At 44.4% G+C, this 72,089-nt stretch overlaps 1 protein-coding gene across 1 annotated transcript; it reads right to left on the bottom strand.

Moving 5' to 3' along the window:
- Window positions 1–46,144: 46,144 nt before the first annotated feature.
- Window positions 46,145–48,577, bottom strand: Amer3 (APC membrane recruitment protein 3). Its single transcript, XM_076866780.2, has one exon. It carries the CDS (start codon window positions 48,575–48,577, stop codon window positions 46,145–46,147), a length of 2,433 nt encoding a protein of 810 aa, XP_076722895.2.
- Window positions 48,578–72,089: the final 23,512 nt, after the last annotated feature.

Genomic DNA, 72,089 nt, shown 5'->3' with positions numbered 1-72,089 from the left:
ATGCCCTAAGGATCCCAGTGCCTGATCCCACAGCAGATACAGTCACTGTGCAGAGTCTGTGGAAGTTCCACCAGAAATCACGCTGGAAGCTCTGTTGTTTGAAACACCTTACCAACACTCTGAGGTCCCCAGGGTGAAGCTGTCATTCTTTGACCCAGCTAGGTGCTCAACATCAGTTGGTCCCTACAAGACCAGATCAGGAGGCCCCAGGAAGTGATTGGAAGAGATGGTTTCCTTCACCTCCCACATGACTAGCATCTGAGAAAGCAGAAGTATGTCCTGCACAAGGTGGCTCTGCAAGATATACCTGCACAGCCAGAAGTGGACTGCTGGGGCACTCAGCTCCTCCCAAAGGAGATCCTCTGAGAGACACATCTGATCATGCCCTGGGTGTACGTGGAGTGGTTAGGGACATAATATGCAGAAAGACCTTGCAAAACAGGTGTAGAATGTGAGAACAGCATGTCCGTGGGAATGCTTTCTCAGCCCCACCTCAACCCCCACTCCAGGAACTATGCAGTCCAGGGGTGGGCAAGGTGGATATCTAGGGATGTTCAGCAGCCTTTCCAGAGCCACATTCTTTCTGCTCCATGATCTCCAGCAGGGGCATCTGATTCTGCGCCACTGACCCCTCCTCATCTAAAAGTCCTGTTGCCCGCACTGCTGTGAATGAAAAAGAACCCAGTCCTGGGTTCACCTTTTATAAACATATGCATGCTGTGTAATAAGATCATCACCTGAAAGGTGTGGAATGATGGGTCACATTTTCAAGTACGAAGATAAACACTGAAGTAGTGTCCAGTACATCAGCGACAGAATCAGAATTTCAAGGTGATCTGTGAGCTTGGAGTCAAAGCTCCGACAAAACCTCACATATCCTGTGATCCCAAGCACAAGTTCCTAGGCCATCTTCCTCTCTACTCTCTCAATATTTGAATACATACAATTATCCCTAGGGGTGAGAGCTGATTCACTAGCTGCCCTACCCTACCAGGCCAGCTGCAAGAGGCAGAGGGCAGGACTTCTGCAAATCCAGCCCTGGGTCACCTGGCTTCTTGCTGCTTTCCCCAGAGCTCAGGGCCAGAAAACTGTGCAACCTTAAGGCTTCCTCCCCTGGGACCCGTTCTGATGAGATCTGGCAGCGCTCCCCTGCCTGTTCACGTAGCTGGTCCAGCAGTCTGCCCATCCCCACCCTCCCAAGTTGCTCACCTGGAGAGGTGGAGCTTCATACCGTGCAGCTGACCACCCCTCTGGCCAGTGCCCTGCAGTCCACTGCCCACCTTTAGGTCCCTGGGAGCGCGGGTGAGGTAAAGGCGTCCCAGGCGAATGGTCCCCACCGTCTGGCGCGGAGTTCCCAGGCACTGGAGTCTTAACAGCTCCACTCCCGGGTTTCCACTACCTTTCCACCAATAAGACACTTATTTCTCAAAATGGTGCCCCAGCCCCGCCTTTCCCTCGGGTACTTTCAGCCCAAGTAATAATAACAATAGCAACCACTTCCTGGGCACCTCATGGGCCAGGCACCCGCCGCCTTTCTGAAGCCGGCGGTCCAGGGTGAGTCGCCCAGGCCGCCAGGGGTCTCGAGCGAACCCGGGGAAGAAGGCGCGGAGGGAGGCGGCCCGGGCTCTTGCCCCAGCCAAGGCTCGCCCCGGGCCGCAGTCCAGCCAACTTCCGACGGGATACCTCTCCCTACCCAGGTCCCGGTGGCCACACTCCGGCAGGACGCCACCTCGGAACCTACGTTCGGAAAGTTGGGGTGTGGAGAGCGCCGCAGGTCCCTCCCACCTCCGCCGGTGCCCAGCGCACCGCTCCGAGCGCAGCGGCGCGCGCCGGGTGGCTTTCTCCGCGAGCCTAGCCGGACGCCGCAAGCCAGACTGAGGCTCCCGGGACGCGGTTCTCACCTTGAAGAAGCTCCGAAGGAAGTGCACTAAGTTGAGCATGGTGGCCGCAGGAGCGCCTGAACCCACCCGCAGCACCCAGAGCCGCGCGGCGGAGCCCCAGCCTGGGGAACACCGCCTCGCGCCCCGCCCCGGCCCCGTGGCCCGCCTCCGACCGCCCGTAAGCCCCGCCTCCCGAACCCAGCCACTGTCAGCACGTGCGAGTCCCCGGGGACGCGGCCGGCGGATAACACTGGAGCTGTCCACCTACAAGGTCCAGGAGTCCCCGGGAAAGTCCCCACTCCCACTCCCGAAGTATGCCCGGCCTGGGGACCCAGGAGTGTCTTCTAAGAGAAAGAGCAGGTGAATAGGCACTTCGCAGGTCCATACAGAAATGACACACTGGCGTGTGTGCATCTCCACCCTCGGATTCCCTTGGCGTGTCCGCCGCACCTGAGTCCCGTGACTCAGAGTGCCCCTGGTCTCCTGATGGGAGGGGCACCCCCACCGCCCTTTTTTTTTTTTTTTTTTTTTCCTGACAGAGAGTTTTGTTTGTCAAGCTTGAACTTTCAGAGGTCAGTCTGTCCATTTTCATTTACTAGTTGAGAAAATAGAGGACCAAAAAGGTTCAGCACCTTGTCAGCATTCATACACCTAGTGTGGGAAATTGGGAACTAGACTACCTGCAAACTAATTCTTGACCCAGAGCACCCTCTTGCCCCTCTCCCTATTTTTCCAGATCTGTTCTGGGACATACACTGTGAGTAGAGAATTCAGGAACTGCAGAGTAGCTTTCTGCTAAGGGGGAAAAGGGAAGTCCTGGTTATTAAGTGCTGGATTTAAGGAGATGGGACCTTTCCAGGACACACACTCTGGATGGTCTGTAGAGTCATACTATTTTTATGAGAAAAGAAAAAAAAAAAGCTTTATTTTTAATTTACTTTAACATAAAAATCCTAAATTTAATAATAGTACTAATAATGAATCCAGCCTGAATTGTATTCATCTTCATATAAATACAGTCATAAAATATGCCTTTAATTGTTTTATTTTTATGCAGGAAAGGATCAGGACTGCGAAGTGCCAAGGACTTATCTGCATCTTACATTACTGAATGTAATTACTGAAGGGGATCTGGGGTCCCATGGGAGGTCCCATGGGAGCTGAGCATCTGCCCAGACTGGCTTTGCTTAACCCTGCCCAAACATGCACCCCTCACCCAAGTCAGGTCCCCACCGAAAGCTGTTTTTGGTCAGCAGCACCTGTCTAGGGTTGCCTAGTAGAGTATATCCCCCCAACCCCGCAACAGCCTCTGTTTCTTCCCAGGCCCTTGGAGTAGCCAGGACAGAGTGGGAAGTACAGGAGCTTGGTGGGGTCTGTGAGGCAAGGAGGTACCATGAGACCACTTGAAAATCCTGCATCCATCCCGCTCCATGTCACTCTAAGTCCATGATCTTACTAGAAACACTTCCCTGAGGCACATGACAGTGGGACCAATAGTGTGGGATTTGATCCTGGACTCCTGGCTGGGCTCCATATCCCTTGTACCATTAGTCACCAGCCTTAAACCTACCTTTTTAACATAGAGAAGAACGCTGCCTGGTTCAGTCTCTGTAGAGAGCCACTGGGAAATTAAACCTCATAGGTGCCTCACAAGAGTTAAGTCCCTCTTCTTGGAAGGTGGAATGTGTTAACCTACTCCAGAAGCAGGAGAAGGAGCCATGTGAGAATTCACAAATCCTCAGCCACAGGTTCCACTGTTATCTGGACGCTTGTATATGACCAGTAAATTGGTTATATACCACAAGTTCTCAGATTTGAGTGGCATCAGAAACCTGGAGGGTATATTAGACCTTAGACTGTCAGGCCACCCAAGTTTTTTGGTTCCAGCTGACCTCAGTACTTTGATCCAAGACCACACTTGCAGAAGCCCTGGCCCAGGGATTGGGGCTTGGGCCAGCCTCACAGTTTAGCTGAGGGGCAGACTCCAAGTAGGAGGATAACCATCCCCAGTAGTTCCAATTCTGTTTATCAAGTACCTACTATGTCCCAATGTAACAACTTTCTTGCCATGACTTTGTCTTTCAACAGTCCTGGGGGAAATGAGAATATCAAGTGCTCAAGGGAAAGCAAGTCAAATGTGATTTTAAGTCTAACTTTTCCTTCTGGAGAACACAATTTTAGGATGACTTGACTACATTGTGATATTGCTCTCTCTTTTGCCATTCAAAAATAAAAGGCAGACCTATTCGCTTTACTGAAGGATTTATGCAACAGTGTTTCTGGTCAACTGAAACCACTGAGTTTAACTACTATCCCAACTTCATGCCTAGCACATACTGGAATTAAACAGGTTCTGCAGTATGGGAGATGGTTGGAGAGAAGATGATGCGGTTGATGCCAAACAAGCAAGAAAGTTCAGAGCAAACAGCACCCACAGGAGCTCTGAGTTTCACTGCATATGCTTGTCTGTGTCTAGAGTCCTCAGACACAGATAGAGATGAACCCATGCCACCAGCCAGGGTCTGGATCACAAAGCACAGAAACGTCTCCCGGCTGACAAGGTGTGCTAAGAGCCACAGCCAAGTAATATGATGCATGGCATTTTTGTTTGAAAGGTGACGCCAGCAAGCCATTGAGATGATATGATTATGTTAAGATCTGCATTCATAAGGATATTGGACTCCTACTGTCCACCTTGGCCTGCTAGGGACTCCTGGAGAGTTCCCATTGGTTGGGGAAGTGCGGTAGAAGGGAATTCTGGAGGAGGGACTTCCTGCTGGGGTCCGGGAGAACACCACGTGGGTCGGTCGGCAATCTTCCCGGGAGCGTGCAGGGCATTGGCGGCAGTTTCAAAAAATAAAGTTTGTTCCTGCTTGAGTGGCTCGTGATTTTGTGCCCAGCCAGACTGCAGCAAAGGTGAATATATGTTTGGAAGAATATGGGTAGGTCACAAATCCATAGGCAAGTGAAAGGATGCTGACTCCAAGGACAGGCAGGAACAAGCCGAGCCAGCAAAAGTGTCTGCCACTGAGAGTCTACCAGAGAACTCCCCCTGGGGAGGCTGAGGATGCTGCTCTGCTCCTAGGCTTTGACCTCCTGCAGCCTCTGCCAGCAACCCCTGGTGCCTCTATCAGTTCCTAAGATACAAAGTCTAGGTTCATCACTTTTATGAGTCTCATTTTAATGAGGACTTGGGACAATTTGAAATGTACCATGGGCACTTGCAGACAGATTTGTAGTCCTAAAATGATGGTATATGGGAAGGGCAGGAAGGAATTAGAGATGTCACTGGGAAGCCCACACAGGCTGCCTCTAAGGGCCATCAGAGGAAGGAAACACACACATGCTCTGCTCTGTGTTAAGAACCAATATGGGTGCCTTATACATTGACATAAAAAATTTCCCTGCCAACAAATCAGGCAGGTAGTAATGTACCTATGAAGAACTCAGCAGAGTGTTGTGGGAGTTGTATTTGCTGAAATCAAAGTCCCTGAGGACTGAGTGTATCCATGAGTAGTTTCAATCATGTATGCATGGGGATGGCCAACAGGGCCCAGAGTCTGAGACCCTCACCTCACAGGCCACCAGCCACCTCTGAAAGTGTTCATCTGGCTATCCCACCCTTCCCATTCCTTCTGCCCTTGCCCAGTACCAGCGCTTCAGGGCAAGTGCCTCCTCTGCTGTAGGCAGTTCCTGTACTTGGCTTACTACCTCTCCTAGAGATGAGCATCAGTGCTCTCACAGGTGAGGGGTGGGCAACCCAGAGGAGCAGGAGAACAGCCCTCACCACGCTTTCAGTACAGCAGGTGACCAAGGATTGTGGTACGGGGCAGCAAGGGACAAGGGGGACTGCAGCTCCATGGCAGGCGCTGGAGACCTGAATGGAAGTAGTCCAGGAGCCTCTCCAGGCCCAGAACCAAGGACCCAATGTAGCCTCAGCCTTAGGGTCCTTGAGATCCCAATTTGACCGACACAGCAGGCGTTCATGGCCACAGTCTCCCCGCCTGATGGTGCTCACTGCTGGGCGCACTTTGCTGGCCACACTCTCTGCTCCCTGAATGTCCCTGCCCCTTAACCCTGGCCCAGATCTCCCTGTGTCAGGACCATCCTCTTCCCAGTGTCCACATTTCACTATCACTATCTCCTGAGATGCAGCCTCGCCTGCCTATAAGAAAGGGCCCTGTTGCTTTGGTCCAGAGGAACCCCGGTGTCCCCCACAGCTCTGACTCAGTTCCTCTTGCAGGGTTGTCCAGGATGGGCCTGAGCCATGGACACACTCAGTCTGAGGCCCCAGAGCTGCCCCTGGGTCTGCAGCTAGCTGAGCAGATAGAAGGTGGGGTCCCTGCTCTCTCCAAGCTCTCAGAGCCAGTGAATGCTGACATCAGCAACATTCTTGCTACTGGGATTAGCAATCTTCTTTTTTTTTTTTTCCTTAGCAATGCTATCTTTAATGAGGTCCCAACCTGCTACCTGACAAGACCTCAGAATACAGAGGTCCTCAGGAAACTGTGTAGGTGGAGCAGGGGCCCCCAAGGGCACAAGGAAGGCTGCTACCCAGAGGAGGAAGGGGTGACATCAGGGAAGTTTATTTTTATATGGGTCTTTCCTAAGTGGACAGCCTCTCAAGACTCTCAGTCTGATGCACAGTGGACAGAGGCCTGAAGCAGCTGTGGTTGATTCTGAAGAACTCCGTGAAGCCTTAATGATCAGGGTTCCTTTGGAACCCCATTGCATCAATCATCAATGACCCTTTTGGTGAGCGGTGCTACCTGTGAGGACACCCATTATGACTGGCTGTGTTCTGGGGCCTGGTCATCTCTGTAGCACAGTGGGGGGTGGAGGCCTCCAATTCTATGATCTTACATACTCTCGGACCCATTGTAGGACATATATTCAACCAGATTCCTGAATGAACAGGAGCCACATCTGCTCTGAGGACAGAGCCAGTAGGGACCCCAGAGGCCTTCCTGGAAGAGGTGGTTTTCACCCACACAAATGCAAGCAGCAGGCACACCCATGCAAGACACAGGCTCCTGGTCTGCACACCCAGCACTTCTGCATCTCTAAGTAACTGATGGCTCTGTGCATCCTAAATTAAACTGAAAAGTGCCTCTAGGGCATCTCTGGGTGGACAGGTGCCAGGAGGCCTGCCTCTGAGGACCTTGCCTCTCACCCTACAGGTCACCAGTCTCTCTGTTAGGGAGGAGGTGTATTTCGAACTCAATTCTGCGGAGGGACTTTCTGTATCCCCCTTCCCAGACAAGAAAGCGGGAGCTGTGCCTTGTCCTCAGGCATCTGGCTCCAGGGTAGAGTTGCAGGCTGGATCTTTAGGGAGCAGAACAGGTCATATCCCCCCACACACATGGTCACTGTGTCCCAGAGAAAGTCGGGCAGGGCCACAGTGGGTTGGGACCACACAATGCTCTGGGTGGGGGGCATGGCTCTGGCCCCTAGGGCAGGGCTTGTTGTCACCAGGGCGAAGTTGGAGCACTGTGAACTTTGAGGAGTGGAGGATTCAACAACAAAGCGACTGGCTCAGTGCATTAACAAGCAGCTCTCTCCCACCTCTCCCCCCAAGTCTGAGAAAGGCTCAAATGAGCCTCTGTATAGCTTCTATGAGGTCATGACTCACGGACTGTGTTCTATGCAGGGCAAAGAATGGCATCCGCAGAGTCTCTGGCCAGCACCGTGGATTGTTTATCACAAAGGGAAAGAAAAGAAAAAGGAATGAAAAGGAAGAAAGGAAGGAAGAATGAGCCCGCAGAGTCTTTATTTGAGAACAACAGGGACCTTCTTTTCTGTCTCTGCTGTTGGAAGCCCCTACAACCAGGAACAGAATGGGGGTGTCTCGGGGACCCCCCACACCTCTGCTGTCACCATATGGGTCCTGCCTGCAGTTCCCCTCTGAGAAGTCCCTGGGGTCAGAACCTTGAAGGAGGTGTTATGAAAGAACTAGACCAGACCCTGGGTTGGGGAGGGATCTAGAGATGGGGAAGGGCTGAGGAAAGACTTTGGGGGGAGCCAGGCTGAGATCAGTGTGCCCCTTGAGGTGCTGCTCACTGGGCACACCTTGAGGAAAGGGAGAGGCAGAGAGATGGCATCTGCTGGAGCCTGGATATGCAGGACAGTCATCCTCAGCCCCAGCTCCCTCACCTGCTCCCTGCCTCTGCACCCCCCTTCCCATCCCTCACTGTTGATCCCAGGAGGCTGGAATGAGTCCTGGAAGGGGCCACTCCTCTGTCTCCCCCCACTTCTCCACTCCTGGAGCAGGGGCTGCTGGCAGGATATTTTTGTCACAGCTGAGCCCAGCAACTTCCAGAGTTAACAGGCAATGATAAAGCGATTTCATTGTGGTGCACCCCCATAATCCCAGTGTCTCGGGAGTCTGAGGCAGGAAGAATCACAAGTTCGAGACCAGCCTCAGCAACTTAGTGAGGCCCTAGGCAACTTAGCAAAACCTTGTCTCAAAATAAAAAAATAAAAAGGGCTGGGGATGTGACTTGGTGGTTAAGCATCCCTGGGTTCCAGCCCTGATTCTGTCTCCCCCTCACAAAAAGAAAAGAAGATTCCTTTAAGCCCTGTGATTCAGGGGAGCTTCCTGACTCCTCCTGTTGAAGTGAGTCTCAGACAGCCAACCTGGGAAACAGGGAGCAGTGTTCAGATCACACAACTCCTCCACCAGTGTTAGTCATGTCACACTGATTCTGCCACTGTCCCTACGTGCTGCATGATGGATGTTCCAGGAGGGGGTGAGGTGCTCATTTGCCATCCTGGCACCTAACACAAGTGCAGACTGTAAACCAAGAAGCAAGAGATGCTGAGTTTGGAGCAGATGCTGAGGCAGGGGTGTAAGGTGGGCTCTGGGCGCTTGAAGGACTGAAAGGAGAGCAGTGAGCAGCAGCAAGGTGGTGGCCACTAAGAAGGAAGGGCCAGGGCAGCAGATGAAGTTGAGCTGATCCCATTCCAACAGGTCCCCTGTCAGACTGCAGCTTATAGGAGAGGAACCAGAGCAGGGGCTGGGAAGCTGTGAGCAGGGGCTGTTGGGCAGCCTTGGAGCCTGGGGCCAAGCTGGGGCAGAGGGAGGACGGCTAGGGCCGGAAGGCGCCAGTCTCCAGGGTGATGCTGATCTCAAAGAGAAACACTAGAATGCACTTTTGTGTGTAGCAGATGGTGGGGTTGGCGGGGGGGGGGGGGGGTTGTTCCCAGGGGAGAGAGGGGTAGAGAGAGGAGACATCAGCAGGAAAGAAAGGGGCCATAAAACATGGCAAAGATGCCCACCTTGTACCCTCACTAGGCAACAAATAGCTTTGATTCCGAGTCCAGGTCAGGGGGTTGCATGTTTTGAACAGGAGGCTCTGGAGCCTGAGAGAAGCATCCCATTCAGGGTGGAAAAGCCCTGCTACGCCTGTCTGGATGCATGTTGGCAGGCTAGGCGAGGTGATTCCCACGGCAGGGCCGTATCTCTCCTCTTTTAGGGGCAAGAGAACACCAGGTATAGTTGGAGGGAAGAATGAATCAGAGGCAGATTTGAAGTCCTCTAGGCCACAGCTTCTCCACCGTGGATCTGCCAGGCTTTGAACTCTGTCTCCCATCCCGGGTGCAGGCCTGGCCCCCAAAGGAGTCATCAGCTGCCTGGGCACCATCCACCCACCTCTAGGCCTGGCCCTGGCTCCATGCACAGTCTTTGAGATGGGGCAACCTGGGTTTGGGTGAGGTCACACTGCAGCTAGGGGCACTTGTACATGCTGGCAACCACATAGAGCTGTTTTGTGAAAGGAAGGGCCAAGGAACCTGTGGAGAGGTGTAAGAACCCTTGGAAATCATCCAGATTTCACTTCGGAATCTAGTCAAGGACTTACACTGGGTTCAGATGGTTTCCCCCCTCTCCCTTCTAGGATAGGCCACAGGCTGAGTGCTTTCATGCAAACAGCAGGTCCTATCCTAAAAGGGACCCTGGGGACCTCTAGGCTGGGGATGCACTGGTAGCTTTGCAGTATAGCCCTCCACCCTGCCCTGGTATCCTCATTGGATCCCCCAACATGAGGTGACTTCAACCACCCCACCCAGCAGACATACTCCACCTCTGTGGCTCATGGAGCCGGTGGGATGACACTGGGCCCCTGTGCCAGGGATCCAGACCAAGCCTGCTCCCTACAACGGGGAATGTAGGGAGAAATCTATTCACAATACAGGCCATGCCTGGCTCCTGGCCACTCAAATCGTGTGCTATGTGAGACGCCTTTACAGAGAGGCGCAGGGTGTGTGTGTGTGTGTGTGTGTGTGTGTGTGTATGTGTGTGTGTGTGTGTGTGTGTGTGACTCCTGCTTACACCCAGGATAGCAGAATTCATGCAGAACAAAAAGACTCAATGAGGGCCCATCACAGGAGGGGCTTCGATGACTCATCCTCCTATAGGCAGCAGGAAACCAAGAAGAGATTTAGGAGCTTCTTCTGCACAGTATGCTTTTGTGTCTTTGTGAACCAATTTTCTTTCACAGAAAGCAATTGCAGCTTTCAAAATAGGAAGTCGTTTAGCAAATGTGTGTGTATTGGCAAGAACCTTCTGGTTTCCAATGAAGAAACAGCTGGGTGGACGTGCTGTGAAATGCCCAGGATATCTTGTCCTTGTGCATGTACGCAGGCCCCCAAGGGTTGCCCTGGGATTCTGGCTGCAGAATCCACCGAGTGGGACATGCTGGGGCACTGGCCAGTCCTATGGGCCTCTTGAAAGCTGCTCTCCCCTGTGCCCAGATGCTGGGTGCTTGTTGTAAGCCAGCCGCAGTGCAGGCATATCATGCATGCAGTCTGTGGCCCGTTTCATAGATGTGGAAACAGAGGCTCAAAAGTCACTCCTTCAAATGTCTGGGAGGCAGAGTTAGGACCCCAACTGCATGAAGAGAGGATGGGGCAGGTTCTGGACCCCCTGGACTCAAGGTGAAGTGTGGTGGGGAAAGGGGATGCAGCTGAGTCAGAGGGATCTGGCCTGGCCTCAGTGTCTATGTGGTGAGAAGCTTGGCAGAACTGAGTGACTCAAGGAAAGGCCCATGTCAGGTTCCTCCTCTACCCAGAAAATCTGCCAGGCAGAGCTCAGGGGTGTGCCTCCCACCCTAAGTCTCCATGGATCTGGGGAAGGCCCAGCCTCTATGGGTTTCTCATATGGAACCTTCAGGCCATAGGCCTTCTGTATGCCTCAGAAGGTCCTCCAGAGGCAGGGGAATGGAACAGATGTGACTGCGCAAACATGAAATAGGACATCCAGGTTTGATCTCCCTGGGCTGCCTGATTTGATCATCTTTCACATGGCCAGGAAATGGCAGCACCAGGACTTAAAACTGAGACCAGTGTGACTCCCACTGGCCCTACTTGGTGGCAGAGACTGATGGGAAGGACACCCAGCCTAGGTACTGGGGCAGCAGACACTGGCTCAGTGATAGAGGAAAGACCTGAGAATCCTACATGACTGTACCCACACAGATGTCACCTGGAAATGAGCTGATATCCACAAGTCCTCGTTCAGCAGCGGGGAATTGCAGTCCCTGTACAGGCACGGTGCAGAACCTGCTCAGAGCAGGCTGGCCGCAGAGGGATTTTTCTCTTGTTCCTCAATAGCCAGACCCCAGTTTCTACCTGGTTAAGATGACACAGCAGACCATCAAAGGCTTGCTCCAGGCTGGTTGTCAATGAATTCCTGCTCAGGTGTCAGCTAATGGCCTTCAGGGCCATTCCCAATCCCACCTGCTACTGGGCAGCTGCAGTCTCCAGACAACAGACTCCACACTGTTCTAGGCACACAGGTTCCAGAGCGACCATCTCACCACTAAAGCCAGGACCCACCAGTAGGCAGAGCAGGGATGAACACTGCTGCTGACCCCCGCAGGAAGCACAACGGCACACAAAACCTGGTGTGATCGCATACGTGTGCGGCTGTGGATTGGGCCTTATGCCTCATTACCAAATCCAGGAGGCTTTGGGAGGGTAAGGAGCCCTGTTAAGTTGTTGCACTGGGACTACAGCAAACCTAGAGTGTGCTGGAAACCAGGCCATGGGTCCCCTAATTAGTACCTGTTAAGTCTTTACTAAGACATAATTTTAATGAGGATCTATGACATTTAATTTTTTAATAATTTAGGGAATTCCTACCTCCCTTTCCTCCCTTTCTCCTCCCTCCCTCCTTCCCTGCTAACTGGAGGCCCCAGTCCAAGGGCAAAGAGCAGAGCCTTGCTCTCTCTGATTGCCCAGTTCCACAAGCATGTTAGGACAAGTGCTTACTGTAAAGCCTGTGTGATAAATGATCTGAGTGTTCTGCTCCCTCTGCTTGGGTAACGTTCACCTGTCAGTGGGTGGGACACACACAGCCCAGCAGGCTCCAACACACCAGAGGCCTCAGCCCTGCCCCTGACTTGAGCCAGACTCAGCTGCACGTCATACCCTCCCCTGGGCCACCCCACCCTGTCTTGAGCCAGTGCAGTGCGTCTCTCAGTCCTCCTCTGCATCCTACCCAGACCCCTAGGTCCTCTGGACCTCACCTCTTTTATGCTCCTTGTGATCTAACTGCTCCATCCTGGTGATTTAACTCATGGCAGTCAGATTGGGGCCCAGTTCTGCGTAGAAACAGAGGGTGCTGAGGTTCAGGGGACTCCCCACATACCCGCGAGGAGTATTTCCAACACAAGCAGTCATTCAGGTGGAAAATATTGCCAACCTAGATTTGGGATCTCCCATTAATCCTGTTAGACTTTACCTTGTGGATCAGGCCTCAGCTTCAGAACCACAGGGCCTGGGCTCTCAGAACCACGGGGCCATTTAATAATCCATTCTGGGATATGGCCAAGATGCTTCAACTGAATTGTCAACTCTTACAAGCAGGAGTTTCTCTCCCTGGTACAGCTGGGAGGCGCTCAAGAGCAGGCATTTAATTTCTCTCCATTTGTTTAATTTCAGTTTACACAATGGTGTTAAGAGCTTGGATTAGGGACATGCTATCTGATGAATTCTAGCTCTGACACACATTTACTGTGTGAACTGGAGCAAGTTGCTTAACCTCTCTATACTGCAGTTTCCTTCAGCAATATCTGCCTTCTAGGGCTGCTGTGAGGGTTAAAATAGACATTGGATTTAAGGCTCATGCTATTTCACATGTTCCATGTGGAATCTAAAAAGTCAAACAGTAACTGAGTAGAGTGGTGGTTACCATGGGTTGGGGATTTGGGGAGCTGCTGGTCAATGGGTACAAGATTACAGTTATAAGATAAATACATTCTGGAGACCTGCAGTACAGTATGGGGGCTATAATTAATAATGGTATATTGTATACTTGAAATATGCTAAGAGGGTAGATCTTAATTTTTCCCACCATCCCCAAAAAAATAACTACATAAGGTGATATGTATGTTTACTCTCTTTTTTGGAGGGAGAGATACTGGGGATTGAACTCAGGGGCATTCTATCACTGAGCCACATCCCCAGCCCTATTTTGCTTTTTATTTAGAGACAGGGTCTTACTGAGTTGCTTAGCGCCTTGCTTTTGCTGAGGCTGGCTTTGAACTCATGACTCTCCTGTCTCAGCCTCCCGAGGCATTGGGTCACTGTGCCCGGCTATTAACTATCTTGATTGCAATGATCATGTCACAATGTATTTTTGTGTCAAATCTTCACATTGTACAAGTTAATTATACGCAATTTTACTCGCCAAGTGTAACTTAGTAAAGCTAGTGGTTGAGGGGGAGTCCTAATTCCAAATATGTTGACTGCACTATTACTTAATTTCATCTGATCCAATCATCTTTTCCTCAGTCCCCAGCAGAGCACAGTATTACTGCCTGTGCAGACAGAAGAGGTCCCTTGAGCTGTTCATAGCCCTCACTAAGGACCCGGATGGAGGACTCAGTCCCGTGGAAACAGTGAAGGAGGCTCCTTCCCCATCCCGGGAGCCACCTTTTGGCCAGCACCTTCCAAACACTGAGGTGATGCCTGTTCAGCCTCCAAGAAACTCAAGCTGTGCTCCTCGCTGAGTGTGCTTTGTTAGATGGCTGGTGTGGGGAGCAAATTTGTCATGGCCAGCAGTGGCACCAGGCCAGACTCTCTTTCCTGCTAAAGGGAGCTGGCATCCAGTTGGGATGTTTCCTTTCACTCTCAGTAAGGCCTGCTAGTCCTGCAGCTCTCTGGGAAGAGCATTGTATTTTCTGGGCTGGGCGGACTTTTTGCTAGTGCCAGCTGGTGAGCAGGGGGAGGAAAGGGCAATAATGACTTTATTATGTGTGTGGTTTGAATCTGAAATGTCCCCTGAAGGCCATGTGCTATAGCCTTTGTGGCCAGCCTGTGGTGCGACTGGGGGGTGGTCAATCTTCAGGAGGTGGAACCTAGTGGAAGTCACTTAGGTCACTGGAGGTGTGCCCTTAAGGTGGACATTGTGACCCCATCCCTTCCTGTCTTTCTCTTTGTTTTCTGGCCACCATGAAGTGAGCAGTTTCCTTTGCCATATAGCCCCCACCATGATGTTACACTTTTTCACAGGTCCAAAGGCAAGAGGGCCCAGCAACCATGGACTGAAATCTCTGAAACAATGAGCCAAAAAAAAAAAAAAAAATCTTTCCTCCTTTTAAGCTGATTATCTCAGGCACTTTATCACAGCAATGGAGAGTTGACTAACACATTCGTTGTTGCACTGATTGAAATTGGCTTATTTGGGAAACTTGGCTGTTATCTTAACCCTATTTTTTTTTAAAGTGGTGATAAATGAATTAGCTTCAGCTTGGTGATGTGGAACTTTGATGTGTGTGAGTGACTGCATTTTGATTTTTAGCCTGGTCTGCTGAGACTGGGAGCAGGAGGCTAGTCCACAACAGTGGGCTCATGGCTACGGATGTAACTTGGTGGTGAAGACCTTGCTGTGGAGCATGCACAAGGCCTTGGGTTCTAGCCACAGGGCTGAAAGCAAAACAAAAACATCTGATGGAAACGATGACCTCCCGCCATTTTTATTTAACCCTGATTTACAGAGAGGAGACCTGGGCTGGAAGCCTTGCCAAGGTCCAGGTTTGTGCTCTGGGCTCAGCCCTGGCACAGCCCGGGGAACCACAGGCTAGAGGAGGCAAGTGCTGGGGGAGGGTGCACAGGGGCTGTGCTCAAGGGCACCCAGAAGTACACTGCAGGAGGGAGGGGTGGGAGGGGTTATGGGGCCTGGCTGAGAACTGTGATAGGGTCATATGGGGGAGGTGAAGGGGCTCTGGGGGTACAGCAGGCCCCTTGGCATTGCCCTAGTTTCCCAACAGTGTCCCTTTTGCTGGAGCTTTGGTCTGGATTAGCTATTCCTAAAAAACACCCCATGTGACCTGTGCTGGCTCAATGGAGCCCTCAGAGAAGGGTCTCCTCCCCCATCGTTTTCAAGCCCACACTCAGGAAAGTCAGGACCAGTAAGGCCCCTCCTGTACTGGACAAAAGCTAGAAGTGCAGGGGTGGAGTGAGGGGTATGTCTCCATGGGAATGTGCTTCAAATGAAAGTGAGGGTCCCCTTCGCCAGACCCTGTATCTTGGCTCTGGGTACCCCATTTTTAGCACCTGCTGCCAATCAGGTGACATCATATTATTGCACACACATATGCTGGTCCCAGAAGTGCTCTGGCTGTGTTAGACATTCTGACTTTAACCAAAGGCATTCCTGGGCAGGGGCTGGCCCATTTATACTCTCTTCTGACCATCCCCTGCCCTTAAGAAGCACTGGCTTCTCCAACACACCCAATTGGCTCCTGCCTCTGGCCCTTTGCACCTGCTGTTCCCTCTGCTGAATATTCCCCCCTTAAATTGCTGTAGGGTATCTCCTTTTTGTCTTTTAGGACCTAAATCTAATGTCTCTGGACCTTCCTGGGCCACCCATCCAGTGTCTTTGTCTTCTCCCACAACACATTATTTTTCTACAAAATTATCTTCAGAATTATCCCATGTACTTGTTCTGTCTTGATCATCTAGAAAAGTATAATACTAGAGCAAACTAGTTAGTACTATAGTTTATACTACAACAAACACTCACTCACTTATTACTTGGCTTTGTGACAACTTTGTCATTTGCCCTCTTTGCCTCAGAGGTTTTTGTTTAAAGAAATAAAGGCCAATAAGTTAAGTCCTCCCTCCCATGCACCTCTCCCTAATCTTATTACCCCCCCTCCCATTCTTTCCTCCTCAGAAGTAAACATATTCTGATTTGGGGGTTATTTGTTCCATGTTGGCTTTTATGTTTTTAGTATATAACCCATAAAAAGGTATACTTACGCTTTATAGGAATTTTTAAAATATATACATATAGGCTTGGTAAAGCTCAGTGGTAGAGCATATGCTTAGCATGTTCAAAGCCCTAAGTTTGATCCTCTAGCACAAAAACAAAACAAAACAGAAAACATTGCTTTATTCTCTAATTAAAATCCTGCCCCTTAGTGGTTTTACTAATAATTTGGTTTTTTAGAATCATGCATGTAGATGATTATAGCTCTAGTTCATTTTATTTTTGCTATTGTTTAATCTTTCATGTTAGCAATGTAACATTATTTGTTTATTCTTGCTCCCACTGATGGAAACTAAGGTCATTTCTAATTGTTCTACAGATGTTACTAGCACATGATTTCCTTCTACATGCAGTTTTCTCTAGGAGAGGATCTACATGAAATTACTGATCATGTTTACATATACTTTAACTTGATTATATGTTGACAAATTGCCCAAGTTTCCCTGACAGTCCCAGGAGGGATGTATGAAAGGGTTCTCTACAACCTCTGCAGATCTCAGTTCAAATAAAATATTTTTAAATGTTTACCCAACTAATGGGTGCTAAAAAGTGTTCTGTTAAAATTTGAGTTTGTAAGATTCCTTGAGTTGATCGTGACTAGTGCATGGATCAACCCTTCTAGCTTCATTTTTGTACATTTTTACAGTGGACAATTTGCTTATTTTTCTGGCAAGTCTGTAGTCATATTATGGATAACTTCACTATCAGTTATTTGTATTGCAACATCTACTCACAGTCTGTTATGGTTTGGATCTCTAATATTCACTGAAGAGTCCATGTTTTGAAATCATGGTCCTCAATATAACAAGGTTCAGAGGTGGGGCTTTTAGGCAATAATTATATCATAGGGATTGCAACCTCATTAATGAATTAATCAATTTGATGGATTAATAATTTGAATGGACTACTGGCTAGTCACTGTAGGCAGATGAGGTATGACTAGAGGAGGAAGGTAACAGGAAAAAATAACCTGTTGTCAATAACTGATATATAAAGATTTTACGTTACTCTTCACATTGGGATGAAAATTTAAATGTAATTATGGAAAGTAATAAGGACAGCCTGATTTGTTTAAAGGTTGACAATGTGGAACATGAAAACATTTTGCCACTTTTTCCACGACAAGGAAGTTGAAGGCTCTCTTAGCCTTTCTATTTGATTCATGTTTTAGATGTAATATTGTGTTATGCTAACAGGTATTCAGATACACCCAGTAAACAATATATGAGAACTTTGTAGAATATTTTAAAAGAGGCAAAGATTTGGTTCAAAAATATGAAACTTTCCATAAGATTTGTCAAGAGGCCCAGTCTCACCCTCTCACTCTACTCCATGTTAGGAGGACTCTGATGTTGACGAGATTTAAGCTTATTTAAAGTTATGCTCAAAAGTTAGATTTTTGTTGTAAAGATTACTCTGATCTCAAAGTAAACAGAGAATATAATACTAAGTAAGTAAAGGATTGAGTGAATTATAAAAGATATTTAAGATTGTAAAAGAGTTTTAAAAGAAAACAGGTGGGGGTCAGCACACGGGGCACATTTATAGAATTTCCCTTAACCTCATGTTCTACCAATCACATCTATCTGCTCCATCAATGAGATGTCAGAGAAGCAGTTGTAAAAGATTGTGAAAGAAATTGTATGCACTGCAAGGCCACTGGGCTTTACCCTAAGCAAGACAGACCATGATCTGTATAGACAGACAGACAGACAGACACACACACACACACACACACACACACAAATACAGTTTTTATTCTGTGTGCATCTATATATCTGAGTTTTTTGAGATATAATTCTTATCCATATAACTACCCCCCATTTAAAGCTTATAATTTGGAATTGGAGTTATAGCTCAATGGTATAGGACTCACCTGGGATGCACAGGGCACTGGGTTCCATCCCCAGCACTGAAAAATAACGAATAGTTTACTATTTAAAGGTTTTTATATTTTAAAAATAATATTTTATTTTTTGAGTACTGGAGATTGAACCCAGGGGCACTTAGCCACTGAGCCATATTCCTAACATGTTTTTTTTTTTTAAATTTTAATCTTGAGATAGGGTCTCACAAAGTTGCTCAGAGCCTCACTAAAATGCTGAGGCTAGCTTTGAACTTGTGATCAGCCTCTTGAGCCACTGGGATTTCAGGCGTGCCCCACCGTGCTTGGCCTTCATGGGTTTTTAGTATATTCACAGAATAGCACAACCATCACCATTACCACTGTCTTATTTTCAGCACTCCCCAAAGAACCCCATACTTTCCTCTCCTCAGATCCTGGCAACTACTTATATTTTTGGTATCCGAATTTTTCAGTTCTGGATAGGTCACATAAGTGGAATTAAACACTGTGGGATCTTCTGTGTCTGGCTTCCCTCACTTAGCATAATGTTTTCAAAGTATTGTAGCTTCTGTCTGGACTTGATTTCTTTTTACTGCTGAATAATATTCCATTGTTTGGATATACACATTTTGTTTATCTATTCATCAGCTCATGGACATTTGGGTGGTTTCTACCTTTGGGCCATTATGACTCATACTGTTATGAATATTTGTGGACAAGTTTTTGCATGGTCATGTCTTCATTTTCCTGGGGCTCACACCCAGGAGTGGCTGGCCATTTGGTGTCTGTATTTAATATTTTGAGGAACTACTGACATCCAGGTGTGATCTGCAGAGGGAAGATTTGTTCTTAACCAAGTTCATGGTGGGCTTGTGCTTTAAGGTCAAGGCCAGTGGAGGGGGCTGTCAGAGTAAACCCCTGAGAAACCAAACAAAAGTGTGAGCTGAGAGACCCCAGGAAAAAATAAATGCTCCAAAATCTTTCAGAAAAGTTCTAGGAAATGTGGATTATGATTCTTTCTTTCCCACCTCAAACTCCCTAATCCCACAGGAAACAGAGGCTCACCACCACCATCGGGGCTTTCTCAGGGTACAGAGAAGGGAGGTGGGTGGGTGGATCTTGGGTGTGGGTTAGGGGAGCAGGAAGCAGTCTGAGAACGTCCTCAGGAAGGTCCATTCTCCTCCCTCGGGGGACTCTTCTACCAGAGAACCAAGCAGTTCTTGGAGCGCTCCTGAGCCCTCCTCTCACAAGCGTGACAGGGGCGGTTTGTGGGTGGGACTTGCCCCACACCATACTTCTTCTGACTGCCTTTCTGCTCTCCTCCTCTTTCCCAGGTCTCAGCTTTGTCCAGGTCCCTGGCCAATGGGGTGTTGTGCAAACTGGGGGTTGCCTGTTGGACACCTTCATATACAGGTTCCATCAAACCCTGAATTCTTGAGAGAGTTGAATGGTTTTTTGCGTGCAGCCATCTAATCATACCGAAGACCATTTGCGTGTGCACGCGTGTGTATGTGTGTGTGTGTGTGTGTGTGTGTGTGTGTGTGTGTCTTACTTAGATGTGAGAGTAAGTTTGGGGACTTTGAAGGAAGGATAAGGGGGACTTACATACCAATCAAGGAAGCCCAGCTTCTTGTTCCCAGTGTCAAGGAGTTGATGCTCACAAAAGACCCTCTCTCATCACTTGCCCTGCTTGGGTGTGGGCCAGCCTCCTCCACGGCTGTCTGTGCGGCCCTGCCTCCCCTGGGCTGCTAGCCAGTGCAGGCTGAGGTGGGTGTGTCGGGGTGTAGCCAGGGTCTGGCTTACTGCTCTGTCTCTGGATCCTTCCTTAGAGCCTGACTAGACCTGTCCTTCCCAGAGACCACAGCCTTTTCTTCCACCTACCTTATAACATTTGTACAACGCCCCCAGGACTTCCTCTGGTCCTTAGCATGAGACACCTTAGGAAGTGGTGTTCCCCACAGAGAGCACCATTGTCCCCCAAACTCTCCCTGCCCTAACCCTGACTGCACGCTGAGAATTCCACCCTTAGGGATTTTTATCCATAGATCCTTGAAGGATTTGAGGCCCTCCAGACACTAGAGGGAAGTGGAAAGCTCTGTAGCATAAACGTCCAGTAGATGGTGGACATCTGCTTCCTCCTTGTGTGTCCTTGGGCAGGTAAGTCACTTAAGTTCTTTTAAAACGAGGTGATAAGACCTGCTATCTGACATAGTTAGTTGTTGTGAGAATTAAATGAGGAAAAATAGGCATCCAGAAAAGTGTCTAGCACACATAGGTGCTTGAGGCTGGGTATTCCCTCCTCACTGAACATAGAGCCCCTGGGAAGGGTGACACCAGCCCTGTGCTGTCAAGCAACAGAAGGTGATGTGATAAAGCAGGAGAGGGAGGTGCTGTGGAAGAGGACGGAGTCCAAATGAAGTCAAGATTTGTCCTCATAAAGAGACACAAGAGAATTTAAGAGACAGCTGTCTGTTTCTATGCTTGTTCATTTATTTATTTATACTTCCAATTAATTAAAATTACTGGCTACCTAGTGATATGCCAGGCCTAGCAGTAGGGTGGGGACCCAGAAGATCACTGGGTTTTCCTGGGGTCAAACCCAACAGTGGTTACATCTTAAAACCAAGTACCCATGTAATTCCAGAAGCATCTGCAAATAATCTAGTCCCTGCTTATCTGCAGGGGATACATTTCAAGACCCCCAGTGGATGTCTGAAACTATAGACAGCACTGAACTCTGTATACACTACGTTTTCTCCCATATCCCTTGCAGCATTGCTGCATAGTACTGAAGTTTATCCGTTCTTCTACCTTTTATGCCCTGGTACCTCCTTTGCATTACTGCTCTTTCACTTTGGGACCACTTTGAAATAAAATATGAGTTACTTGAACACAAGCTCCATGATATCAATATTATTAAGCTGATAACAAAGATGGTTACTAACGGGAGGGTAGAGTATAACAATATGGATATGTTGGTCAAAGGATGGTTCATATCTGGGCAGAACAGAACCGGGTGGCCCAAGATTCCATCTTGCTACTCAGAATGGATTGCTATTTAAAACTTATGCATTGTTTATTACTGGAATCTTCTATTTAATATTTTCAGACTGTGATCAATTATAGATAACTTAAAACAACAGAAAGTGAAACCAACAATATGGTGGGATAACTGGAATGTATATTTTACTGATGTTTTCATGAGGAAACAGAAGAGTAGGCTATATCACACAGGAAAAGCAAAATTTATAGATATCATTTTAAATAAATCACTCTCTGGTGCTGTTACAGCTCTTTCTTTACCACCTCCTCCTCCTGTCTCCTCCCATCCCATTGGTTTCCATTTTCTGGGTCTCAGTATTTATACCCTGCCCCTCTTAAGCAGCTTTTTGGAGATATAATTAACATGCCACACAATTTGCCTTTTAAAGGCGTATGATTCAGTGGTGTTTAGTGTATTCAGAGCTTTGTGACTATCTCACAAAAGCCTTGTCCTGGTATATGAAAATAGGATGTGAGAGACAGAAGATGCCAGAAGACAAAAAAAAAAAAAAAAAAAAAAAGAAAGAAAAAAAAAGAGGCACACAGATTCAGGAGTGTACAAAGTGCTATTTGTTAGGGACCTACAGACTGAAGTGTGTCTTGGATAGTGAAAGACGGGAGGATCCCTGCATTCTGAGGCAGGAGGAGGGGAGCCTATATGGAAGCTAGACACAGGTGGTCTGTGGCTCACCAGACTGTATCTAGGCTTCCTCAAAAACTATTAATATATCAACTATTAAGAAATAGTCTGCTGCTGGGGCTCGGGATGTGGCTTAAGTTGTAGCACGCTCGCCTGGCTTGTGTGAGGCACTGGGTTCGATCCTCGGCACCGCATAAAAATGAAATAAAGATATTGTGTCCACCTAAAACTAAAAAATATTGAAAAAGAAAAGAAATAGTCTGCTGGGAGCAATGGCACACACCTGTTATTTCCAGTGGCTCAGGAGTTTGAGGCAAAAAGATTCCAAATTCAAAGCCAGTCTCAGCAACTTTAGAGAGGTCCTAAGCAACTTAGTGAGATCCTGTCACAAAACAAACAAACAAACAAACAAAAAAAAAGGTCTGGGGATGAAAGAAAGAAAAGAAGGAAGAGAAAAAGAAATAGTCTGCCTATTAGTGGCTGGCACTAAACCCTGGACTGATAAATGACTTTATGTGCCTCATAAAATGTGAATATGTGCCATGGTCACCTGGCAGACAAAATGGCAGCTACAACCAAGATGGCTATGATGATGTCAAGATGGATCTCTGCATGCAACCATCACCATTATCCAATTTTAGAACATTTTCATAACCTCCCCAAACCCCTTGAAATTTAATACTCATTAATAGGTACTGCAATCTTACCTGCTCCTTCTAGTGCTAAGAAACCACCAATGTACATTCTGTCTCTATCGATTGGACTATTCTGGACATTTCATATAAATGGGGTAATTAAATGTTGTCATTTTTAAGTTTTCAATTATGGTAAAAAGTATGTACATAAAATTTGTCATGTTAACCTTTTTAAAGTTACAGCTCAGTAGTATTAACTGTATTTATATTGTTATTTAAGAGATTTTTTTGAAACTTTTCATTTTGGAAAATTGAAACTCTATTGCCATTCAGCAACTTCCTGTTGCCCCCAATCCCAACCCTGGCAACCAACATTCTGTTTCCTATTTCTATGAGTTTGACTACTCTAGAGTACCTCATATAATAGGTGTCTTTTTTGTGATTGAATTATTTCACATCACATAATGTCCTCAAGGTTTATACCTGTTGAAGTATGTGGTGTGTGACAGTATTTTCTTCTCTTTTAAAAGTTTGAATAATATTCATATATATTTATGTATGTGTGTATGTGTGTGTGTGTGTGTGTGTGTGTGTGTATATATATATATATATATATATATATATATATATATATATATATATATATATATCACATTTACTTTATTCATTTATTTGTCAATGGACTTTAGGTTTCAGTCACCTGTTAGTGATAAGCAGTCACCTGTTGGTTAGTGGATAAGCTGCTGTGAACATGGAGTTCAGATATCTTTTTGAAGTCCTGCTATCAAGTATATTCTTAGAAGCTAGCTGATTTATATGGTATAATTCTATTTTTAATTTCTTTGAGGAATCTCCATACTGTTTTCCATAATTGTTACATCATTTTACATTCCCACCAACTATGAATAAGAGTCTCAATTTCTTCACATGCTTACCAATACTTGTTTTATGTTTTTTCCCTTTAATTGTATTTATCCTAATGAGTATGAAATAGTATCTCCTTATAGTGTTTATTTGCATTTCCCTAATGATTAGTAATGATCTTTTCATATATTTATAGATCACTTGTATATATTTCTTCTCTGTAGAATATCTATTTAGAGTTCTCTGTCCATTTTTGAATTGGATTGTTTTTTGTTGTTGTTGTTGTTGAGTTGTAGAAATTTTTAAAAATACGCCTTCTGGATATCAATCTTGTATCAGGTATGTGATCTGCAAATATTTTCTCCTATTCCATGGGTTGCTTTTCACTCTGTTGGTACTATATTTTGATGTACAAAAGCTCTGCTCTTCATTTTTGCAAACAAAACAAAACAAGAACCAAAAACAAGAAGAAAAAGCTTTTATTTTTGATGAAGTTTAATTTATCCACCATTTTTTGTTGTTGTTTGTTTTTATGATGTCATTTCCAAAAAATAATAATAATTACTAGATTCAATGTCATGAAGATTTTTCCCCTATATTTTCTTCTAGGACTTTTGTAGTTTTAAATTAAATACCTTATGTTTAGGTATTTAATCTATTTTGAGTGACTTTTCTATTTGGAGTAAGGTGAGAGTTTAACTTTATTCTTTGGTGTGTGGAGAGCTAGGAGGCCACAAGTGCAGGCTGGGAGACAGTGTCAGAGTAGAGGGAATGGGGACAATGAGCATTTGGGCCACTCACTGTTTAGTGTGGCTTCCTTGTGCCACAGGGCCTGATCACATAATATGACTTCTGTTTGATTATGGAGTGCACCTATACATGCTCAACTTCAGGGCTGTGTGGATCAGATACCTCCCAGTTCCCGATGGGCAGCTCAGGTCACATGGAAACTCGGTCACTCATGGTCAAGCATTCACTTTCCACTGGGGACCACTAGAAGGACAAGAGCTGTCTCTCAAAACGAAAATACTTGTGGATGGTGGCTCTTAAATCCTAAAGGCCTTCCCTGTGACTTGCCTATGGGGGCCTGCCAAAGGATCCAACACATCATCCCTGTTCGCCAATGACCCCTCAAATACCTTTAGATCTGCTGGATCATATGGTCTAAGTGGCAGAGCAGTTTGTATAGCAGTCTGGACCTATTGTGAATCCTTTTATTGTACTTTTATTGTAAAATCCTTTTATTGTAAAATCCTTTTATTTTATAGGTCCCACTCAAAACTAGCAAACTAGCAAATTTTCAAGTACTTTGGCAAATGAGCTAGAGAAACGCAACCAAATGAAGAATTCATTGGCTCCAAAATCCAAATGGTCAGTAGGCCTTTCTCTTGGTTGTAAGAGGAGCCAGATGAATCTATCCTTCACCAAACTTATCTATCCTTCACCTTAGAAGGGATAACTTGGCATGCCCTATACTACTGGACCCCTTAGAAATTTAAGTGAGGTAGAAGATCCTTGAATTTTAGTCAGATTTCTTTCCCATTCCCTGACATGCAAATGTCTTAGCAAGGAGTACAGTTGGTCGCTACTCCTCCTTCTCTGGGTGAAAGCAGCATAATGGCAATGTAATGAACTAGCATGGATACCATGTGTGGAAGGGAAAGGTGATCAGGATCTCGGGAAACTGAATTGTGACATAGGCCTGTAAAGTTGATGTACCCTGAGGTGGGACAGTGAAGATGTATCACTGGCCTAGCCAGCAAAAAGGCAACTTGTTCCTCGGTGGGCCTTATGGACAGGGACGGAAAAAAGGTATCTGTTAGATCAACAGCTGCATAGCAGGTATTAAGACAAGTGTTAATTCACCTAAACCATAAAACAATACCTGGTACAGTGAACATAATTAGAATTACCTACTGTCATTCTCCGGGATCCACCTGTCTTCTGCACAGGTCGAATAGGGGCGTCGAATGGGAATATGTGGAAATCATCACCCCAAGCATCTTTCAAGTCTTGATGGCAGCACTAACTTCTGAAATCCTTCCAGGGATACAGTATTTGTTGTATTTACTGTTTTCCCAGGTATAAGCAGTTCTAATGTCTTCCACTTGGTCTTTCCCATCATAATATCCCTCATTTAACAAGTCAGAAACCCAATGTAAACATTTTGATAGCTGCTAGGTAGGTCTATTCTAAGTATGCATTCTGGAACTGAAGAAATAACTACAGATGGGTTCAGAGACCAGCCAGACCCAGTGTGAGATGGACCTGAGCTGCCCCTACTTTGATTACCTGACCTCCGTGAGCCCATATTCTGTCTGGAGGGCCACAGTGATGTTTTGGGACTCCTAGAATCAATGTCAGCTCAGAGTCATTGTCCAACAGCCCCTCAAGTTCTGACTGTGTTCTTTTCCTTCATGCACAGTCCCTTTGGTAAGTCTCCATGTCCCTGAGCATAAGAGGAGCAGTATAAATTTTCTGTAGTGTACCTGAGTCTTTCCTTATGGGCCACTAGCCTTCACTTCATTCAGTGGGTTCTGTGTCTCTAAACTGGCTCAAGTATGAAATGGAGGGGCCATGACTCTTTGGTTTTATGATTTGAGTTAGACTTTTGTTCATTTGACCTGAAAGTTTTATGCTTCTACATATCAACTAAGAATTTAGTAGGCTTCTTATCTATTTCACTTCTAGGACCACCAAAATTAACTACTCAACACCACATGTCTGTGCAAAGCAGATTATTCTGATTGTTGCTTTGCTTCACCTGTCCATTATGGTAACCATGGCTTCTCTCACTCTGGGATCTAACTTTTACCATAGCATTTAAGTCTTCCAATTGAGCAACTGTAGTTCATATGCAGAACCAATTTGCCTACAGAGAAGAGTAATCACAGAATTCTTTAAGGATGCTGAGTGTCCCCTCACAAACTTCTTAAAAGTATTGGTGAAAGATATGTCTTCTGGACCCTCCCCATGTGGGCTAGTAGGTCTTAAATGACAAATCCCATTCTAATCTCCTTTAGGCTCTGAATTCCATATGCTATATTAAACTAGGGGAGATTGGGCATCTTCAACTCACTGAGATGATTCACGCTGTGGCCAACCAACTTAACTTCTGAGCTACAACATTAAATGCATATCAATAGGTAAAGCCTGATACCGCTTTATGTTCCTTTCACCATTATCCCACACCCTCCATATTCATTCCTATACGTGTTCTCTGGATTTATACTTGTATAAATTAGAGAACTCAAGGGGTTCTTCTGAAGTATTGTTCACCTCCCCATGAATTGTTGCCCTTTACCCTATGTCAGCTGAGATGTGAGTATAGTTTTAGGCTAGAAGAAGAGAGGGTTGGTGGGGATGGGTCTTGAGAAGAATCAGCATGGAAACTGCTTCAGTGGAGACCATGACCAATTCATGAGAGGGTTAATCCCTTCAGATGCCATTGGAGTGTGGATGGCACTATCACTGGGGATGTGGACGCTGCTGCCACTGGGGATGAAGGATGGTTTTACTGGGTGTGGGGAGACTCTTCCGCCCACAAAGAAGATTCATGGGAACTGAGGAGCTCAATGTCTCCAGCTACATCAAGATCTTCTCACACATTCTTATCCCATTTAAAGAATCCCATTTTTTCCCAATCTTCTTTTTCAAGATTATTTTGGCTTGGCTGGGGTTGTGGCTCAGCAATAGAGCATTTGCCTAGCACATGCAAGGCCCTGGGTTCGATCCTCAGCACCACATAAAAATAAATAAATAAAATAAAGGTATTGTGTCCAACTACAACTAAAAAATAAATATTAAAAAAAGATTGTTTTGGCTATTATGGATTTTTTTTTTTCTTTTTGGATTTCACGTAAGTGGAATCACACAATATTTGCCCTTTTTTGTCTGGTTTCTATCATTTAGTAAAGGTTCATCCAGCCGTAATATGTGTCCAAATTGCCTTTCTTTTTATGGCTTACTGATATTCCATATACTAAATCCTATTTGACTATTCATGTATTGATACACTTGGGTTTTTTCCACCTTTTGGAAATTGTGAATAATAATGCAATGAATATTGGCTTACAAATATTTGAGTGTCTGTTTTTAATTCTTTGAGGTATATATACTGAAGAGTGGAGTTGATGGGTTGTATAGTAATTCTCTGTTTAACGTTTTTTGGGACCTATAAAACTATTTTCCACAGAAGTTGCACCATTTTGTACCCCCATCAGCAATTTTTTCATATCCCTGACCATACTTACTTTAAAAAAATATGTAGCTATTGTAGTAGGGGGGGGAAGGGGCACCTCATTGTGATTTTGATTTGCATTTCTCTAATAAGGAATCATGTGGAGCATGCTTGGGTATGCTTTTTGCTTATTTATTCTTTGGAGAAATATCTATATCAACCCTTTACCTATTTTTAAGTTGGGTTGCCTTTCTGTTGTAATTGAGAGGTAAATTCTTAAATGTATTCTGGATATTAAACTTTTAGACATATAATTGGTAAATATTCTGTTATATTCTGACAGTTGTCTTTTAACCTTCTTGATAATGTCCTTTGGTGCATAAAAGGTTTTAATTTTGATAAAGTCCAATTCATTTATTTTCTGTGTTGTTCATGCTTTTGGTGGCACACAAAATTACCAAATCCAAGGTCAGAGATTTATCCCATTTTTTTTCTCCTAAGTGTTTTATGACTTTAGCTTCTATATTTATGTCATTATTTTTTATTCCAATTTGAATTAATTTTTTTTTGTACATGGTGTGAGGCATGAGGTCCAACCTCATTCATTGGCATGTGGAAATCTAGTTGTCCTAGCGCTATTTGATGAAGATACTATTTTCTCCCCGTTGAGTGGATTTGATCCCATTATTGAAAGTCAGTTCATCATAGATGTATAAATTCTTTTCTGGGCTCTCAGCTCATTGGTCTGTATGTTTATCTTTTGCAGTACCACACTATTTTAATCACAGTAGCTCTGTAGTAAGTTTTGAAATTGTGATGTGTGAGTCCTCTTTGTTCTTTTTGCCAAAGTTGTTTTGACTATTCAGGGCCTTTGAAATTTCATGTGAATTTGAGTTGTAATTTTGATAGGAATTGTGTTGAATCTAAAGATCACTTTAGACAGTAATACCATGAACATGAATGCTTTACATTTATTTAGGTCTTATAAAATTAATTCAGCAGTGTTTTGTAGTTCTTCACATACAAGTCTTTCATCTCTTTGAAAGGAAAGGCAAGTGTTCTAGTGCTTATTATACTAGTTCTGGTGATTATTATACTCAGCTTTCCTGTATGTTGAAAACTATGATAAAAAATTGTAAATCAAACAAACATAAAAGGCAGTGAAGTTTAAGTTGAAATATCAATGTGTGTGTTTCATTATTTGATCAAAGCCCATCACTCCTATCTGCCTTGGCTAGACCAGAAAGGGAATGGGATCTTTTCCTTCTTGTCTGTCAAGAAGCCACTTAAACCAGGCCCATGCAGCTAAGGTGAGGTGCAGGTCATGTACAGAGTGACAAGGCAAAGTCTAGGCCCTTTTGTTTAGCAGACCCTGTAGGGATACTTTCTTGGATGTCCAATGTTGGCTTTCACAATGGCCTTGACATGAATGGGGTGAGGCTCTAGGGAGGAAACATCTGTAGTTTTCTTTGGAAATATACAGGGACCGCCCCTTTATACCTTTCTTAAGTTGCATTCCACACTTGCTGGCTGACCTTTTGCTTCTCCTCTGCTTCTAGCCTTGCTGTGCCTCCTGCGGCCTCTCTTGGCCGACCATCCTCTTAGGCAGGATCTTTTCTGGATAACTCCCACCTGATATTTTGGGGGTCAGCATCACTTGGCCTTGGAAACTCACACATTCTTGTTGTCCACAGTCTGCACATGCAGGATCTCCTTGCCCAGCACTCCAGCTGCCAGACCTTCATTCCCATCTTCCTGCTTTTCCAGCAGGGCTTTCCCCATCTTCATCCTCAGATCCCAGATGTTGTCCATCTCTCTTGAAGAGGATGCTACATGTCTGTTTGCTTACATCAAGGATAGGCTTGTGAGCATAGGTGTCCAGCAGGTCTCCATGCAGCCCTGGGCGCCCGTCTCCCAGGGATAGTTCTTTTTGTAGGGCCATGGGGGAGAGGCTGGCTCTGGAAAAGCCTGGAGATAGATGGAAATGGGTGAGAGTGTGTCCTCTGCCAAAACTCAGACAAAAGCCCCATTTTGTTTGTCACCCTCTTTTAAAGATGTGGACATTCAGAATGGTTTTCTTTTAAAGTAAGGTTCTGTCCCTGGCAGGAACAAAGCAAGATTTTCACTTTAAGTCTCCCAATTCTTATGATCCTGTCCCACAAGGCAGAGTTCGTGGATGGGTAGCAACCTTGTTGATCATATCTCTGTCCCAAATAAGGTTCCTGAGGAGGAAGGAATGGGACCCTTCCAGGATGAGTGTACTAGTGCTGGAGGATTGTCTCGTCCTCCCCACCCCTACTCCTACCCCTACCCCAGGCCTCAAGTGACATCCCACCTGGATGACCTCTCCTGCTCAAAAGAATTCCCCCAGTCTCACGACTATGCTTATAGGTCCTGGGCCAGGGTCGCTGGGGGTCTTCAGTTTCCTGCACCTGCATTCTGAGATTGCTAGATTTTAGATTGTGGGGTTATTAGCTGGAGTGGCTCATTGGGCAGAGGAGGCTGTTGAAAGGCACACGTCTTTCACAAAACAACAGAACATGTAAGTTCCTGTTCTATTCAGCAAGGTCATCCCCAGCCCTAGGGCCAGAGTGAGGTGGGAACCGGGGTGAATCAGCGACAAAAGGCTACATCTGGCCTCCACCCTCCCACCCCTTCCCGGGCACTCCGCCTACTGTTAATCTGTCTCCTTCGCTTATAGTAGACCACAGCTCCCTCGTGGGGCTCTCTGAGAAATAGCATGTTGTCTTTAGGAACCCGCTTCTCCCAGGGATGACTGTGGAAGACCAGAATGTATAAAGCGTAACAGGGGATTCTGTCCTTATAGACTGGAGGCTGATGTTCAGCCTGCTGGACGGAAGGATTCTGACCCACCTATGCCAAGGAATGACCTTGGGTTGCTTAAGCCACAGGGGAACCCCTCGTCGCCCCGCAGCCAAAAGTGCCTTATCGCGAGCGGCCGCCAGGGGACGCCGTGAGTCGCCCGACCTGCGGGTAGAGGCGACAGCCTGGCTTGCAGGGTTGAGGGTCAGCGAATTCAGAACCCCTACCCACTAGGAAAGCAGATCCCAGACCTCGGTGAGATTTTTTTTTTAAAAGCCCATGAGAGAGACCGAATCTGGTAAGCCAGTGGCTGCTGAAGCGCAAGTCCTCGGTGACTCCATGACTCTGCACAACGAGGCTGGGACCATGCCAAGGGACGACCAATCAATTCCTCTCTGGCTGGGTTTCCTATCCCAGCACTGTAAACAAGCAAACAAATACAAAATAATAATAAAATGAAGAAACCCACAGTGCCCCTCACCTTGTTTTGGGCATTAAGGTGATCACAGCCTGGGAAACTGTGTACACCTGGCTCAGGGACCGGGGTTGCTGCCAGTGTCAATAAAGGCTGCTGGAAACTAGTGCTAGAAGTCTGGAGTTCTGACGCTTGGTGATGAGAAGAGACAGGACTTCCATGGGGGCACTCCTCAACAATGCACCCGACCTTTATGCAGATCACTGTGAGTCTTTGCAGAAGACACACACTACCCAACTTTGCAGAGCTAGAAAGTGGTAGCTCCTGGGCTCAGCACCTCACGCGATGGTGAGTTCAGAGTAATCTTGAGGACACAATGAATTTCTAATCCTGCAAAGTCTGGGGCTCTGCAGATCCAGTTCACCACCCCTCCACCAAGTTCTTGATCATGCTGGGACAAGGGACTCGCTGGCCATCAGCAAATCACCTGGATATCCCTGTTCTAGGTGTAGACATATTACTGAGTCCTAGAGATGACCTTATCGGCCCCACTCCTGGCAAAAGAAAGCAGCCCTTTTTTTTCCCCCCCGGAACAGAAGCATGTTGTCTAAAGTGGAGTTTTCTAAAAAGTCAGGCTTGAATTCAAGAAGAGGATCTGCTACAGCTGGGGTCCCAGGTAAGAGGCAGCAAGAGGCCCACTTCCCATCTGTCCTACTCAGTTCATTCAGCCTGGGGTGGTCTTGGCATAAAATTCAGCTTTCTATGGAGAGTGCTACACAACCCTATGAAGCCTTTCAAAGAAGTCTATGACTTGAGTTAGAAGGGCAGGTGATCCTGGCTACCCAGCAGAAAGGCAAATCAATTAAAATCTGCCTTTCTCAGGGATGAGAAGCTGGACAGAAGATGGATGGTCTTTGCCAGCTACCTGGTGCATGCACAAGATTACCGTGTAAGAGAATACAGAACATGCCGAGCTGAAGAGTGCCAGTCAGAGAAAGAGAAGGGCTAGCACACCTGCAAACGTGGTAATGAAGAAGCCTGCTATAGAAGGACAGGGTTTTGAGGCAGACTTCGATGTGAAGCTTTGCTCTGTCCATAATTTCATCACAATCTGGGTGTTTCAGTTTCCTTATATGTAACACCAGATCTGAATTCTGGCACCATGCTCATTTGAGAAAAGGACACACCCAGCCCAAGTCTGACAAGAATAGAACATCTTGTGCCTGCCTTACTCTGTAATACATGACCAGTGTAACTCCACACCATGTACAACCACAAGAATGGGATCCTAATTTCTAAGAATAAATTATACTCATGAATGTATAGTATGACAAAATACACTCTACTCATGCATATCTAAAAAGAACACAAAAATGCTAAAAAAAAAAAAAAAAAAAATTGGAAACTGATAAAAGACCCAGAATAGGAGAAGTGATTATGGGACATGATAAGAATGGAATAGGACACCATGGGGAATATACACATCAAAGGTATACCTAATGCCTCTAACAGTGGAGAGAAGTGTCCGAGACTTTAAAAGCTGAGTGAGAAAACAGGTTGCATAAGAATACCTACAGAATGATTCATATGTGGAAAATACTAAGACCATAAGCCACAGATACTGTATATCCTTTAGTGATTAATCTACATCAAGCCAAAATGTAAAGGAATGCACTAGACTAGTAACAAATAAGAAATTCAGGATAGTAGTTGCCTCTGGGTGTAACAAGGTACAGGCAATTGGGAGAGGTACACGGAGCACTGTTATTTCTTGAGTGATGGACACTTGAGCATTCCTTGTATAGTCTTTCTATGCTTTAGTATCTTTTAAAGACTACCAAATAAATTTTTTAAACATTTAATCTCATTTTATGCAAACTCTATTGGTTCTTTGCATGGAGATTTAAACAGCTGGTCAGCCCACTCACCCCTGGTGGGCTTCAGGAACAGACAGGCACCACACCTTCAGAGTAGCAGGAATGGGGCTGCCCACATTTCACTGTCTTCCTTTGTTGCTACTGCCCAGTCTGCTCTGAACCGAGCTCCTTGTGACTTCTTGGTTCTGCTATTCCTGTCCCAGTCTTTCTGCCACAATCTACCTTTCCTGTCCCTGCATTCAGGGTCCTTGTTCTCATCCTTAAAGATGCCTCCTGGGAACTTGTGCCCTTCTGGGGCCCTAAGATTTCTCTGTGCACTCTGTACTCAATCAGTTTCTTCCCTGTGTGTCACTGTGTGGGGATCTTCCCCTGGGCTTCAGTCCTCTGAGATCAAGGGCTATCTAGAATTGATTGTGTCACAAGCTCCTGACATAGTTGCTGGCACAGAGAAGGCACTCACTATACACCAGGTATTAAGAGGAATTTAGAAAAAACTTTTTGTGGTTCTGCAGTTGAATCCAGGGATGCTCTTTTACTGGACTACTTCTTCAGCCTTTGTTTTTTTTTTTTTTTTTTTTTGTTTTTAAATTTTGAGAAAGGGTCTCACTAAATTGCATAAACTGGATTAGAATTTGCAATCCTGCTTCAACTTCCCAAACTGCTGGGATTATAGGTGTGTGCCATCATACCCAGATAATTAAAGTGTTTTTAAAAAAAAAACAAAAAACTCAAACTTGTGTTTTGATTATTTACATTATAAACTGAATGGATTCCTCATCTTCTCAGTATTAAACAATATGGGAAAGGACACAAGAGACCAATCCTCATCCCCTAGAATGGAGAATGATGGGGGCTGGGGATGTGGCTCAAATGGTAGCACGCTTGCCTGGCATGCGTGCGGCCAGGGTTCAATCCTCAGCACTACAAACAAACAAAGATGTTGTGTCCAGTGAAAACTAAAAAATAAATATTAAAATTCTCTCTCTCTCTCTCTCTAAAAAAAAAAAAAAAAAAACCAAAAAAGAGAGAGAGAATGCTGAAGGCAGGATGGGGGTAACATAAAAAGATAAAAGTCCCAACTAAAACAAGGCAAAGGGCTGGGGACACAGCTCAGTGGCAGAGCACTTGTCTAGTATGAGGAAGTCCCAGGTCCAATCCCCAGTTCTGGGGAAAAAAGGCAAATATTTGAATAGATATTTCTTCAGGTTATCACTAAGCACATGAAAGGCACTCACTATTTTTGAATCATTAGCAAAATGCAAATCAAAACCACACTGAAAGTCTACTTTATATCCAGTAGGATGACTTGAATAGCAAGTGTTGAGGAGGATGTGGAAAAATTGGAATCTACATATGCTGCTGGGGGAATGCACAATGTTGAAGCTGTTTTAGAAAACCCTTTGGTAGTTCCTGAAAATGTGAAATATAGAATTAACATTTGGCCCCGTGATTGCACTACCAGGTTATTTTATTTTATTCTTTTATCTTATTTAACAAACTCTAATGTAGTACTTGCTATAAGTCAGGCAGTTTTAAGAAACTTACAAAAATTAATTCAATTCAAATTTACAATGTTACTAGAAGAACCGATTTAAGATTTGATCTTAATTTATTTTATTTTTTTCTGTCATGATAAAGTTCATAAATTGGCTGGATGGTTTGCTACAAAGGGTGAGGGAGTCCTTGGTGATAACGATTAGTATTGCATTCAGACTCACATCCCATGACCTGTGACTTGTATTCTTGAGACACTATTTAATAACTATGGAAAATGACATCAACTAAATGTAAGTTATCAACTATGCTTATCTTAGGAAACTGAATTTGCTCACCAAATGTTCTTCAATTAATATACTATCATCTTAGTGTTCTTGTTATAATTTCTTCCTTCTTAGTACAAATTGTACAGATACTCTTGCTGCTTACGGAAAGGACATTGAGGTTTTTCTCCCTAGCTGTTCCTTTAAAATAACAATAAATTAGTGTTTGTAGATACTCATTGTAAAAATGCAATACTCCATGACATTCTTTATTCTTCTCATGCTTGGAAACATACATGAAAACACCTTCAGAAATGAACTTCTGTGAACAGATAGATGCTGCCTTAGAACTGAGTTTTCTTCTGGACACTTTTGCCTTCTTTTTCTTTTTTTTGCAGTGCTGGTGATTGGACCTGGGTCCTTGCCATATTAAGCCGACATTCTACCCTTCTATCTCCTTCCTTCCTTCCTTCCTTCCTTCCTTCCTTCCTTCCTTCCTTCCTTCCTTCCTTCCTTTCTTTTTTCTCTCCACCCTCTTTCTTTCTCTCTTTCCCTTTCTTTCTTCCTCCCTCCCTAGCTCCCCTCCTTCTTTCTCTTTCTCGGTCTTTTGTTCTTTCTTGTTATTGAGGATTAAACTTGGGGGTAACTTTACCACTGAGTTCCATTCCCAGCTCCTTTTGAAAAATTCTGTTTTGAGGCAGGGTCTTGCTCAGTTGTTGAGGCTGGTCTCAAACTTGCAATCCTCAGCTTCCTGAGTAGCTGGGATTATAGATATGTACCACCAGGCCCAACCGTTCTGTCCACTTTCTATCAGCGTTCCAAACCTTGCTCCTCCCATCCTTTCCTGCAGTCTCTCTTTCCCTTTGTGTCAGGATGTAGCCACCAACGCCCTTCCCTTAGCTCTCAATGAAATGGGATCTGAGGAAGTACTCAAAAGGGAAAAGGGGATCTCAACTCAGCCTGGAAGTTGCTTGATTTACACCACAAAAAAAAAAGGAATCTCAGATATTTGTGCATCAAAAGAGGGACAGATAGTGATTGTTCAAGGAAGCAAGGTACACACTCAAAGGGAGGAGTATGAGCACTTGGGAATGAGGTGTGCTTTGGGGGTCTCAAGCTTCTTCTTTTAAAGAAACTTTGTAAATGGTGAACACTAGAAGCATATGGTAATAGCATCAGCCTAAGGAGCTGGTTTCCTTTCATGGATCACAGATGTACAATAGTGGTCTGGTGCTCAGAATCTTGAGGTTGACCTTATTTAGTTAATAAGCACTTGAACTGTACCCATACCATGGGTCTTCAGCACTCTCCCTCTAGGCTTATTTTAATTAGTCTAAAAATGCATTCTGTTTATATATACAAGATATATAAAGTGAATTAACTGGACATAGAGTAGTCTAAGATTTATTGGTCCTTAAAAGAATTTTAAGCCTGGAGAAAAAAGGCCTAGGTATAGAAGGTGAGCAAGTTCATGGAGCTTTTAGCTTCATAACTAATATACACTTTTCTTTCTTTCTTTTTTTTTTTTGGCAGTATTGGGGATTGAACCTAGGGCTTTGTGCATGCAAGGCAAGCACTCTACCGATTGAGCTATATCCCCAGCCCTTACACTGGACATACACTTTTGGTTTTAAAATGTTAATATTATAATCATTCTTGAGATAAAAGACTGTTTGGATCTCTATTTAAAAATGTTTGGGGAACAAAAAACCAAAAGCTGAATATTCTCTCTCTCTGATAAGTGGATGCTGATCCATAAGGGGGAGGGAGGCGGAATGGAGGAACTTTGGGCAAAGGAGAGGGAAGGGTGGGGATAGAGTATGGGGGCAGGAAAAATGGTGGAATGAGATGGACATCATTACTCTAGATACATGTATGACTGCATATATGGTGTGACACTACATCATGTACAATCAGAGAAACGAAAAGTTGTGTTGCAATTGTGTACAATGAATCAAAATGCATTCTGCTGTCATATATACCTAATTAAAATAAATACATTAATTAATAAAAAAGTTCTATCAATTCTTGCCTCATAAATTTTGATGCTCTACTATTAAATCCCTTATTAGGATTGCTGCATTTTTGTGGAGGATTAACTCCTTTATAATTATACAATGATCCTTTTCATTCCCAGTGATCTTCCTGTTTTTAAGTCTGCTTCCTCTGAAATCAATATAGCTACTACCCTGTGTTCTTTTATTTAATATCAACATGGCATTTCTCTGTACTTTCTTTAACTTTTAGCCCGTCTCAAATATATTTCAAGTGGGTTTCTTACAGACAGCATGCAGGAATCCATTAGGTGTTCTAATCCAATCTCAGGATCTTTTTCTTTTATCTGGTGTTCACATCTAAAGTAACTGTTGATAAAACATCTACCATTTTATAAAGTATATATGCTCATTGTATTTGTTCTCTGTAACAAATATAATTTGTTACTTTTTTGTATTTATAATAAAAACAATTTGATGGCATCTTGAAATTACATCACATGTAAATCTCAGCTATCTTGTAACGGTGTTTGGTGGATTGGCACTACTGTTACCCACGCCACTTACCCATTTGCTGCAAACACCAACTACAATATAGTAACCAACTATATTGATACTGTCATTGCTTTAAGCAGTTAGTTATCTTTCAAATGAGAAAGAAAAATAAAAATAAAATAACTAATTTTATCCTAATGTATTCCTTTTCAGATGCTCTGCCTTTTATGGAGGTCCAAGTGTTAAACTTGTATCATTTTCTGTCTGTCTAAAGAACTTATTTGAACATTTATTTCATGGTTTCTGATGAAAAGTTCACCATAATTCTTATTCTTGATCCTCTGTAGTTAAAGTGTCTACTCCCAATAACCCCTGTGAGTTTTTAAAAATGTTCTCTTTGGTTTCTCTGCCATCTGAATATATGATATGTCCAGGTAGGGGTGTGTGTGCGTGTGCATGTGTGTGTGTGTGTGTGTGTGTGTGTGTGTTTGTGTGTGTATTTGGCAATTATCCTGGTTGATATTCTCTGAGTTTACTAGATGATGTGTTTGTAGTCTTATCTACTAGATCTTATCTATAAGTCTTATCTACTAGATCTGTGGTTTGTAGTCATTTTAGATATTTCTCAATCATTATTTCTTTAATACTTTTAATGCCTCATGTTTTTTTTACTCCTTCTGATATTTGTTACAAAGGTGTAACATATATTTACACCTTTTGATCTGTTTCACAGTTGTTGGGTGTTCTATTCTTCCTCACTCCTGCTCCACCTTCCTCTCCCTTGCCCAGTTAATTTTCTCTTTGTATTTCCATTTTGGAAGTTTGAATTGTCTTTTTTCAGTTCACTGACTTTTTTGCTTTCTATTTTTATTATGGTAAATATACATAACAAAATTTACCACTATGACCATTTTAAGTGCACAATTGAGCAGCATTAAGTACATTCATAATTTTGGCAAACTGTTACCACTATCCATTTCCATAACTTTTTCATCATCCCAAATAAAAACTATATCCATTAAAAAGTGATTCATTATTCTACCCTTCCCATGAGCCCCTGGTAACTTCTATTTCACTTTCTGTCTTTATGTAGTTACATATTTCAGATACATCATTTAAATGGAATAATGCAATATTTGTCTTTTTGTGCCTGCCTTATTTTACCATAGTGTTTTCAAGGCTCAGCCATGTCATTGCATATATAAGAATTTTATTGTATATTTAAGGCTGTATACTATTTCATTGTATTATTATGCCACATTTTATTTATTCAGTTAATGAATGCCTATGTTGTTGCCACTTTGTGGCTATTGTGAGTAATGCTGTAGTGATGAGTGGTGCACAAATTATCTGTTTGAATTTGTACTTGGGGTTCTTTTGTGTATATACTTAGTGGAAATGATGTGTTTTTTGAGGAACTGCTAAACTGTTTTCTACTAAGGCTGTACTATTTTATATTCCCACCAGGAATGCACGAAGGGTCTGATCTCTTCATATACCTACCAATACCTTTTTTATCTTCTTCTTTAATAGTTATCCTACTGGGGATGATATGGTATCTCATTATAGTTTTGATTTGCATTTCTCTAATGATTATGAATGCTGATAATCTTTTCAGGTGCTCTTGAGGCATTTGTGTATCTTCTTTGGAGAATTGTGTATTGTAGTCCTTTGACTTTTTCCCCCCATTTAGTACCAGGGATTAAACCCTGGGGTACTCAGTCAATAAGCCACATCCCCAAACCTTTTAAATTTTTATTTTAAGCCAGGATCTCACTAGGTTGCTTAGGCCCTTGCTAAATTGCTGAGGCTGGCTTTGAACTCATAATCCTTCTGCCTCAGCCTCCCTAACTGCCAGGATTACAGCAGCGTCAGTGTCCCCAGCCCTTTGTCCATTTTTTTAAATCAAATTGCCTTGCTGTTGGATTGTAGTAATTCTTTATGTACTCTGTATTTTGCAATTTTGGTGAATTTTAATTTATTTTCACCAGCATTTTTTGTGTGTGCGTGTGTGAAGTTTAAGGGACTTCTATGTATAAAATAATGTCATCTAGGAAGAGAAATAATTTTACTTTTGCCTTTTCAGTTTAGATACATTTAATTTCTTTTTCTTGCCTAATTGTTGTGACTAAAACTGCTATACCATGTTGAGTAGAAGTCATGAAGTGAGTATTACCTTTCTCCTGATCTTAGGGAGAAAGATAAGATTTTAGTAATTTACCACAGAGGACTATGATAACTGTGGATTTTTCTTATATTTCCTTTATTATGTTGAAAAAGTTTCTTTTTGTTCCTAGTTTATTGAGTATTTTATCATGGAAAGGTGTTGGATTTTGTCAATTTTCTGCATTGATTAAGATGATCATGTGGATTTACTCCTTCATCCTACTGACATGCTCTATTACAGTCCAATTCTTCAATATTTCCACATCTTTGCACATCAGGATTAAAACTCACTTGGTGTGTAATCCTTTTGATATGTTGCTAGGTTCGGTTTGCTAGTATTTTGTTTAGGATTTTTACACCTATGTATTCAGAAGGGATATAGGTGTGTAGTTTCTTGTGTTTTTATCTTGTCTTGCTTTGGTATGATAGCAATTCTGTCTCATCAGATGAATTAGGAAGTGTTCTTTTCTTCTTCCTCTTCTCTTTCCCCTCTTCCTCTTCTTTTTGGAGTAGATTGAAAATAAATCTATTAAATCTTCTTTAAATGCTTGGGGAGTTGGGTGCAGAGACTTGGGTGGCTAAGGAAAGATGGTGCAGAGACTTGAGAGGCTGAGGAAGGAGGACTTTACGTTCAAGGCCAGCCTCAGCAACTAAGTGAGACCCTGTCTCAAAATAAAAAATAAAAAGGACTGGGGACGTAGCTCAGTGGTGAGGTGCCCCTAGGTTCAATCTCCAGTACTGCCAGATACAAAACAAGACCAAAAAAAAAAAAAAAAAATCAGTTTGGGGAGTTCACCAGTGAAGCTATCTTGTCATGGGCTTTTGTTGTTGTTGAGAGATTTAGGATTACTGATCCAATCTTCATAATTATAGTTCTTTTCAGATTTTATATTTTATTGTGATTAATTTTGGTGGATGTGTTTTTTAGAAATTTGTCCATTTCATGTAGGTCATTCAATTTGTTGGCACACAAGCCTTAATAGCATGCTCTTGTAATCCTTTTGATTTCTGTAAAACTGGTACTAATGTCTCCACTTTCGTTTATAATTTGAGTCTTTCCTTTTTTGTTCTCAATCTGGTTAAAGTCTTGTCAATTCAGTCGATCTTTTCAAAATACCAACTTTTGATTTTTCTTTATTATTTTTCTATTCTCTATTTTTATTTATCTACACTCTAATCATTATTATTTCTATCTTTATGGTAGCTTTGGGTTAGTTCTCTTTTTTCCAGATTCTTAAAGTGTAAAGTTGGGTTATTGATTTGAAATTTCTTCATTTTTAATGAATGCCTTATGGCTGTGTATTTCCTTATTCACATTGCTTGTTTTGCTCCCAGAAATTTTGGTATGTTGTGTTTTCATTGTCATTTATCTCAGGGTATTTTAAAACACAGCTTACTGATTTTTTACTACTTATTTTGAGTCTACTGATGAGTTTATCACAATTATTCCTCATTCATGAGATGATATTAATCTAACATTTTCTTTTGATTTTTTTCCCTTAAACCTTTGTTAGCTTACATTAATCACGTATTCTTATATGTTGTCTACTTTTTCAATTAATGCCCCTAATGTATAAATCTTAGTTATTTTATACTCCCTGTTTGATAATTCAATTATCTTTGTTATATATGAATCTGATTTCGATGATTGCTTTGTCTCTTCACACATTTGTTTTTTCTTTTGCCTGTAGCAGTGTTAAATAAACATCACAGGAGGCCACTCTTTTGTACTAAGCTCCAACAGACCAGACTAGAAATCAAAATGGAGTGACTCATGCTAAAGTTGCCTGACACCAAATGGAAACTAAGCTCTTACCCAACCTTCAGAGAAATCAGGAAAGAAAGAAAACACTTGAGTTTTCCAAACAGGTTAGTTTCACTGGACCTAATAATGAAGCTCTCTCTCTAATCCTTTCATACACACAGAGAAAGGTAACCTGAAGTAAACTGATATTAACCAATCTATTGTTTTCCTATTATTCTGTCTACCTGTCTCTGACTTACGAGTAAAGTCATTTTGAAATGCCCAGTCCTTTTTCTGTTCTTCATTTCTGCATTCTCAGCCTTTCTCCACCTAACCTAGGATAAAACCAAATTCTTCTGTTCAGATCATTGGAATACTTACACTATTTTATGGAATGAAGTGTTGCCTGATTCTAGAGTCAAAACTAAAGCCAATTAAGATCATGAAACTGCTGTAATTTTGTCCTTTGAAACATTGCTTTAGTAAATTGTTGTCCAAAGCCAAGCATTTATATAGGATAACAGGTACAGAGTCCAATAGGTTATTATGGTGGTTGTTGTTGTTATTATTATTATTATTATGCGATGGTAGAGATAGAACCCTGGACCTCACACTTGGCTCTACCACTAAGCCAGACCCCCAGCCCTATCAAAAGCTCCCAATGTAAGGATGTATGTTAATCTGGCAGGCAACTAGACTGTCAGCGTGTCATAGCCACAGACACCAGAGGCTTCCAATTACTCGAGTGAGCTTATTTTTCCCTCTTTCTTTTCTTTTCCTTTCCTTTGTTCTGTGCTCAGAGTATGTTCTTGTAGACCTTTTAGCTATAACCTATGGTTCTCATCCTGGGAGCCTTGCTGGTGTGGTGGCAGCATAAGAGCATGGTGGGGGACTGTCCCCCTCTGATCTTCAACTCAGTCATCGTTCTTTTAGTTGCTGTGCCTGGGGCGGGGGGGGGATTAAACTTTGAGTCTGGTTCCTTCTCGGTGTTTCCAGTCCATTTTTGTGGAGCCTTGACCCTTTTGACTGTTGCTTGAGCTGCTGATTTTCCTTAGGTGGGACAGGAAGGCTAGAGAGGTCTGGAGGGATGGGGTCTTTCCTTCAGCCTTGAGGTTTCAGCAGAGCCCTGGGAAGCCCCTCTTCTTCAAGGGAGGCTCTTGTTAGGGGCAAGGGGTCACAGTTTTCCCAATGCCCTCCTTTCTACCATCCCCATCAGGGCCATGAGGATCTTTCTGTGATCCTCATTCTAAAAAATGTGGACTGGTTCCTGGAAGAAAATCCTCTCGAACTGTTGGTCCCATTTATCACCCAGGCCCCAGCTTCCCACTCAGTCGGCAAAAACATGTCAAAATTTCTATGCAAGTGTTCCTGCCAGTTCTAGGTATCTCTAGACTTCCCTCCAGGCTACAGATCTTGGCCCCAGGACTTCTCTGGATCTGTGCTTGGATCTGGGGGTGGGGAGTGGGGTGGCCCTATGATCTCAGTTCTCTGATAGGTCAAGGGAAGTCAATGATATTCAGTTTGCCCAACTTTTTCTTATTGAAGGATAGGATGATGATTTCTAAGGTCTTTACCTGTAATAATAACAGCAATAACAATAGAAATCACTCCCCCCCTCGACCATGGAGTTTGACTGTGAATGTGGAGTTCAGGCATTAACGTCAGGTTGGGCAGTTGGCGGTGGAGCGGAGTCGTGGGAACAGAAAGCTCTGTTCATTATAAACATACCTACTTTCACTGTTATGATGAGTTCTGTTTTCACAATTTTGAAGAGGACTTTGGAGAATAAAGAGTGAATGAAGCTTCGTTTATAATAACAAATATGGGAAACAACTCTAATGTTCAACAACTGGGGAGAGTTTCAAGTTAACTGTCACCTATGAGACTGCCCTGCAGTTGTTCAGAGGAATAGGGGGAGGTTTCCAAGCCCGAGGAGGAAGTCCTGGGCAGAAAAAAAAAGAAAGAAAAGATCAAAGGTCACATGCGTTTATGTCATGGGCCAGAAAAATTCTGAGGACACACACCAGAATTTGAGAAGGAGGGGAGAAGAGTGTGCCCTTTGCCTGAACTGGTTGCAATAAATGTGAATTAATTTTGTAACAACAGAGGGCAAAGGAAGGAAAGACGGAAAATTGATTTTCACTCACAGTTTTCCCTTCTGTGCCTTTTGACTTTTCATCCCATGTATTTATTCCCAATATAGAAAATAAATAGAAAACCAGAGAGGGTAAGAAGCACACTCCCTGGCAGCTTGTAGGATCTCGCCTCACCCCTTCTTTTCTAGTCTTCCCACTCTCTAGCTTCATCCCAGTGTGGCCTGCCACACTCCCACTGCCATTCCAGCCTCACCCAGCCTGTCCCAGCTTCCCAGTGCACCCCGGCCGGGCTGTCCCTTGCCACCCCTAATGTGCAACCCTAGACAAGTCACTCAGGCTCTGTGGGAGAGCTGGGCGTTATTTCTCCAGTTTTTATTTCACAGAGAGAAAACCTGTGATAACTTCTACAGCTGTATGTGAACAAAGATGGTTAGAAATGGTCAGAAGGCCGGTGCGGTCTCACACACCTGTGATCCCAGCAACTCCAGAGCCCGAGGCAGGAAGATCACAATTTCAAGACCAGCCTCGGCCATTCTTGGCACTTACTGAGACTCTATCTCAAAAGAAATAAAAGTAAAAAGTGAAAATAAAGAGAGAGAGAGAGAGAGATGGGGGTATAGCTCAGTGATAGAGTGTCCTTAGTTTAGTTTCAGGAGAGAGAGAGAGACAGAGAGATAGATATAGAGATAGAGAGGGGGAGGAGAAGGAGGAGGAGGAGGAGGAGAAAAAAAGAAAGAATGAAAGAAATGACCAGAGAGTTCTGAAAATGCCCACTCAGGCCTCTTCCTTTCCCAGCACAAGATCAGACACCTTAGCTGACTCCAAAGTCCCTCTTTCTTCTCCTTGGCTCACCCTAAGGCCTGTGGAGTCTGGCTAGGCTGGCCCTTCCTGAACTTCTCTTACAGGGGAGGGCAGCCTGAGTGGAGTGTGGGGAGAGAAATCACCTGAAAATGAGGTCATACTAACCTCTTCCATCCTCCCAGCAGGTTGCCTCGCGGGCCACTTTGGGGACCCCTGCCTGAGATGGCTGATTAAGAATCTCTGGAGAGCAGGGGTTGTTTAAACCCCTTCCCAGGTGCAGAGCTACTGGGCCTTTTGGTTCCTCCCAGGTAGGCATGACCCTGGTTCTGTGTTTCCTTAGCTCTGCTGCTGGGTCACTGCAGACCAAACCTTGCCATGGCTTTGGGTCCTTGGGTGCCCATTGGTTCCCCATCCCTGCTAATTCTAGGCCCTCTTTCTGGGCTGAATGGCCTTGGTTCCTGTCCTTTTAAATGCTCTTAGGTTCTTCCCAGTCACCACAAGTGACTATGACTCAAGTCCTGATGAGGAATCACTATCCCCTGCCATGAGAAAGGCATTTGGCTCTCAAGCAAAGTCATGTTTAAACTTACTCTGTTTCTCTCCCTACACGGATCATGGTCAACAAGAAATTAGAAAAGCATATTCAACATTTGGACGCTTCATTCTTTCAACACATATTTACTGAGCACTCACTCTGTCGGATACAATACAAAGCCAGATACAATACAAAGGCTATGATTGAAGGAGGGTGGACTCTTCCTGGGGTCTCAGCCTGCTTCCAGAAAGACATGTGGCCGGCACCCTTGGGTGCCCAGACATCAACGGCCTGGAGGAAAGATGGGGGAAGGCTCTGAGGTGGGCTTTTGCTGTGAGAATTCAACAAGAGATTCCAGAGCCTGCCAAAGAGCAGGGCTTTTGGAACCAGGAGTGGCATGGAAACCTGACCAACCCCACCCGCTATCTGTTATGTGTCCATGGGCAAGTCCCACGGGACTCTGCATGTGTGTCGAGATCTGAAAAGGATAAGAATTGCATTTTTAGGATGACGCAGGGTTCAAGCAGACTGATTCCCACATAAACCTACTCACAGCCAGGCTCATTAACGTTGTGATCATGTGTGTGGGGCCTGGAAGGACGATTCAGATGTGGTTGTGCAGGAGAGGTGGCCTTAAACCTCCCCCTTGTCCCAGATCTGGATGGGCCCAATCAAGAGCAGTTCTGTACCTTTTTAAACCAGCAGTATCCAGCCTACATCCTGCACACAGCATGTCTCAGCGAGCTGCTGAATGAAGGCCACAGAATGTCTAGACTGAAATCAAATGTCAGGCATTCAGGAGAGGCACCATCTCTGTTCTACCTTATGGGACTACAGTCTTTGTATGAAATTCCTCCTCTGCCTTCTTCCCACAGTTGGGACTGGTTCATCTCTCTTCCCTACCCATGGAAGCTCTTCATGAAAGGTGATTTCTCTTACAGTTTGTCTACAACCTGATCCACCCACTTTCCCCTGGAAACAAATTTCACAGCTGCCTGTGGTGCCCCATCCTTTGCCTCTGACTGCAGTGTTTTGGCTGAGATAGAAGTTAATCCTGTAGAAAGCAAGTGGGTCGTCTGTCCTTGCACCTGCTTCCCTGACACTGGGCCAGAACGGACAACTGCCCTTCCTGGGGACACCAGCTGTCTTCTCCCTTCATGGTTCTGAAGGTTTTGGGGCTGTGGCCTTTGGAGTGGGGGCACAACCCATTCCAAGGCAAGTTTTCCTGAAAGAGGGAATGGGGATGCTGAGAGTGTGGAGGGGGGCAGAGAGAAAGGCCTTTGCCACTCAAATGTAGAATTGCAGATTTGGGAAGAAAAAAAAAAAATGGGCTTCTTCTCAAAGAGCATTTGGCTTTTTTTGGCTCTCCATGGCTTGGAGAGTGCAAGTTGAAGGAAATCATTACTCACACAGGTTTAATTTGTCACAGAAAATCCAGGAACACCCATCAGCAAGGGTTGGCAAGTTTTGGCTAGCCCGGGCAGTGTTGCGTAATAATGCAGGACCTTGGCTGACTCAGGGCTCTTGCTGGGATGGGACTGGTTTTGCTTCATAGTCCCTAGCACAAGCCTTTTGATGCTCACTCACCCCCATCTGTTTCCTGCTCCAGGCCTTGAACCTCACCCTTCTCACATACCCATGCAGAAACAGGCTCTCTTGGCCTCCTCTCATTTTACAGTGTGGACCTTTTTTTTCCCCCATTGGTCCCAAGTCTGAACTCCTCTCTGACATACTGCATGAGGAGCAGCGAGGTGTTCCCAGTTTTGAGTTGTCCTTGACTTTGGATTCAGGCGCGAAGGCCTCCGCATGAAAATCCACCCCTCCCCCCATTTGATTGAGTCCTGCCCCCTCCCCCCAACACAGTCCTCCAACTTCAGACAAAAGGTGGAAATTTGGTTCCTTGGTTCTCCTGAATATGACTGTAAAGATGCAGCTCCTGAGGAGGGTGAGCTTGTTTTACAGATGGGGCTCAGTCATGGTTTGCCTGGAAGCCCCAACTTCCAACTAGCCTCAAGGGAGGCCTTCTTGGGTCAGGAGACCGTGGCAGCATGTGAGGACACTTGCAGAGGAGCCCACCTACCGCTGACTGTTCAAAGTGAGGCCCAGGATTTCTGGGGGATATCCCCGGGGGTTCCGCCCAGCAGTAGGGTCTGAGGGAGATTCAGAGTCCAGCTGACCCCTGTGTCCTCCTGCCTGTGCCACAGCCCTGGGACTGAGTTGCAGTGACTGGCCCTCCACCGAGGCACAGGTCTGGGCACCCAGTCTGGTGGGTTCCAATTTGAGCTGGCTCAGGTTCAGGATGAGGCCTGGACACCTCTGGTCCTGTGGACCGTTCTGGATGGGAAGGCCACAGACAGCTACCCCATTGGGAGAACTGCTGGTCTGTTTCTGCTGCAGAAGGTCAGGGCCCCAGGCTGGAGACTGCCTGAAGGGTCCACTGCCTGTGTCCTGCCTTGGAGGCTGGCTGTCTGGGTGGATCTGCAAGGCTGCCATGCGGGCCACATAGCCAGCCAAGGTGGGCCCCACATCCAGAGCACTTCCCCCAGGACCTGGCCTCCATGGCCCTTGAGAATTCCTCGGGTTCTCAGGTGGCCTGGGTTCCTTCTGCGAGCCAGGCCAGGCAGTGGAGTTGGGAGCCTTGCCTTTACTGGAAATGTCTCTTGTAGAGGCTGAAGACCCCACAGAGGAGATCAAGCCATTAGGGTAGCCTTGTGTCTCTTCCTCTAGAGAGGAGTTCTTGGAGGGGGTGCCAGTCCCCCTTACAGTCTCCCCTGGGACACTACCCTCTTTGACAAGCAGGCCTTTAGTGCCTGGGTGAGCCCACAGCTGCTGTCTGCTAGGTGCTGAGCACACTGTGGCCCTGCCTGCATCTGAGGCCTGTTCCCCGCTGCCCTCTAGCTTCTCTGCCCGTCCTCTAGGGGCCCTCTGTGCACCAGATGAGGTTGCAGGCTCCCCAGGGGCAGGGGCTGGGGCAGGTGGAGCTCGGCGAAGCCAGTTGACAATGCCCATGGTGATAGCGAGCTCCGTGTCACAGAGCTTTAGCAGGCACTCCTTGCCCTTCCAAGAGCTTTGCAGGAAGCCCTGGCTCAGCAAGTCAGGGCCTGGTGCTGGGGCCAGGTTCTCCTCAGCCCCCACGTGGAAGCTACACATGGACAGTGGTGTCCCCAAGGCTGGTCCCGACAGACTCTCAGACACACACAAGTCATCGTCCAGGCTTGGGCCGACAGGAGCCTCACTGGGGTCATAGAAGAGCTCATAAAGGGCATCCCCACTGTAACTGTCCCTAGGGAAGGCAGCTGCAGGTGTTCCTGGGCTTGGGGCCTCCTTCTTATCCTCCTCAAGGCCGGGGGAGAAGGAGTCATAATAACCCTCATCACTCGTAGACACAGATTCTGGCTGCTCACTTTTGGGGGTGCCTGTGTCTACAGAGCTGGCTTTGGAGCCACTTGGGGGGCCCCTGCAGGGAAACAGGGGCAACTCTGCCAACCCAGTTACATCCAGCCTGGGTTGGTCTGTGTTTGTCCCCTGAGGACCCACCAGCCACGGGCCTAGCAGGGCGCGCTGCTGCTGCCTCACAGAGCGATTCACACTGTCCCAGAACTTGGTGAAATCCAACACCTCATTCTGGGCAGGTGATGCCAGCTGTTCCACACTGTCTTGGGAAGGGCCTCTGGGATCCTTGCTTTCCAAGGCTTGGGACACTCGACCTGGGCTCTCGGGGCCTTCACTCAGCTCCAGGGGTGGCAACGAGCTCTCATCTGCAAAGATCTCCCCGCAGCCTGTGAGTGAATCAAAGCTCTTCAGGGAGGCTACATCCTCGCACAGGGCACTGCAGAGGTCGAAGGGTGAGTCAGGCAAGAACTCGCTGTCAGACAGGTCCTGGCACAGGTCATCCAGCCCCAGCCCCTCGCCCTGGGAAAAGAAGGTTTTGCCTCTCTGCCTTGCAGCATCCGATGGGTCCCCCGGGGAGGACAGGCTCTTCCCTTTGGCTGCCAATGAGGCCAGGTTCTCTGTCTTGTTTCTGCGGATGTGGAATAGGTTCCGGAAGCACTTCTTGGGCCGTTTCAGAGAAATCCTCTTCCTTGGGATACTCTTGGCCACAGCTGGCACAAAGGGCATCTGGGGCACAAAGTGGCGGTAGTCAATCATGCGCTGGCTGCCAGAGGGCCCTGGGAAGCTTGCACTACCCACCAGCTGTCCTGGGGTGGTTGCTGCCTTGCTGGCCCCTGGAACACTCTCATGAGTCTTGCTCTTCCGCACCAATTTGAAGGTGGCTTGACCCCCTTCAGGGTCAGTCTGTGCCCCCTTGTTGAGGCACCGATCATACCCTTGGATGCTGGAGCTGGCTTCCGAACCCTTCTCACAATGTGGTCTCTGCTGCCCTCCCAACGAGACTGACCAGGGACCTGCATCCTCCCTGGCTACAGCAGTGGCTGCAGGGTCTGGGGGTTTCTCATGGGAAATCTGCAAGCTGGATTTGATGAAGGTCTTTCCCCTCTTCAGCTCCATGCTCCCAGTGGCCCCGGCAACTGTGGAGGAAAGCAGGTGGTACTCAGTATCAGAGACTGGAAGGTATCAAAGACCTCTGCCCACCCCTGTCACATGACTTGCTCAACAGCAGAGGCCTGGGTCCCAGTGGGTCCTCCATGGTGGTGGGGGAGAGGGGAATGGAACAGCCTCATCCTCCTGCACCACTCTTGTTTTTATAGACAACTGATGCCCTGAGCAGTTAAGTCACATGCCTAAAGGCACACTGTAGGAGTCAAAATGACAGCTGCTGACCTGTGACCTGGTGCCTGCTGCATTCATGAGCCCTCAACTCCCTTAAACACCTTTTTAGCTCATCTGGACAATTTAGACTCCCATTTCTCGGCTTGAATTATCAACAATAGTTCACCCCCACCAGATCCCTGCCTTTCAGAGTGGATGGAGCAGAGGATTCAATCAAGTAAGCTGCCTCCTTCATCTACTAAGAGAGATGCACTGGCCTGCCTCCCAGGGCTGAGACAGCTGCCCCTCCAGGACCAGAAACCTTTCAGTGGAGGCAAGACTCAATCTGCACAGCCTGCAGAGCTCTAAGACAGAGGGGAGAGAGAACCTCACAGTAGGAGGCAGTGTGGAACCTGGTGAAGGTCAACTGGGAAACACAGAGTATGATAGGCAGTATCACCTTTTATGCACACTTACTGACAGATATTGGTGTCTGTAGTGTCATCCAGAGAAGGTTTCTCATGTCCAGGCTGAGTTCCATGGGAAAGGCACTGGGGTCTGCCCTGGGGGTGGAAGTGGGGTAAGGTAGCAAGAGTGCTCAAGACTTGCTTGTCCTGGCACAGCTGGGGTATCTGGCCTTATCCTGAGGTCAATGAAGTGCCACAATGATCTTCTAATGAGTGGGTGGATCTGGACGGAGGATACAATAAATGAGGAGAGATGACTGTCAAGAAAAAGTTCAAGTGAGCTGAGGATGGGGACTAAAGCAGATATCATTGTGAGGGTGAAGTTATTAGGTCTTCCAAAGAAAGAAACACCAGGATTCAGCAACCACATGGAGAACAAGAATCTGGCAGGAAGTCATGAATACTGAGGGCCTGAATTCATGCCCAGAGAATGGGATGGAACAAGGTGGGGAAAGTCAAGGAAGGAGGTAGGGCAGGAACAGAGTGAGGTTGGTAAAGGGACCTGTGCCAGGAGCTGGCTTGTGGGAGAGGAGCAAGGATCTAGTTTTCACATGCTGCTCTTGGGGTAAGTTTGAAGACTCCCCAAGCTCCAGCAAGTGGGGTGCAAAACCAAAGAGCACAATCTGAGAACCTCCTGAGTTCTTGTCTCCCACACCATCGTGGCTTCTGGTTTCACCTGAAACACACTCTCCCTACCACTGCCCCCTTACCCACTTTCCTTGGTGGTGAGTGACCTGAGGGTTGTCCACTGTCAGTCTGGCCAAAGAGATGCTGGAAGAGAAAGCTTGTGATTGGCTTCTTTGACTTTCCATGAGGACAGCTCCAGGGGTGGCCCTGCATTCACTTGCCCCAGCTCCCAGTTTGTGAGGGGAACTGCAGCAGGCAGAATGCACATGGCCAAAGGAGCCTATATACCTGCAGACCCCCTCCCAAAGAAGTAGTAGAGTGCCTATCAGACAGCACTCCTTGACCTGTGAAGCCCTAAAATGCTTCTGCATAAGTAATGGGTGACCAGAGGGGTTGTCTTCTAACCCATTGGGCAAAGCTGTATGCTGCCAAGGCTCACAGGGACAAGATGATAGGCCTCCACCTGCTCCCACCTGTGGGTAGTGCTTCCTCCCCTCTGAGGGGCACCTAGGACTTTTGGCTGGAGGATGAGAGAAAGAGTAGGCATCATGCCCAGGAGCACTGCAAAACTCAGGCTTGTCATCAGCTGCAGCTTGGCCTTTGGTGGCGGCAACCTGGATACTAGGACCATGCCTCAAGCTGTCATTTTGGCTTTTCTGCCTGCTGCCAGATGGTGCATGCCCAATGCTTTCTTACCCTGCAGCTGCAAACCCTTCACACATTCTTTTGCAGCCTAAATAAGGCCTCCCCCAGCGCTGACAGGCTTTGCTGCACACCACATAGTGCTTACTCTGGTGTCAGATGACCCACACTTGAGTCTTGGTCACATTCACTTCATCAGGCACAGAGCTTGGTCCTTCACCTTAGAAAGAACATACTATTAAAAATTAAAACCCCGATTTTATAAAGAATAAATTCAGGTTCAGAAAAATCAATAGATTGGCTAAGTTCACATAAGTGGTAAGTGACAGAACTGGGATTGAACCTGATGTCCTATGAACCAACAGTTCAGATTCTCTTTTGTGAGAAATCTAAAGTAGAAAAATAAATGTGTTCTCATGAGGAGTTTTGGAAAACACAATGAAAGTGAAGATTCCAGGTAACAATGGTAGCTCACATAAATTTAGAAAAATTATGATTTAAGGTAATATAACTTTGATGGCAAGAAATTTTGGAGATACTCATTCCAAGATCTTTGTTTTACTTATCATTTTTCTATGTTTTAGAAAAATCCTTTGTTTACCACACCCTTGGAAATAACTTCATCCAGCTACAATGAAAATTATTTCACTGTGTGCAAAATTCTGCAACTGCAAGAATTAAAATGGTTTGATGGAGATCTCTATAAATAAACTACCGGTTTCTCAGTTCTCAGAACAATTAACTGATTTTAAATGATGAACTGTTGGAAATTTCACTCTATTCTGCACTTGGAAAATGATCCTTAAAATAGCTGACATTGACTATCAATAACTGGGCTCGATGTGACTAATATTGACAATGCTACTTTTGAGTTTTCTTAGCAATCTGCACATAAATAGCACAACAAGTACAGAGGTACAGAACAATGAATTGGAAACAGCAGTACAGAAACATCACATGGACTCTATTATGTATTCACTGTGGTCAGTTTCTGCATTAAAATATTTTATCAAGCCTGTCTCTTTGGAAAGTGTAGTCTGCATATTATGTGGGTGAAAACTCCCTGGCTAGAGGCTGTCTGAGCAGTCAGCTCCCATGACAGTTCTCAGGGGCAGACTGGGATCTATGTAGACATCCAGATGCTGGCACTGTCACTGCCTGAGGGCAAAGGCCAAATGTGTCTAGATTCTCAGTTGCAAAAATGCACACTCTGCTTTGTAACCCTGTGGCTAAAGACCTGTTAGTGGAAGCTTAGCAGGAAACATGACAGGTCCTCCCCCACCATGTGCCACATCTCTTTCCCCAAAAGGGAAAGCACGTTGTCCCTCCCTTTCCAGTCTGCACTACTCAGCAACCACTTATTACTCATTCTGGTGCTTCATCTTGTTCCCCAACAAGACTGACATTCTTTAAGGCCTAGAACTCCAGCTCTGGTAGACTGTGAGCTATTAAGTGAAATATTTTATATGTTTATGATACCTTAACCATATTTTACATCTAAATTTCCTAAATAAAATACAGGGTCTGAAATTTGTGGGGTAATTTTTAATTCTATAAAAACAGTTTATGTGTATCATTTTCTAAGATAAGTCTTGGTGACACCAAATCCCTAGGATAAGTCTCTCATCTCTAAGACAAACTTGCAAAAAATCTATGATAACAGAAACCACATAGTGTATTTATTTAACCGATTCTGTTTCAGGGATGTGATATTTACACCAACACCAAGAAGATGGCAGAAGACAACCAGGCAAAAGATGTGGAAAAGCATATTCTAGTCAGAGAAAACATACTGCAAAAAAGCCCCAACAAACAAAGAAAGGAGTCTATTTAAGGATCTGAAAGTGTTCCTAGTGACCAGATGACCAGAACAGCAACTCAGTGGAATAAGGCCAGGAGACTGGCAAGACAGACCACACCTGGTTTATGGTTTGAGGAAAGGTCTTGCTCTTTTTTTTTAATATTTATTTTTTAGTTCTAGGTGGACACAATATCTTTATTTATTTATTTATTTTTGTTGTTGTTGTTTATGTGGTGCTGAGAATCAAACCCAGTGCCTCACGCATGCTAGGTGAGCACGCTACCACTTGAGCCACATCCCCAGCCCCGGAACAGTCTTGCTCTTAATCCGTTGAGTCATGAGGAACCACCCATCAAGAGCAAGTGACAGGGACAATTTTCAGTTTTTACAGATGACTTCAGTTGCAGGTAAAAAATGGAAAGTCGAGCAAGAAAGAAGCCAAGGAGGTGTGTTAGGAGCCAGACCAGAGCTCAGCAGAGAAAAGATGATGGCAGAGATTCCCATATCTGTACCAGACATACAGCACACACAAAGATGTGGATTTACTGCAAAATGAGCACCCGAAGTCATTCTGCTGTCCAATTTTCTGCATGATGTCTAACTTCAGCTCAGCTTACTAGGATATTCTTTTGCCTTTGAGAGGGTAATGCTGGGCATTTCTTTCCTTTTTTTCTTTTTTCTTTTTTAAATATGACAGTGGTTGGGTGCTTGGTTTCATGGAACAAAATAAAAATCTCGGAGGAACACACATGCAGCAGAAGCATTTTAAGATGAAAAATGTTTGGCTAGTAGTTTTGGTATTTGCTATGCCTTATCCTGTACCGCCCCTAGAATCCAGGAAAGTCACAGCAGTGAAATACAAAGACAGGTGTATGGTAATAAGAAAGAGCAGACCTAGGAAGGGAGCGCTGCCCAGGGACTCGTTGAAAATTGGGGTGTGGGTGGAGGCTATGGGGCAGTAGTTTATTTCTGTAATAGGCTGCCTTGTCATTGGATGGATGGAGTGAAGGCCATTGTGAGAAGGGAAAGCTCTTGTTTTCTGGGGTGGGGGTAGGGTGGGGAATAAAGCAGAAATAGAATCCGCGGTAAAAACATCACCAAGGCACCCCACCCCCACGTTGGGGAGACAAAGGGCCTTTTGAGGGGGCGAAGGTCCCAGCCCACCTCTGAGAGAGCCCCTGGGCGTTCCTCATCTGCTCGGATCCAGAGAAGATGGGCCTCTACAACCTTATCCGTTCTTCCCTTGCACACATGCACCCGCAGAGAGAGAATTTCTTTCATTCCCGAACCTAAAAGGGTCACCACCCTCAGACCCCAGGCCCTGCACCATCCGCGTTAAGCACCGCAGGGTGGAGGGGAGTGCCCACCCTGGTCCCTCCGCGCATCGCTGTAGAGAATGTACAAAATTTACCAAATTATCCTCCACCCCCAAATCCACATATGTAGGACAGGGACCGACCGATGCAGACTCTCAGGATCCCGGCGACTTACCGCTGGGGCCCCAGAGTGTCGCAGGGCGCGGCGGTCCCAGCACCCGCGCGGTGTGCTAGCCGAGTCGCGCGCTCAGTACCACGGTCAGCTCCCGGCGCAGCGCGCAGCCGCGGGGCCGCAGGAAGCCGAGCACCAGCGCCCACCAGCCGCTGCTGGAGGGGCTCTGCCGCGGCGCTGGGGACCGGCACGCAAGGGTTAAACAGCCCCAGGGCGACAGGAGGGGGCGGGGCCGGACTGGGAGCCAGTCGCACGCCGAAGACCCGCTCAGTGGTGGGCGAGGTGACGCTAGTAGGGCCGGGGTGGGGGCTGGTCCCGGAGGGCCGCCGCCTCAGTGCGCCGCCGCTGCACCGACCTCGCCCTGTCTCGCTTTGTGTTTCTTCCCCTGTCTCTGAAGGTGTCTCAGTCTCTGTGTCTCTGCCTCTGGGTTGTGGCTTTGCATCCCTCTGGCCTATTCGTCTTCCCTCTGTCCTCCGCACGGCGCCCCGCCTACTCCCCAACTCCTTGGAGACCACAGGTGTGGGCGCCTCTCCCCCTGCTGCCCCGAGCTCCTGCGGACCCCTAACCCTCTTGGAAGGGCCCCGCCATACCGAGTCCTCCTTAGGATTCGGAGAGGGATCGTGAGAAGTGGTAGGCCAGTCTGGAGAGGCAAGGTGGAGTCTTCTAGAATCTTCTTTGCGTGCCTGTAGTGGACCTGGTTATTATTGATGAGAATGAAAGGCGCTTCCCCTATAGGTACTTACTTTATCGGGGCTGCTGGTGCTGTGCCCTGTCGCAATCTTGGGGGAGGGGGAAAATGCTGTGGGGACCCCTTCCCTGCAGAGCTGAGGATGAGGGTCCGCAGGCTGTCAGTACTAGGGACAGTGTGGCAGTCAGGGGTAAAGTAGAGAGTAAGGAACTCCAGGACTGCTCCTATGCTAGCTAGCGCCAGGAGCATGGACGCAGGGATGAGGGGTGGGAAGGCTGGAGGGTGCACTGCTGGTGCTGGGGAGGTGCTCCTCTCCTACAGGAGAAGTGAGTGTAGGCAAAGAGAGGTGGTTCCAGCATAGGCTTGGGCTGAGGCCAAAAGTAGACTTTCTTACTCTAGGGCTCTGATAATTGTCTATGACACCTTTCCTTGAGCCTAGAGGGCTCCCTCCATGTCCCTTTGTCCAAACAACACTGGATACAAGGTGCACCTCCCACCCCGGTTTGAACTGGTTTGATGGTCATAACCTATTAGCCTTCTCTGTAATTAGTCAAGAGAGTCAAGAGCTGGACCCCATCCTGAGCTCCTCCACGATCACTTTCTTCAATTTCTTGGAGTAGAAGCTTCTTTCTACCCTGTAAATAATTCAGCGGGTACTCCGTGTTTCTTCTTCTTCTTCTTCTTCTTCTTCTTCTTCTTCTTCTTCTTCTTCTTCTTCTTCTTCTTCTCTCTCTCTCTCTCTATCTCTCTCTCTCTCTCTCTCTCTCTCACACACACACACACACACACACACACACACACTTTGTAGATCCTGGCTCTTCTGGCAGTTTTAGCCATTAAGGTCTCCTCCATCATTTCTTCACCTATGGAGGTAAAGGTGAATCTCTCTTCTTGCCCCACACATTGAGAATCAAGGATAGTACTCCATCAGTCCACAGTCCTGTAATATTAATAAGCATCATCCTCTTGGGGGGAGCAGGTACCAGGGATTAAACTCTGGGATACTTGACCACTGAGCCACATCCCCAGCCACACCTATTTTGTATTTTATTTAGAGACTGGGTCTCACTGAGTTAGCACCTTGCTTTTGTTGAGGTGGGCTTTGAATTGGTTATCCTCCTGCCTCAGCCTCCCCAGCCACTGGGATTACTGGCATGCATCATGATTCCCTGCAGCTATCAGCTTTTTGTTATGCTCTCCATTCTTCTGCATTTAAGGACCTTTTATTTTTCTTAAAATTTGAGAATAATTAATTATGGAGGTTAGCTTCTTCGAATAGGTAACAATTGCTATTCTCTCTTACTCAAATTGCCACTCTTTGGCCAGTGAGAGCTATTGTAAGCCATCTATATTGTCCCTTTCAAAGAGTTTGAAATTATTTTCTTAGGATAACAGGAAAATATATTTTTTAAATTCTTTCTTTCCCAAAGACATGGGGTCAGATCTTCTCCAAGAACTTTTGGAAAGATCTTTTACACCTATTTCTCAGTTCAGACATTACAGAATGATTTTTTTCTGAAACATTGTTCTAAGGTAAATTTCCTTTTGTTATTTGTACAATACATTGACTTAGGTTTCTCCTCATTGTTTTTGAGCTGTGGCTGCAACCCTTGTCTTTCCTGGCAATGGTTTCTTAGTTACTTGATTGCAACCAAGGGCCTCTGATGTTTTGACCTTGCTTTCTGGAGAGATCCAAAGGACTGTGAACACAAAGGAGCCAACAGTCTGTGGTGCCATGAGGTCAGCTGCATTAGTGGGGGGGGGGGGAGTCCTGATCTGTGGCCCTGTGGATCCCCACATCTGGGGGTCTTGGAAGTAAGGAAGTGGGATCCCATACCTCTGAGCAAGACTGGCCAGGTGAGGACTGTGTAGCATAGAGAAGAGCAGGCTCCAGGGGCTCCAATTTGGAGTGGTTGGCTGGGTGGGGAGGGGGGACAATAACTTCAGGGGTAGGTGTGAAGACAGATACTTGGGTACTCAAGTCACTTCCTCTGCAGAAAGACGTCCTCCTATAAACTAATCTCAGACAAGTGAGGATTAAAGATATTATCACATGAAGTGATTTACTTCTGTGAGTTGTTTGCTTTTAAATTTTTCTATATTTTTAAACTTTCCTTCATATTTTTTAAAACAATGAACAATTTGTTTCTTTTTTCTTTTCGTTGTCAGAAAATATACATAACTTAAAATTTACCATTTTAGTCCTCTTTAGATGTACCATTTAGTGGTACTAAGCACATTCTCAGTGATATACAACCATCAGCACAGTATTTCCAAAATATTTTTTTATTACCCCAAACAAATTCTGCAGCCCTTAAGTAATAACACCTCATTGTTCTCTCCCCTTAACAGCTAGCTGGTAACCATTCTTCTTCTTCTTTATAAATTTGACTATTTTTGGTCCTATGTAAATGGAATCATAAAAAATTATGTGGTATGTGACTTATTTAATCTATTCAACACTCATCCACACATCAGAATTTCATTCCTTTTAAAAAGCTGAATAATCTATAATTGTATATGTATATACTACATTTGTTTATTCATGCATCTGCCAATGGGCATTTGGGTTATTTTCACCTCTGGCTATTGCAATTAATGCTAAGATAAACATTCTTGTATGTATATCTGTTTAGGTTCTTGCTTTCAGTTCTTTGAAGTTTATACATAGAGGTGCAGTTGCTGGATCATATGGTAATTGTATGTTTATTTTGAGGTATTGGCATATACATTCCCACCATCAATGCACAGGGTTCAATTTTTCCATGTCTTTGCTAACAGTTTTTTTTTCATTTTTTTTATTATTGTTTTGTATAATAGCCATCCTAATAGAAGTGAAGTGCTATCTCACTATAATCTTAATTTGTATTTCCCTAATGATCAGTTATTTTATGTTTCTTTTTTCTCCTCTTTCTTTCTTCTTTTTTTAGATTGACTCTTACTGTTTTCCAGGCTGACCTTGAACTCTTGGGCTCCAGTTGATCCTCCTGCCTCAGGCTTCAGAGTGCTGGGACTACAGAAGGGTGCCACCATACCTAGCTTATCAGTTATTTTTTCTATAAAGATTAATGACATTTATGTGCTGTTGACCATTTGTATACCTTCTTTGGAGAAATGTCTCTTTAAGTCCTTTGTCCATCTTTGTATTGTCTTTTAGTTGTTGAGTAGTAGCAGTTCTTTATATCTTCTGGATATTAATCCTTTATCAGATATATCAAATATTTTCATAGGTTGCCTTTTCATTGTGTTGATTATGTACTTTAGTGCACAACATTTTAAATTTTGATTAATTTCAAGTTATCTTTTGCTCCTATGCTTTTGGTATCATATTAGAAAAATTATTGCCAAGTCTAATATCACAAAATTTTATCCTATTTTCTTCTAAGAGTTTTATAGTTTTAGCTCCTACTTTTAGATTATTGACTCATTTTCTGTTAATTTACCAGGGATTGGACTCAGGGGCACTCGACCACTGAGCCACATCCCCAGTCCTATTTTGTATTTTACTTAGAGACAGGGTCTCACTGAATTGCTTAGAGCCTCACTTTTGCTCAAACTGGCTTTGAAGTTGCGATCCTCCTTCCTCAGCCTCCCAAGATGCTGGGATTACAGGTGTGCACCACCATATCCAGCAATTTTTGTGTTAATTTTTGTAAGGTAAGGGTAGCACTTCATTCTTTTGCATGTGGACATCTAGTTTTCCTAGCACCATTTGTTGAGAAAATTGTTGTTTCCACATTGACTTATCTTGGGTACCCTTGTGGAAAATCATTTGACCATATGGGGAAGGTTTACTTCTGGATCCTGCCCTATTTTGTTGGTCTGTATGTCTGTCATTATACCATTTTGATTACTGTTGCTTTATCCCAGTCTACTTGGTAAGCACATAAACCTCCTTTATTTCAAAATTTTATGTCAGGCCTTTCTAGCTCTTATATTTGTTTTTTATCATTTAAATTAATAACCATATTCTTAGTGGTACTAGGGATATAGATCAGTGGTAGAGCACTTGCTTAGTATGTGAAAGGCCCTGGGTTTAATTCCCAGCACTGCAAACAAACAAACAAACCCCAAACATCCGTACTCTTGGTCACTGAGAAGGAAATATTGATAGGAAAGATTTTTTGACATGATCTCCTTTAACCTAGATAAGGGCCTGTGCAAGAAAAGAAAGAGTCTGAAACTACTCTTTTTGGGGTGAGCGCATCATCTACTCCAAATGTAATTTTTAAAAATATATTTATTTTTTGTGGTTGGACGCAATATCTTTATTTTACTTATTTTTATGTGGTGCTGAGTATCAAACCCAGGGTGTTGCACATGCTAGGCAAGTGTTCTGCCACTGAGCCACAACTCCAGCCCTCCAATTGTAATTTTTAAAAAATTTTTAATTTTTTTAGTTGTACATGGACACAATATTTTTATTTTATTTATTTATTTTTATATGGTGCTGAGGATTGAACCCAGTGCCTCACATGTGTGAGACAAGCAACTGAGCCACAACCCCAGCCCAGTAATTTTTTTTTTTTTTTGATAGGGACCCTGGCCAATGAGCATGGAGCACCACCCACATCCTATAAATAGCATCCACATGCATAAAACTGTTTCCTGAGAGAACTCACACAAGTCTCTTGCCTCTTCCTACTCCTTCCCTTAAAGCATTTGGCTCTGTTGACCCCATTTTCTTAAGATTTTATTATCATCTTTATACCAATGTGTCTGCCCTGTCGTCCGTCCAACGATCCATTCATCCACTCTATCAACAAAGATCCATTTGATAACTATTATATTCCAGGCATTCTGCTCAGCACTGGGAAAAAAAAAAAACAGACATTAAGCTCTGCTTACAGGGAGCTTATATTCTGTTTGAGGGAGATAGACAATAAATAAAATCAGTTATTTATAAGGAAATTAGTGGTTAAACTATGGAGAAAAATAAAACAGGGTAAGGTACTAAGAAATCATCAGACATAAGCAAAACTTGAAAATGTTTATGATGGTACTTAGACTGCTAGTAATTGTTAAATGAATTGGAACATTCAAAGAGTGAGAAATTGTGAAGTCATTGAAAATATGTTGGACACCATATTTTTTTTTAACCTGGCAAAATATTCATGTAAAGTTTCTAAGTAAAAAAATCTAGGCTGGGATTGTGGCTCAGTGGTAGAGTGCTTGCCTAGCCTGTGTGAGACACTGGGTTCGATTCTCAGCACCATGTATAAGCAAGTAAATAAATAAAGGTCCATCAATAACTAATAAAAATACTTTAAAAAAGTATCCTGCTTGTATGTGTTTTTTGGTTTTAATTCTATAAAATAAACCCAGTATATTTATCAAAATGTCTTGAAGGACAAACACTAGTAGTATAAAATGATTGTATTTGGGTGGGAAATTATGAGTAAGTTTGAGTTTTTTTCTAAGTTCTTATTAAATCAACATGGTGGGTATAAAAATACCGGCACAGATACATACACACAGGGGTATACACACACACACACACACACACACACACACACAGAGACACACGTACTACATATGTATGTATATCTGACAAACTTTAAAAAATTTTTTTGGTTGTAGATGGACACAATACCCTCATTTTATGTATTTTTATGTGGTGCTGAGGAGTGAAATGAACCCAGTGCCTCATATGTCTGAGATGAGCACTCCACCACTGAGCTACAACCCAGCCCCTTGACAAACATTTTTGATAGATAAATTTAACATGGGAATGCCTGTAAGTGTATTTCTACCATATTACAATATACTTAAAATTACCCATGTCTTCAAATTTCTGATTCCTTTTCTGCTCTCTGTTGACTGCTTGTTTTTCCTAACACTGTGAAACTAATGCAATTAGCCTTTAGAAGCATCTCACTTGCATATGCCCCATTTAAATTTCACTTTTGTACCTGGTTTCGTTGTAGTGATTTTATTTTGTAAAATTATATAACTTTTAGGCAGCACAAATACTGTGTCTGCCCCTTTCCTTACTAGTTACTATTACTTTTTTTTGGAGGGAGAGGCAATACTGGGGACTGGACTCATGGGCACTCAACCACTGAGCCACATCCTTAGCCTTACTTTGTATTTTATTTAGAGACACGGTCTCACTGAGTTGCTTAGAGCTTTGCTTTTGCTGAGGCTGGCTTTGAACTTGTGATCCTCCTGCCTCAGCCTCCCGAGCCACTGGGATTACAAGTGTGCACAACCATGCTCGGCTCAGTTACTTTTACTTTTAAAGACATGTTGATTTTTTTTTTTTTTTTTAGAAAAATCTGAAGTTAACCACCCTCCTTTCCTTCCTGAAAAGGCAAAATCCTTCATGTGCATTGACTTCTTCCCTATTGGGTTCCCTTGCCTTTCATGATCTTGTTCCTATTATTTTAACTGCACCTTATTTTTAACCCAAAACATAATTTCTGGACTCATTCTCATGATCACTATTGATACTGGTGATGAGAATCAATCAGGGTTGAGTCCCTTTCACCCAGATGATGAAGACTGAACACCTGAGAAATGCCAGAGCAAATGTAGAAAGCAAGTTTTATTTAAAGACTGGAACAGAGTGTTAGGTTGGCTAAGGGAATAAAGCACCAGGCAACCCACGTGCTAAAGAACAACCAATCAGATGCCAACAGACAAGAGACAGCAGTGATGGTGCTGCATAACACCTGTCAATCAGCGGGGTCTCCTGACCAATCCTGGAAGGACACGGATCTCAGCAAGATTCCCGACCATAAGAGGACAAGGGACCCTAAAAACCTTACTTTCCTGTCCTAAGCCCTCCCTTCCTGCCCTAAGCCCAATAAAATTCCAATCCAGTGAGCCTGGGTGCGATTCCCCGGATTGTTGGACTGGAGGGCCTCCCCGGACAACGAATCTCAATAAAGCCTTGTTCAGCTGCTTTTATTCTGACTCCTTTTGGTCACCAGTGCCTGACCTTACACAGAGATAGACTTCTCCACAGAGAAGGAGCCCAGAACTGGGAGTCTGAGGAAGTGGGGGTGTCCTGCCCTTTTTATACATTTTAGATTTCCTTTGTTCTCATGCTCTCCTCCTCCCCCCATCCTGTCTTCATGACTAGTGACCCAAAAGGTGGGCCAAAGGTGAATGATCCTGGGCAGGAAAGGAAGGGAGCTGCCCAGGGGGCATTCATTCATTAACACCTCCTTGTAGGTTGGGTCAATTCCCTAGAGGCAGGTCACCTTGGCAAGGGTGGAGGAGTGGGTAGTGTCCTGAAGGTATTAGCATTTCATTTCCTCCTGAATCAGCCACCATCTTTCTGTCCAGTCATTTATTTATGTTTAAAAAAATATTTTTTTTTTAAAAAATTTATTTGTTCTAATTAGTTATACATGACAGTAGAATGCATTTTGACACATCATACAGAAATGGAGTATCACTTCTCATTCTTCTGGTGGTGCATGATGTAGAATTACACAGGCTATGTAATCATATGTGCACATAGAATAATAATGTCTGATCCATTCTACAGCCATTCCTATCCCCAAACTCCCTCCCCTCCCTTAACTTCCCTCTGACTAGTACTAAGTACCTCTATTTCCCCCCATCCTTTGTTGTGAATTAGCATCCACATATCAGAGAAAACATTTGACTTTTTGTTCTTTGGGACTGGCTTATTTCACTTAGCATAATATTCTACAGTTCCATCCATTTACTGGAAAATGCCATAATTTCATTCTTCTTTAAGGCTGAGTAATATTCCATTGTGTATATATACCACATTTTTTAAATCCATTCATCTGTTGAAGGGCATCTAGGTTGGTTCCAGTTTAACAAATGTTAGAAACATTGATGTAGCTAAATCACTGTGGTGTGCTGAATTTAAGTCCTTTGACTTAAGACTACATTGGCTGTCTTTTTGTTCCCTGGCCTTACTGTCAAAAGGGCCAAGCAACTTTTCTCTTCCTCTTCTTTCTTTTCAACCTTGTCTTGAACCCAGTGGACCCTCAATAAACCTTGGTTTATGAATGAATGAAAATACAATCCTGCACCATCTGTGACATGTGCCTGCACATAATCCCACTGGACCCCAATACAGGCCACTGAAAGAAGAGCCAAATGTCTTCCCAAACTCCTAGATGCTGGTGGCTGAGTGGACATCTGATATCCTGACCACGTCTTGATCTAAACTCTCCTTGACTGTTTTTCTTCGAAGGAGCCACCCTCTTTCAGGAGTCTTTGTGAGTAACAGGATAGGTAATAGACCTTAGTTCAGGCTTTTTTTTTTTCAAATGTAAAGGCCACTCTATGAAAATAACCAGAAACATTTCAGATAAGCCTTTGTCCCAGAGTGGCAGGAAAACAGAAGTGGGAGTGGACTTGAATGGAGGTTACAGGAAAGTTCAAACCCAAGGGCTAAAAGGACATGCCAACTAGAAGGTCATGGGCTAAACCAATAACATTGGTACTTTTCCAATACATATTTAGCATAGGTTTTGACCAATAGCCTTGGTATTTTTCCAAGATCTGATTACCATAGATCCTGATCAATGCCCTCACTATATAAACTCCTAGATTACTGCACTTAGTGTGGCAACAACCCCGATTGGGTCCCTTTTTGCCCTGAGGGAGTTTGTTTCTTTTCTTCTCATTTAAATAAACCTGCTATTTTATGCTCACTCTTCCTCATCTGTGGATTTCATTCTTCAAATTCGTAAGAAAAGAACTCGGAAAGCAGGCACGAGCAGGCGACTGGAATCTGCTGCAACACGAAGCAGCAGAGGCTTAAAATCCAGTTTCATTTGCACAGGAAACAGGCTGAGTCCTGGCTACCATGACTTTGGGGCCATGAGTGCAGGGAGCAAAAGAAGACTTTCCTTGTGAAGAAGGACCTCTACAGAGCTTGTTCAGAGGGTGAAGGGTGTCCAGTCCTCCTTAGACACCATCCTCCTGGGGTTTCTCCAGAAGTGGACCCTGAGGAGATAAATGCTAATCATTTATTTGGGATGTGATGGCAGGTAGCCCTGATAGTGGGTGGGGATGAATGGTAGTTGATACAAGAGTATGCTCTCAAGCCATTGGCAACTGTAAGGGGCTGGTCCTCAGTTTTACTGCAAACTTGGAGAGACTATCGAGAACATTCCTCAGAGTTCTCCACAGCAGGGGAAAGGGACACAGATTTTAGCATCCTTCATTATGGAGGGCTCCATCCAGAGCCTGTAAGAGTTGGGCTCTGCTAGCTTGTCCAGCAATGAACTGAGGCTGCTCCTGTACCCCCCCAGAAGGTCTGAACAGGGACACCTACCACACCTGGAACCTGATCAGTTAGCTTGCTCATCTTCTGGACAACATGTAGCTGATTCTTTGTAAGTGGCTCATCTTTCCTCTCGCTTGCCTTTCACTCCCTGGTGATGTGTCTTTATGCATATTTCTTCTTACTTATCCCCTTTTAAGCTCAATTGGGTCCTGAATCTGAGCTGTTCACCCTCAAATATTTGCAGAAGTATTCTCAGGTTTTATTTCAGATGTTGCTTTTTCCTATTCTCTCTATTGTTCCCTCTGGAATCTGATTGTGTTAGATCCATTCTCTCCTTTCTCCTAACTCTCCATCCTTCCTAATTTTTTTTTAAATTCTACATCATTTCTTTAGATCTACTTTTCATTTAATTAATTTTTGTGATCTTTTTTTTTCTTTCCATCAAGTTTCAAACATCAACTACTATGTAATTCATTCCTAGAAGTTTCTTTGGTTTGCTTGCCTGGATCTACATCAAATCTGCATGATAATTTTTATACTCTTTTTTTTAAAAAAAAATTTAGCTGTAGATGAAAGCAATATCTTTATTTTTATTTATTTATTTATTTTTATGTGGTGCTGAGGATTGAACCCAGGGCCTCGTGTGTGCTAGGCAAGCACTCTACCACTGAGCCACAACCCCAGCCCCTATGCTCTTTTTTTGATTTTCAAGATTTCTGAGATTTTTTTCTTAAACCCTTTAAACTTGCCTTATGCTTTATGCTTGCTCTGAAGTCTGTGGCAATTCTGCAGTCTACTTTCCTCCCTGATTCTCCACCTTATTATATTATTTCATTGTGTTTTGAGATTTTTTTTTTAACAGTAAACTGGCACCGTAAGTTTCCTTGAACTTTATGGGAATTCCTTGAAGCTTTAGTTGAGGTTCACTGTCTTCAGGAAGTATTTTAATCGATTTTTCTCCCATTTTCTGAGGGCTCTGACAAGCTAGGATCATTTTTATTTGCTTAAAACTTATTAAATTCTGTGATTGAGTTTTCATTTTTGTTTTTTTCTGATTTGAGGCTGAATTTTCACACAATAATTGAGTTTTGGTCTTGAATTGTCTTGTGTTTCTTTTTTGTTTTGTTTTTCCCTTTCCATCCATTGCCAAGTTCAAAACAGTCTTTGACTCCCTCAGCAAAGAGGGCTTTTATCTTGTTCACCCTTAGGTCTTGATATGGTTTGGGTGTTTGTGTCCCTCCTAAATTCATGTCAAAACTTAATCTTCAAGGCTGGGATTGTGGCTCAGTAGTAGAGTGCTTGCCTAGCACATTCGAAGCCCTGGGTTCAATCCTCAGCACCACATAAAAATAAATAAATAAAGGTATTGTGTCCAACTACAACTGTAAGGGACCGGCGAATGACGGAGGGAGAGACCACCGAGAGACCAACTCATGCAACCGCAAAAGGGGGTTTATTGAAGATCCAGTGCGCTGGGGCTCTGTGCTCACTCAAGAAGGGAGAGCGGCCAAGAGCCCCGAGCAGGGGTCGAGCAGTGCTTAAGTACATTTTTTTTAAGGAGGGCAGGGACTTTACATACATCACAGTCCCTTTTAACAAATCACCATACACTGCGGGAAAATCAAACAACAATTCTCAAACATGATTAGTACATTCATTGGTGGGAACAGGTGGGGCTGGAGTGATAGGTCAGTCCTATGGAGGAGGATACATTCAAACTGATTGGTTTGGGCTCTGGGGTGCCTACATGCCGAACTGCACAGGGTCCAGGTTGTTAAACAACTAAATGCTCAGAGGGGATATCTAATGGGCAGTCCCGGGAATTGTCCTAACAGCTACAGAAATTTCAGGCTTTGAGCGTAGCTTAGAAACTTAACAATACCTGGTCCTTTACATTTTAACTCAGGCTCTGCAGCTTAGAAACTTTACCCTTTCACAACTAAAAAAATAAATATTAAAAAATGAAAACAACAACAACAAAAACCCACTTAATCTTCAATGCATTAGTATTAAGAAATGGGCTGCTAGGAGGTGGTTAGAAAAGAGGCTTCACACAGCTTTCTTTGTCCTCTGTGTCTTTCCCTTCTTTCTGTCATGTAAAATAATGGCATTTCTCCCAAGGACCTGGGACTGCAGGTATGTGCCACATATCCAGGCTAAGCTGTGCTTCTAGGCCACAGAGCCCTTCAGAGAGTTGGAATGGTTAATTGGAAGGTGGTCTGTTGTAGTAGCTGCCCTACTGACCTAAGGGAGACTTGATTCCCCTCCAGGAATTAGAACATGGCTACAGAAGTCCTCCTTTAAATATGAAATCAAACTAATGACTTGCCCAAGATAATTAATGTAATTTGTTCATAATAGAATGGTATAGAGTTTGGGTTAGTTGTCAGGATTTTTAACCTATTTATGTTTGGCAAAATTTTTATGTGACATTTTAATTAATTAGTTGTCAAAGTGTATAGATTTGTTATATACAGCATGTTGTTTTGAAATATATATGTCTGGTTCTCTGTATTATGGGTTTCACATCCATGGAGTCAACCAATTGAAGATTGAAAATATTTGGAAAAAAAATTCCAGAAAGATCCAAAGAGAAAACTTTAATTTGCCAAATGCAATTCTGAAAATCTGTGAATAAAGTAATGCATAGGCATTGTATTGGGTATTGTAAATAGTCTAGAGGTGATTTGAAGTATTGGGGAGGATACCTGTAGGTTATATGCAACTACTATGAATTTTTATATAAAAGACTTGAGAATCCAAGGATTATTGTCTCTGAGGGAGATACTGGAACGGATCTGGCAGGGATACCAAGTATAGATTGGTGTAAATTGTGTAATAGCTATATCAAGCTCATTAACAAGCATTATTTCCCTTGTTTATCCTTATCTTGGGGGTGACTCTTCCTTCTTTCCCTACTTTGTGGTAATGTCTTTGCATAAGTCCTTTGCTAGTTCCTTTGTGAATAAATTCTCCCAGATCAGCTGCTGGAAGGAGGCTCTGCTGGAAGGAGAGAGCTCTGGAGCTGTCCTCCAGGCCACCTGGATTCATCATTTCATATGTGAGTGGGTCATTCTGTTGACCCTCTTCTTTTCCTCGGCTTCAGATCTGCACTCAAAGGCAGTTCAGGGTATAGGGCTCCCTCTCATCTCACCAAAATCCAGTCTTTTCCTAACACATATGGCTTCTCTTTGCTACTTCATATGCAGCTCATCACCCTGCCTTCCCAAGAAATCCCAGGAAGCTCCACTGCCATCCTGAGTTGCAGTTTCTGTGGGTACTAACAGACTCCCTTGGATTTGCCATTCTCACTGTGCCCTGATTCCAGGAAACTGTGTTCTGCTGACTGTCTTTGAAGCTGTGACAACTACTCTCATGTTCTTTCCCCTCTCTCGTTAGAGTGCCTGTGTCAGCAGTCCTCCTTTCTATTGTGTGATTCAGAATTACAAATATCTCTTCAATTTTTCAAAAATATCATCTCTGAGTCTGTACCTCCTTTTCCTGATTGGCTTTGGATGCTTAATTAGAGAAGTGGGAAGCACTCCAGCATTTTAGAAATAGAGGTTTGCAAAAGTTTTGAGCAGGAAATAACTGCTGAAACCTGTGCACTATTAGATGGGCCTTCTTGGTTGAAGTTTGGAGGTAGAATTATGTTTCTTCCATCATATTCTCATTTGTGGAATGGGGGTGAAGTGGCATCCCCTTTCTCCAGAGAAAAGCCCTCCTCACCATGGCTGATTTTAGGGACTGCCAGCAAAAGAGTCTATTGTAGATAAACTTCCTATTTTTGTGTCGCCCTGTTTATTTGGCCACTGGCCAAGAAGATACCAGCACCCCAGGTACTGGATACCCCCTGACTAGTTTTTCACAAACATATTCAGTATAGTACTTTGTAGAAATGTGCAAACAAGGCCTCTGGCCTTGAGCTGGGGCTTCACAGAGATGTCTACATTTTTAAGATAAGTTACAATTGGGCTCCATGGTAACAGCTGGAGGGGGAGGAAAGAGAGGGGAGAAGAAGCTCTCCCCTTCTCAGGTGTTGTCCTTGAAGGGTTAACTTGCCCAAAACAGTGAAAGAAAAAGATGCTTTTATGTGAAATTCTGCAGACTGTGAATTTCTGAGCCCCTCCCCTTACATGCTGGGCATAAAACTCTGAAACTCCCTGAACTCAGGGTTCAGGGGATTGATTGATTACAGCAAAAGCTGTGCCCTCTGAACCTGGCTGCAGCCAAATTAAACTGTTTCCTGCTGTCTTCAGTGCCTTGCCTTGTTTGTCCCTACAACAGGGGAAACAATGATACCTGATTTATATGATCACTGAAAGAATAAATGTGGTCACTAAATCTAGTGTGTAGTTAAGTGCTCAATTAGTGCCTCCTGGTGTTATAGTTCATTGCCTTCACAATAACCTTGTGAGACATATCATCTAGCACTTGAAAGGTGAGGAAACAGAGGCCCAGGGTTGAATGACTTGATTAAAATAATTAGCATAACTTGTTTAGAGCACAGCAGAATCTAGAATCCAAATATTTTATCATTGCACCCCAAACCTATGTTTCTACATCACTATTCCCTGAGAACTGTCAGGTTATCTCTAAAAATATGCAGACAATCTTGTTTGTATCTCCAGGACTCAGAATATGGCCACTTAGGCCTGTTCATTGGTAAGATTTGTAATGTGATTTGCAAACTTTAGAGGAAATCTTTTCCCATAGAGACACTGAGTTGTCCATTCTGGCAAGAGATTTTTCCCACATATAGTATTCATAAGGAGAAAGAGACAGGAATTGTAGACTCTGGGTAAAACCAATCCTGTTCTAACAAAGACACCTAAAAATGTCTTTGAGTAGGAGGGATGAGTTCGCTTTTATTAATTTTATTTTGTTAAAACCATACTGATAATTTAACTATTATTTATATTATGATTATGCAAATATTGGTCACTGATTACCTCAGCAGTATCTATGATTCCTTCCTCATAAAACTGTTCATTATTCCTGGTGTTAATCATTGCTTCTTTTTTGTTTAATTTTCCAGTGTATCCTTCATTACTCAGAATCTAATGACTGTGTAAACAACCTCCCCATGTATTTTCTGCATGGTCAAATGCATTCCTAGTCTATCAATTTCTTCCTTTCTTTTTCTTTTTTGGGTGTCTCTTCTCCCACCCCCAGGGGCCTGGTTTTCTTTAGCCCTGCAGTACAGCCCATGTCCTAGGGTTTCTCTTCTCCATCATCTGGGGGATGGCCTTTCTATTTCTACCATGTTGGATTATTTCCCTCTTGGTTAATTCATTGGCTTTGTTTTAATCTCCATTCCAATAGCTTCCTTAGTTAAATTTTTTGAAACCTTGAATGTCTAAGATATTGCATTTTATTTTCAGAATTGACTAATAGTTGACTCACTGTTAACTTCTAGGGGGAATAATTTTCCCTTTGAATTATAAAGGTGTTGCTCTTATTTATTCCATTTTTAGATCCTTGGTCACTTATTTACTTTTATTTCTTTCTGGAAAGTTTTAGCATTATTCCTGCTGTTCTGATATGCATTGGTAATATTACTTGATGAAGTATTTTTTTTCATTTATTGTGCTGAACACTCAATGGGTCCTTTTTTATTTAAAAATTTTTTTTTGGTGCTGGTAATGGAACCTAGGGTCTCATGCGTGCTGGGCAAGCATTCTGCTACTGAGCCACGCCTCCAACCTTCTTTAATCTGAAAACCAAATTTTGAGAAATTTTATTGAACTTTTTATAATAAATCCTTTCTTCTCTTCCTCTGGAACTCCTAGTTTTAGGGGTCAGACAGACAAGGATGGTGGGAACTTGAGGTTAAGAGATTAATTTTATAAAATGGGCCCATTATGCTGACCTCCACATGCTCTCATTTTTTTTTTTTTTTAGAGAGAGAGATTTTTTTTAATATTTATTTTTTAGTTATTGGCAGACACAACATCTTTGTTTGTATGTGGTGCTGAGGATCGAACCCGGGCCGCACGCATGGCCAGACGAGCGCACTACTGCTTGAGCCACATCCCCAGCCCACATGCTCTCTTTTCTAAGAAACAATTTATCTGAAGCCCTGCCTAACCTAAAGGGACAGAATAATGTCCCATTTCTCACCAAACCACCTGTTAACTGTAGGAGAAATGAAGGCCCAAAATGTTGATAAGAGGAATCCAGTTACCCTAAAAGTGAGATAAGGATAGTTCCCCCTAACCATAAATCTGTAAGTAGGTACGGTTAAGAATCCAGTTAGAACTGCTCAGCACAGGGCAAGATACCCTAGAGCTGCCATGGCAGTGGGGAACTAAAAGTCTGACGTCATCTTTCTGTCAGATAAAAATCAAGAGATGGACCTGGGTGGGGCTCTCTGGAAACTTCTCTGGGATCCCCCCCAAAAAGCTGGAGGCACATTGCCCCTATTCTGAGACGACTTACTCTCTCCCTTGAGAGTGTCCCCTTTCCCTTTTCCTATCCCTTCAATAAACGCATTCCCATTACTCTGAGTGACATACATGTCTGAAATCTTTCTGACTTGATGGCAAGTGTCAGGGTTTGAAGGATGGGTCTTTGTGCTGCCTCAATTTCTCAGAAGGCCCCAGTCCCACAACACTAGTATTATAAGTTGTACTTCCTGAATTGGTCTTCTAATTTTATTATTTTTCTCTATTTGGTAGGGTTTTTTTTTTTCATATTTATCTTTCTGGCTTATTTGAATATATCATTTCTCTTGTAGTTCTTTGTTTCTAGGAGTTTCTAACAGACGTTAGGGGTGTTTCTGACACTGTTTGTTCCCCTTTTTAAAGCATCTCTTCCTCTCACATCATGGAGTCTATATTTTCTGCTTGTTCTGTTGTATAATTCAAGTTTCTTTATGTTCCCGTACCCTCTTATGTTCCTGGCACCCTCCAGTTCACTCAGCCTCCTTAAGTAACTTCCTACTTTCTCTGAAGTACTTCTGTTCTCTGTATTTCACTTTGGAAGCTTCCCCCCAATATTTCCCTAATTGTTCCTGGGACTTAGTATTATTTAAGGGTGAGGCATTGGAGGTGAGTGAGTTGCTGTGTATCAGTAGTCCTTGTCAACTGCTGGGCACCTGGAACAGGGTGATGGTGTAGCATCGAGGCTGGCCGATGCCCACACACTCCACATGCTCCACTCAATGTCTGGCTCCTTCAGTTTCTTTGGAGAAAAATCCTTCAGTTTCTTTGGAGAAGAATCCTTCAGTTTCTTGTTTTATGGAGTCAATGGGCTCCCAGCAGCCTGGTGCGAGAGTGGGTTGTGGTCTCAGCACCACAGTGTTCTTTGAGCAGCCACCTGTGTGGGCCCGGGGCTTCACACCTGCTCAGATAAGTGGAGTGTCCTAGAGTGGGAACCTCTGGGGCTCCTCACACAGGTGGTGACCCTGGTTATCCCACTCAGAATCCAGCCCCAGCCTCTCTCACCTCCAGCAGGACGGATCTCAGTCTTTGTTGCTTTCCTCTCACTGCTTTTGCTTCTGTTTGGGCTCAGGCCTGGCCCTGCTGAAGGAGTTCCTACCCCTCATCTGCTTACCTCTCTTCCAACAAACTGTTGGCCTCTCCTATCTGTTTTCTCTCCCTCCCCCTCCCTCCCTCCCTCCCTCTCTCTTTCTCCATCTCCCCCCTCCCCCCCCCGCATCTCTCTTTTCTGTGGGTTCATCTGTTGTGTAAGTCTGCAATGGAATTTCCCTGGTGTTCATGAAGAATGCAGAGGTAAGGGCTGGGGTTGTAGTTCAGAGGTACAGCGTTCATCTAGCATACAGGAGGCACTGAGTTCGATCTTCAGCACCACATAAAAATAAAAAAAATAAAGATATTGTTCTCTGTATTTCACTTTGGAAGCTAAAACTAAATATATATATAAAGAATGCAGAGATAAACTGAGTATTATGTGTTATGAGTGTGTCTCTCTCTTCCCCTGGAAGAATGTGCCATCTTTCTCATCTGTCCCCCTGGGCAGCAAGGAAATGCTATGAAGCTGGGCCACTGAGACACTTTCCTCTGGAGAGATTGAAACCTGGCACAGCTGGCCCCAGGGCACACAGTGCTGCCTGGGAAAAGGCCCCATAAGCTAAGAGATTTGTACTCGTCTTGCCTAGTGTCACCTGCCGTCTACCATGCGGCCAGCGCAATGGTTTCATTAATGAGGTTCTTGGCATAAAAGTTAGCTAGCGAGATCGAAATAAACACACAGACTCAGTTACCTTTTTCTATGACCAGGTCCGAGACGGCTCCCCTCTCTGGTTCCCTCCTCTAACCGCCCGGCAGGGCAGCAAGGATTACTCAGGGCTAGCAGGAGAGAGAGAGAGAGAGCACGCCAGGGAGTAGCCTTTTATTGGGGAGCAAGAAATT

The sequence above is a fragment of the Callospermophilus lateralis genome, chromosome 9 (assembly GCF_048772815.1).
Source record: "Callospermophilus lateralis isolate mCalLat2 chromosome 9, mCalLat2.hap1, whole genome shotgun sequence".
Classification (NCBI taxonomy): domain Eukaryota; kingdom Metazoa; phylum Chordata; class Mammalia; order Rodentia; family Sciuridae; genus Callospermophilus; species Callospermophilus lateralis.
The sequence above is the reverse complement of the archived record's forward strand: the minus strand, read 5'-3'. Positions and strand labels throughout refer to the sequence as shown.

Bases quoted from the DNA above. Each gene is read 5' to 3' on its own strand.
- Amer3 (XM_076866780.2), bottom strand. From the start codon at position 48,577: ATGGAGCTGAAGAGGGGAAAGACCTTCATCAAATCCAGCTTGCAGATT.